Source organism: Lolium rigidum, chromosome 3, assembly GCF_022539505.1.
Source record: "Lolium rigidum isolate FL_2022 chromosome 3, APGP_CSIRO_Lrig_0.1, whole genome shotgun sequence".
NCBI classification, from domain to species: domain Eukaryota; kingdom Viridiplantae; phylum Streptophyta; class Magnoliopsida; order Poales; family Poaceae; genus Lolium; species Lolium rigidum.
In genome coordinates, this window is record NC_061510.1 from 349,543,325 (window position 1) to 349,615,178 (window position 71,854).

General features: G+C 43.0%; 3 protein-coding genes and 1 long non-coding RNA gene across 7 annotated transcripts; 2 read left to right on the forward strand and 2 right to left on the reverse strand.

Moving 5' to 3' along the window:
* Positions 1-13,939: 13,939 nt before the first annotated feature.
* On the forward strand, positions 13,940-15,354 carry LOC124700265 (homeobox-leucine zipper protein HOX12-like). Its single transcript, XM_047232418.1, has 3 exons — positions 13,940-14,233; positions 14,356-14,690; positions 14,820-15,354. The coding sequence occupies exons 1-3, from the start codon at positions 14,143-14,145 to the stop codon at positions 15,099-15,101; spliced, it is 708 nt and encodes a 235-aa protein (XP_047088374.1). The 5' UTR covers positions 13,940-14,142; the 3' UTR covers positions 15,102-15,354.
* Positions 15,355-17,740: 2,386 nt separating this feature from the next.
* Positions 17,741-22,904, reverse strand: LOC124700266 (deSI-like protein At4g17486). Its single transcript, XM_047232419.1, has 4 exons — positions 22,829-22,904; positions 20,266-20,483; positions 18,958-19,245; positions 17,741-18,276 (listed from the first exon to the last, which is right to left on the reverse strand). The coding sequence occupies exons 2-4, from the start codon at positions 20,477-20,479 to the stop codon at positions 18,035-18,037; spliced, it is 744 nt and encodes a 247-aa protein (XP_047088375.1). The 5' UTR covers positions 20,480-20,483; positions 22,829-22,904; the 3' UTR covers positions 17,741-18,034.
* A 3,893-nt stretch (positions 22,905-26,797) lies between these two features.
* On the reverse strand, positions 26,798-33,455 carry LOC124704036 (serine--tRNA ligase-like). Of its 2 annotated transcripts, none has more exons than XM_047236276.1 (10): positions 33,323-33,455; positions 31,247-31,317; positions 30,991-31,152; positions 30,524-30,629; positions 29,188-29,381; positions 27,970-28,073; positions 27,704-27,887; positions 27,426-27,605; positions 27,097-27,315; positions 26,798-27,012 (listed from the first exon to the last, which is right to left on the reverse strand). In XM_047236276.1, exons 1-10 carry the CDS (start codon positions 33,453-33,455, stop codon positions 26,998-27,000), a joined length of 1,368 nt encoding a protein of 455 aa, XP_047092232.1. In that variant the 3' UTR covers positions 26,798-26,997. The 2 variants fall into 2 exon arrangements, with proteins under 2 accessions (XP_047092232.1, XP_047092231.1); XM_047236275.1 differs by lacking the exon at positions 33,323-33,455 and adding an exon at positions 31,398-31,545.
* A 22,919-nt stretch (positions 33,456-56,374) lies between these two features.
* Positions 56,375-61,362, forward strand: LOC124704038. 3 transcript variants are annotated; one of them, XR_007003450.1, is made up of 5 exons: positions 56,375-56,698; positions 56,822-57,002; positions 59,231-59,692; positions 59,783-60,987; positions 61,087-61,362. It is a non-coding gene; the product is annotated as an uncharacterized LOC124704038 (long non-coding RNA). The 3 variants fall into 3 exon arrangements; XR_007003451.1 differs by lacking the exons at positions 56,375-56,698; positions 56,822-57,002 and adding an exon at positions 57,945-58,037; XR_007003449.1 differs by lacking the exons at positions 56,375-56,698; positions 56,822-57,002 and having other exon boundaries at positions 58,046-59,692.
* Positions 61,363-71,854: the final 10,492 nt, after the last annotated feature.

A 71,854-nucleotide genomic window follows, 5' to 3' on the forward strand; every position in this document is an offset into this window, starting at 1 on the left:
TCGTTATCCGTGTTAGTTGTATCCAAAATACACAAATTAGAGGCAAAACAATAGCAAAAGTGTTCGGGAAAGTAGATACGTTTTGGACGTATCATTCATCACATTAAAAGGTTACTAATAGTGAAATCTGGAACACTTGTCATGTGATGATCAACTTCAAAGTAAGAACCTCAAGGTTATTAGTATTTGACCAATGGACCTAGAAGTTATTGAAGGTGAAGTGTTTTCTGAGAATGAGGAAAGCTAAAAGAGAAACTACAAAAGATTTTTGACAGAAAAAAAAGAAAAGACTAGAAAGTCTAGCTGAGGTGTATATAGATGATGTACATGTTATGAATGTATTCCTTGTTTGGTCACACAATAAAATTCTTGGGTATTTGTACCATATTGGTTGGTATGAAGTGTCATACAAAACAACGCAATAAAAGAATACAATGGCCTAAGTGCCTGACAAGGAATATGATAGGAATGCACGTCTGGAACAAAAATAAAGTGTTATTATGTTCGTCGTTGGCATTCTATCTAGCCCTTCATATTTATAATAAAGAACTTCATAATTGTTATTTTGTTCTGGTCAAATAAAAACAATGAGTTGTTCAAAGTTATGACCGTACTCCATGTACAATGGATAAATTATTATAAATCTTAATGGTGAAACACACATGCATAACACTGACGCTAAAATGCCATAAGGCAAATGATTTGAATTCCACTTATTTGTGGAACTGCCATTTAGGTCATGTTAGAAAGGAACGCATGAAGAAACTCCATGCAAATGGATTTTTGGAGTCATTTGATTTTTGAATCGTTTGACGCTTGCAAATCTCTTCTAAAGAGAATGACTGAAATACCGTTCATAGGCCAAGAGTTGAACAGGAAACTAACTTAGTGGAAACATACATGATGATGTATGTGGTTCACTGGGCATAGTTATGTGCGGGAGGTTCTTCTACTTCATGAAAACTTCCAACAATGAATTGAGTATATATATGTGGATATATTTATTCGATAAGGAAGAAGTTTGAAACATTTGAATGGATTCAAATAAATTTCAGCATGAAGTGGAAATCATCGTAATAGAAAAGTCAAATATCTATGATTGGATCATGGTGGAAATATTTTAATTACGAGTTTTAGCGAACATTTAAGAGAGTTATGAAATTATTCTACAACTCACGTTTCTTGGAGTATCATAGTGATGATGTAATATCCGAGAGACGTACCCAAACCTTGTTGGATTAATGATGAGATAAAATAAAATGACGCCATTATATTTTTGTGGATTATGCTTTAGAAACTGCCGCTTTTACACTGAATAGAGCATCATCATGATCCGTTGAAATGACACCATACGAGTTATGGCACGGGTATAAACCCTAATAGTCCTTTCTTAAATTTTGGTATAAGTAAATGAGTTTACAACAAAAACCGGATGAATGTCTTTGTTGTTGTCCCAGAATTGGGAATTCTTTCCACTATGAAGTAAAAGATAAAAGTGTTTGTTAATGTTACTTGCTTATTTCTAAGAAATTGTTTTCTAGCGAAGTATTTGAGTGGGAGCACAATAGAACTTGACAAGGTTTATGAACTTGAGCATAATGATCAGAGTAGCGCAGCATAGGAAATTGTTCCGGATGCGGCCACGACGATCATGGCTCCCTTGACTACAAAGTGTTTTAGCCATGGAGATCGAAGTACCTATTGAACCTTGTAGGTATGGTTTACTTTGTGATCAAATAAATGATTTGTGGACAAAGGACTGATTTTGAACAATGATAAACCAACTACATACAAAGAAGTTATGATGGCCCTAACTCCGTTAAAATGGCCATGTGCCATGAAATCCAAGATAGGTGAATACTTTTTGAAAGTAAATGGATCTATAAAATTGATGGACTTGGATGGAATATCCTTGAAGAAGCTCGACTTGTTGAAAAGTTGTTTACGACAAAGTTCAAAGAGTTGATTACGATAAGATTAGATCTTCCGTAGCGATGCTTATAGTCTATGTGGATTATACTAGTAATCGCTACATATTTCTTTTATGAGATATGATAGTAGGATGGCAGAAATATATTTCTTACTAGAAGTGTGTATGAAGGATGTATACTAGATACAAACCAAAGAGTTTTGCTAGTCCGTGAAATACTAGATAAGTATACAAACTTCACTGGATGAAGTAAGTATCACGGAGTTGGAATCTTCACCGGATGAAATAATCAAAGATTTTTTGATTTCATCAGAAACTATGAAGATGATTGCATTTGCAAGAAATTAAGTGGGAGCGTTGAGACATAGTTATAATATTATATGTGGATGACATATCATTGATTATAAATGATGTAATTATATACTTGATGTGATTAAAAGGTTTCATTGAGAATTAACTTCAATGAAAGGATATGGACTGAAACATATTTAGTGTCAAGATCTATGAAGATAGATTGAAACACATAATAAGTTTAAGTTAAAGTTCATAGAATGAATATTGAAGTAGTTCAATATAAAAATATTAAGAAGGTGTTCTTTTCCATGTGAAGGTTTAACAAGACTTGAGTGTATTTGACACTCGATGAGTAAAAGCACATGAGTGATTTTATATCACGAATAATATGTACAAAATCAGATGTCCTGTGATCTAAAGTGTTACGAGCATATACCAGAATGATTCATGTAATGATCATTGGACAATAGTAAGAATATCCCTGAGTGCTTTAGAAGAACCAATGATATATATAGTTTTGTATGGGGTAATGATAAAAAAATTGCTGGAAGGTGTTGCACCGATATTAGTTTGGTCACATATAAAATTTCAATCTCAATTAGGCTAAGTGTTGTTTAAAAGGTAGCACAATGAGCTAGAAGAAGTCTATGCCAGATTTAGATGAGTTCTAAATATTGTGACGGATTCTACAAGCGAGTAGTAGAGTGTGTCATTGTTTTGACAATGACTGAGGATGTTTAAGTCAAGGAGTTCTTTGAGAACTTGATGTAGTTCCGATAGTGTCAGAAATTTGAAGCTATATTGTGTGTGACAATATTAGTGACATATTTCAGACCGCGGAATTAAGGTTCCACCAGAAGATTGAACATATATGATTAATGCCAACTCATTTGGAAAATGAGTGATGCGTGGAGACGCAAATGAATTGCAAAATACATACGTTTCTGAGTGTGTCAGATTCGTTGATTGAAACCTCTCCCGTGAGCAAAACATGATAAGCACGAGAAGGCCAAGGTGTTATATCTTTACAAATGTAAACTAGATTATTGAATCTAGTGCAAGTGGGAGACTGTTGGAGATATGCCCGAGAGACAATAATAAATTGGTTATTGTTATATCTTAGTGTTCATGATATATGTTTACACTCCATGCTATAATTGTATTAACCGGAAACATTAATACATGTGTGTTGTGTAAACAACCAGAGTCCCTAGTAAGCCTCTCATTAAACTAGCTTGTTGATTAATAGATGATCATGGTTTCCTTCTCATGAACATCGGATGTTATTAATAACAAGATCATATCATTAGGTAAATGATGTAATGGACACACCCATAGTAAGCATAGCATGAGATCAAGTCATTAAGTTCAACTTGCTATAAGCTTTCGATACATAGTTACCTATTCCTTCGACCATGAGATCGTGTAAATCACCAATACTGGAAGGGTACTTTGATTACATCAAACGCCATTGTGTAAATGGGTGGTTATAAAGGTGGGATTAAGTTTCGGAAAGTATGAGTTGAGGCATATGGATCAAGAGTGGGATTTGTCCATCCCGATGACGGATAGATATACTCTGGGCCCTCTCGGTGGAATGACATCCAATTACCTTGCAAGCATGTGAATGGTTCACAGGGGATATCATATCACGGTACGAGTAAAGAGTACTTATCGATAACGAGGTTGAACTAGGTATGGAGATACCGACGATCAAACTTCGGATAAGTAAAATATCGCGAGACAAAGGAAATTGTTATTTTATGTGAATGGTTTTTTCGATCACGAAGTCATCGTTGAATATGTGGGAGCTATTATGGATCTCCAGGTCCCGCTATTAGTTATTGATCGGAGAGGAGTCTCGATCATGTCCACATAGTTCTCGAACCGTATGGTGACACACTTAAGGTTTGATGTCGTTTTAAGTATATATGGAATATGGAATGGAGTTTGAATGTTGCTCGGAGTCTCGGATGGGATCCAGGACATCACGAGGAGTTTCGGAATGGTCCGGAGAATAAGATTCATATATGGGAAGTCATTTTTCGGGGTTCGGAAAAAGTCCGGTGTTTTGACCGGAGCTTCTAGAAGGTTTTGGAAGGACCGGAATAGTCCAGAATATTATGGAAGGTTCCGGAAATATCCGGGATGACCCGGGATCTCTAAGGAAGTCCAGAGAGTTCCATAATAGGTGCAACCACGTTGCCTTAAGGGAAAAGGAGTCTTTCCTTAATGAAATTTCGGAATTGGCAAAAGAGTCCGAGTAGGACTAGGTTTTCGGAACCGGAAACCTATTGGAACTCAGTCAAACTTGGGGGCACGTTTATGGACGACCCAAGGGGCTTGGCCACCTATTTAAAGGGACCAAGGGGAACCCCAAGGGAACCTCAAGTCGCAGCCCTAGCTCCCCAAGTCGCAGCACCACCCTGCGCCCAAACCCTAGCCGCCCCTCTCCTCCCTCCTCAATCTGCGCCGGCTTGGCGAAGCCCTGCAAAAATTTCTCCTCCACAACCACCACGCCGTCGTGCTGCTGGATTCCACGGAGGATCTACTACATCCGCTGCCCGCTGGAACGGGGAGAAGGACGTCGTCATCAACACCGAACGTGTGATCGAGTACGGAGGTGCTACCCGACTGTGAGATCTTCTACGCGCTTTTGAAAGCGGCAAGTGATCGACTACATCAACAACGAGATCTAATCTCGTAGGTTTTGGAATCTTCGAGGGTTAGTCTCATGATCTTCATCTCGTTGCTATCATCTACTAGATTAGATCTTGGCTTGTTATTCGTTCTTGCGGTAGGAATTTTTTGTTTTCTATGCTACGAATCCCATCAATTCCTGCTTAGTGTTGCTGCTTGGTTGTGGCTTCTTCCCCTAGTCGGCCGTGGAGGCGATAGAAAAAAGGCAACTCGACAGCTCGTGGATCTGGAGGCAGCTGGAGATTTCCTCTCGCTTTGTTGCATCAGCTTCGCACCAGAGGATCGCCGGCAAGGTTCTCTGTTCTATTTCGGTGGTGGAAAAAGACGAGGCCCACCTTGGAGTGAGTCCCCTCAATAAACATTGCCACCGCCCCTCTCGTCCAATTCAAGCACTCTGCATCCTCTCGGCCGATCGGTGTGGCGAGAGAGAGGACGAAACCTGCTTGATGGAGGTTGGTTCTCAGCGACGGCTTCGAGAGCTTCTAGAATTTATGCTTCCAGTGGCGGATCCCAATCGGCAGCACTACTTAGATGCCGCTACCTTTTGTCAGAGGAGTGGCCCCCACCGTGCCCGACATATTATGTTGTCAGAGCCTCTTCTTCCTCCAGTATAGGATCTTCTCCAGCCTCGGTGCACCCTCTCAAGCTCTAGCTCGACCAAATATCCATGTCCTAGGTTTGGGTAAGAGCAGCTGCGCCTGGAGGGTGCTTATCGACTCAAGGACTTGATCACATGTATCTGCAATCTCTTTTAGGCTGTTCTTTGTTAAACTGCAAGATCTTGGTGTAAATTTTCATCTTCTTAAGGTCCTTTTTGTAAATGCCCCCCCTCCTCCGAAGTACTCAAAACTTCAAAACCTTCGGGGCCTATCTTGATCAAAATAAAAGTAAGGGTACTTTCTCATTTGACATCCCCTATTGCACGCAGTACGAAGCATCTGGATGCAATGGTATTTGTGACAATCGAACATTCGTTGTTGCTCATATAGTGTCGCGGAAATGGTGTGTGTGTGCCTCAATAGAGTTTTTAAGTTTACCTACTACTTTCTCGTCAGAATAGCATATCAATATCTATAATATAAATTAATATTATTTGAACGAGCGTGGTGGCCCTCACAAATGAGAGAGAGTCATCTTTAGTGGCTTGAAAGTGTCCAAGAAATAGATTATGATTTCATGAAAATCACATTTCATGATATGAAACAATATGGTTCTAGCTCTAAAAAATGTTAAAGAGAAATAAAATATCACATATTTGAGTAACAACTTTAACCAACCCAAATTTGTGGGCTAATGATTACTTTGTCATGTCTCAAAACACCCACACGTGTTGTTTGTAAGTAATATCAACTCAGTACTAGAACAATGTTGGTGATGTAAGATCAGTATGCGAGGTAATTAACATATAATTTTTTTATGAACTTAAATGAAAATAATTCATCATGGCTAATAATTAGGTCAAATTAAACGGTTATAATTGTTACCTTGGCCTTCATTCCTTCTGCACATTTAGTTATGTAGTTTGAAAGTGTGAAACATTTTAGACTCCAACAATCTCTGTAGGATCCACAATGAAAATTACATAAACAATGTACTAATCATGTAGAGAAGCTAATATGGTCCAAAGCAATGATATTACATAAAGAGATATGATCAAGCTACTACCACAAATCCATGGTCCATGGGGTGGAATACTCCTGCTTAATGGTAAAGATCAACGAGGAGGCGATTGTGGAGGAGGATGAGATGCGGTCGCAGAGGCGATTCCTAAAGCGGTTCATGAAAGAGCTATGCCCTAGAGGCAATAATAATAATAATAATAAAATTTATTATCTATAGATGCAGTGTTCCTTGGAAATGAGATTCGAAGAAAAGCTCACTAGCATGTGTAGAGAGATAAACAAGGAAGAAATAGTTCCTACTTTTGCCTCTGATAAGACTAGATCATTTGTTGTGAGATGATCAAGCTTTTTTTATCATGAGCATTGTTATGCTAACAACAATGAGGGTGGATTGTTTGGCTGAACAATTGCACCGAACAAACCCAAGTCACTAATATACTATGAGACTTTTTTTTGGTTAATAAATATCTTTATTTGTTAAATTATGTAAAATTCCATTGACCATGATAATATTATGGTGAATCATATTGGAGGGTATGCTTTGATCTTATCCACCCTCATCAGTTAACCCTGGGTGTTGGGAAAGGTTAAGTCTCAGGCATAACTAAAGGTGCGGGAAACCTAATGATTCAAGATTGAGATTTGTTACACCTAACAAAGGAGATATTGAATTGGGCTCTCTTGGTATTCTGACGTTAAGTAACATGTATGCATAGACACATTGTGATAGTGATCATAGCACATCATCAATATACACCAAACGAAAAAAGGAGCGTTGATACCGGATCGAGGATAACAGATATAGTGATCAAGAGTTGATCACGGGAATACCAAAGACTCACCTTAGGTTATCAACATATGGCGTAACAATGGGAACGACATATAACAACACGGAAGGTTTGTTTAAGTTCCAAACTTCAAGTATTCAAAGGAGCCAATGTGATTGTCCATATCCCAGCATTGGTTATTGATTCGAAGGTGTTCGGACTCACGACTACTCTATACCAAATCTATCGGGTCACACGCTCAAGGTTTACAATGTGTTGTGGGAGTTGTATTTATGGTATATGGTTGAGAGAAGTTGTTCGAAATGTTTCCGGCATCATTGAAATTGTTCTGAAAATTTTATGACTAGGAGAGAGACTTATGGAGTCACTTCAAGCCTGCCTCAGTGATTCGGGGTAACATCAGAAGTGTTCCAGGGTTGCCATATATATGTAATTATTCTTAGAATCATTCTGGTGATATTTTGTATTGGGGAAATCTCGTTCTGACGAAATCGGATTGTCTGATGGACATCAGAATAAGAGAGGGAAGTGTTTCGGTGGTAGAGATGGGAGTGCACGACGGTTGGGACACCTAGGCACTCAAAGAGCCGGCCAGGCCAGCCCAACTGGGGCAGCCGGCTAGGCCCCAAGGCCTAGGGAGCCACCAACCTAGGAACACTACGGAAGGAGGGGCCTAGGGTTTGGTGGGCTGGCCCACCTAAGCAGTCAACCTCGGGAGGGGGCCGATGGCCAGCCTACCCTTGGCCGACCGACCTAATGGGGGCAGCCCCATCCCCTCCTCCAAGTTGGTGCCTCTCTCCACCTATAAATAGAGGTGCAACCTACCTCAATTGGTGTGCAATTTTCTCTCGTAGTCTCTCATGGCCCTTTGGTTGGCCATATCTCTCCCTCCCTTTCCACATACACCGTAAGGCTGAAACAGTCTCGCCACAGTAGCCTAGACCTAGCAGCAAAGCCCTCTAGACATGTGGACTACCCCGGAGGAATCATCTATTTGATTCTTGGAGCAAGGTGGAGATATCCTCGTGGCTTGGAGGTATCGCCTAGTTGCGGGGATCGCTCAGATCATCATCGTCATCGAGTTTTTCCGCTTTACTCGTTGAGTTGATATAGATTCAACTTCATAGTATAGATCTTGGGTGTTAGTGTGGATGCATTTTTTGAAGTACATCCACAATCCCATTCAGTTCAACCTTGAATTCTCCTTCATCAGTGGCATAAGCAACCTCTATTTTTTAATGTCTCCATGCAGCTATGCATGCCGCAAGAGAAATTCCGAGAGGCTATATAGAGAGGTTTTAGGTCAACAAAATGTGGTGGCAAAAGATCCGACGCGATCTGGTGAATGAGAAAAATATTGGAGTAGGGCATGCCTACCTCCATGGGCACACCATGGAGCCCCTGGTCCGCCAAGTGGTCTCCTTGGAACCGTCGGTGCTTGATAGAATATTCAGTAGAGAGAATCAAGGTGAAGGTTCAAACAGGTGAGCCCTACGCCTGTTTTGCTTCAGCCAAACGGTGTGACCATTTACTGAAACGTGAGCACTTGCAGCGGGACCGACCAATCAGAATTAGAGCGGTTTAGAAATTTGGTCAGTGATTTTATCACAATGTAACTCTGAACAGGTAGTTTTCTTTGACAAAAGAGTGGTTTATTAAAATCGTAGCCCTAATTGTGGTGGGTTTTGTTATTTTTCTCTTGTAAAACCAACTGCAAATAGTTAATTTCGAGTCAATTGAGATAATAGTATTTTCCCTCAATTAGGTCGTGCACTAAATTCCATTTTTAATATTGGATAGAGACAATGCGGAAATACCTAATGAAACATGGATGTAGGCGCACACGCTTATTTAAAAATTTAAAAATATGCAATTTAAAAAGTTATGAAATAGTTTTTGCATATAAGAAGAGACATGTCCTTATTAGACACGTCATTATCATTATTCAGGGTAATAACAATCCTCCGATGGATCAATATACAATCGCCGTCCCATCGTCGCTATCGCGCACGCTGCCATGCCACACACACACTCACCACCCTTGTCATATATAGGAGTACTCTTGTGCTTGCACGCCATGCGGGAATATATGTTGTGTCCGCCACGTCCAAATTCGTTAATCAAGAAAAAGAAATTAATACTAGTCAGTAGTTACTTTAAAAGTTAGTTACCTAAATTGATCGATGTGCACCAAAAACCAATTTCTAAAGAGTACATCAAATCATCAACGCGACAATTGCTAGCTAGCTTTATATCATTGTACGTGATGGTTACGGCAAAGGTAAAAGTATATAGCGCGCAAACATAGTTAAAAAGACAAAGGGAGCTAGTGCCTAAATAGTCGAAAATGCATAACTGAACCCGGGCACAGATGGTCCTGTTTTCTGATTGGTGGTATGCTATTGTACAATACATCGTATGGCATTTGTTTATTGTGCCGACTGCTATGCCCTGGCTCACGTCTGGGCATCCATTGACTCCATCCTCCGTCGGCCACAATAGCTGGTACAGCACATTTTTACAGAATGGACCTCCACAAGGAGAATCTGTACAGCATCTATTCCCATACCTGATGCCAAAACCATTCTCCCAAGAAATCACACGTTTCGTTTACAGAGTCAAAGCTCATCCCAAGCTCAAGCTTAGTCACAGTTTCAGACTGGTTTGGAGCGAACTCTGTGACACTGTTCAAACGCCTGGCCAAGGTGTCCTCTCTGCCGGTGCATTGCCAATCCTGAGCCTGCAAAATCACAGTAACACCATGAACATTACCAAGATTTTTTCACCCAAAACTTTTTTTTGAACTGTAATATACTGCGCACCACATTTCTCATGATATTAATACCGGTTCGTACATGGGGGAATGATGTTAAGCTGATGTATACCTTTTTGACCCATCCTGGTGCTTTGGGATCGGGCTTCACTACGGAGTACAAACTGAGTTGATTCTTGCTTTACGATCTCTTCTGAATCGCCTGACTGAACTGCTTCATCTCCAACCTCTATAACACCCTTCAGACCAAGCGCCGACTCTGCTGGTGCCACAAGGTTTGCAACGACAGCGGAGGCTTCCCCGTCGCCATGCTGCACCACATCTTCCCTGTTGAGATACACTGGATCAAAGTTCTTGCTGGCACCTTCGTACACTGCAGCCCTGCCACATAACCCAAACATGAGCTAGCTCCGCCAGATGCACAACCATCGCGAGAGAAATCAACTGCAAAATCAGCACCAACACCGGAGCATAGATCAACATACCCGGGTACTGGATCTAGCTAGGGGAAATCCATCGCTGGAGGCTGGTGGAACTCCAAATCGCCTCTCCTGCGCCTCGACATCCAAATCTCCTGCGGCGACTGCTGAAAGGATATCCCCTTCGGAGATGGCATATCTCCCTCTGATTCTGTACCATCAGTACATAAAAAATGAACGGCTATTCCACCAGCACATGTCTACTGTTCTCGCCCGCCGGCCGCACGACAAGCTCACCTCCGTTAACAGCTTTCGCTACGCAGACCTCTGTATGCTACTCGTACAACACTGTTCATGTCCACTGTTACTGACACGAACTGTCCCTACTGCACACATCCCAGATGATTTGGACGGTCAACAAAACGAGCTCAGTTGAGCTCGGGACCAGAAACACCCCTCTCCTAAATAGTGCTACATAATGCGCTTTGATTTTTCAATTGGTAAATAGATTTTCGTATGATTATTTTGAAACTACAATTCTACAAAACAACGTATATGTTGAAGTGAATTTTCAGAACCTAGGCATTCCTGAGTCCTGACACGCATGGATAAGGAACTTAATGTTCTCGCTATGCAGCACGAGGCTGGGCTTGGTTGAACGCAACGAATTTAAAGTGAACGGTACCTACCGGTGTCATATCTACCATCTACTCTTTTCTTTAAGATTAGTGCGGCTTTTGACATTCGTATAATATAAAATTAATAATTGAAACACATGTGAAACTAAAGTGATACATGAAAAGTATTGTGATGAAACTGATGACGTTACTGTTAACATCACTGGGGTTTGTTTCATAAAATATTCGTGTTTCAGTTATGTTTCAATTATATTTTAGATTTGTTTTATAATTTTGTGTAAGGATTGGTCAGCTCACTGCTGATGCAACCATATGCATCATTTTGATGTAGAGGCTGAGGTAAAATCTCCATTTCCAAAAAAAAAAAACTCACTGCTGATGCCACTCGGTGTAGTTGTCTCTTTTTAGGACGGAAAGTGTAGTTGTCTTTGGAAAGAGGTTTTCGGGGCTTGGTTGCGTTCCTTGGAGCAGTAGAATACCTGCGTGGCGAATTTTCAATCGTCTTGAAACTGTTTCAGCAAGGGCAAATGCTGCAAACTTGCCCAAAAATGCAGCCGCCATTCAGTACCGCGCGTAGAACGCGTCCTCCATCGACCCGTCGTGTCCCAGAAAAGAAGCACTGTTCCCACAACCTTTACGAGCCGTCCTACCTACGCCAGATCGAGATGAGCCGCAAGAAGTACCAAAGCTACAGAAGAGAGAAGTGGCCGGAAGGAACCAGGGGAAGAAGATGATCCATCCATCCCCACGGCAACACGTACGCCTAGGTCAAATAATTAAGCAATCGAGTACAGATCGACATTGTCACGTACTTTGGGCGAGAGATATGAAAGCGTGTGCTCGTACACTTGGAAATGGATATCTGGCAGGTGTGCCAAACATTTTTTGAAGAAAGGGGCAGCTCAAGCGTGCGTGCAAATTAAAGCAGTTGACGTCAGGCCGCTTGTCTTGCTAGGCGTGCTCATCGTCGTCGTCGTGTCGTGTGCATTCCGGCCGGACCCCGGAAGCCGACACAGCCCATGAGCGCTCCGATCGATGGCAAACAGGTGCAACCGAAACTCTACAGCTAAAACCGCTAGAGCTGGCTAGCCAAATCAAGCTGCACATCACGCACTTTCACACCTAAGTTACAGCGTCCAACTTGCAGCTTTCAACCCGGACTTCATTAACATCTGTACGTCAGTGTGTCATCGCCCCTTTCAGAGCAATTTTAATAGTGTAGCCAGTTCATTGGCTATAAGCCAAGTGTCATGTCATCTATAACCAACTTAGAGTTAACATATACAATAATGAGCTATAAAAATGTAGTACTTTATCGATGCATGGTCCATCTTTCACTCTCACAAAGTGCCTAGGAGCACGTGCTAGAGCTGGCTCTCCCTCCTTCTCAAGGAATAGGGCGTAATATTTTTTTCAAAATTTCGCCAAAGCTTAAGGCGTGGGATGTGTTTTGCCCTATTTCTCCCCAGACTGCCCTCACAACAGTTTAATTTGATCCTTAAAATCAGGAAAAGGGAGCGGTAACTGTGGGATTGTTATTGGACATGCATGCGCATGCGAGAAAAGGATTAGAAAATCTAGAGATTAGCAATTAATGCGGCGCTGTAATTGGACCCTGAAGGGAGCACATGGATCTGTTGAGATAATCCAGGAGTCATGCCTATTAACTCAGAGGAGAGAAATTAAGGGGCAGCCGTTTTATTAGGGGTAAGTTGGGAAACTGTCGTCGCTGCTTTTTCTCCTTAATCCTCGTGCAGAAAAATTTACGCCCTATTCCATGAGATGGGGGGAGTACTCCCATTCTCTCTCCTCCTCTCTCTCCTCCAACTAAGCAATAATATGCTATTTTAATCCTTATAGCCAGCTGACTAGAACTTATTGTACTTGCTCTCAGCGACCCATCTAACCCTAGCAGTCTGCGCCGGGCCGTAGGTCGACACTAGGAGAAGCCCACGCCGGGTCTGACTGCAGGCATGGGCAACTTCTCGTGACGGCTATGGTGATATGGGCAATGGATGGCGTGTGCGGCAATGAGGCCAAGCGATTGGTGGCCGACTACCTTGCGGGGCGGAGGTGCGGGTTCAGCGGGAGGCACAACTACAGGTAAAAACTGGACCGATTTTGGTAATGACGAACGAACGTGGTGTCTTATGTGTCCTTAACTTGTTGAAGACATCGTCGTTGCATGCATGCCTCATCTCATTGCTCGGGCTGCTCCCGAGGAAACCCAAGATCCGGGTATCCTGAAGATGGTGATGATCGGCGCCGTTCTCCCTCCTAGGGTCACCGCTTTGGCCACAAAAATCAATCGGACCTCGGCACCGTTCAACCCCTCATCGCACGACTATTTGTGCGCGGCAAAAACCATCGTCAGAAAGCGAGAAACGCACAAGAATTTCACAGTTTTTGCCAAAAAAAAAAGTCAATCTCCACTCACCCGGCGCGCGCGTGCGTCCTTTTCGCCAAAAGTCACCACAATGTTCTTAATTAATCACATGGGAAAGTACTACGTAAGCATGTCAATTAAGCTTCACCTCTCACTCGCCTAGGTTGTTTGCAGATACCCGGCCAGACCGCTCCCGTTTCATTTTCCATTATCCAAAACTAGATCAGAAAAGCTAGCACGGCACACAGTGATCGTCATCGGTAGAAGACACGACACACACGCATCCCTTTCTCGCGGCTCCACACGAGGAATCATAAAGTCTCATCTCCTATCTACTACCAGTGCCAGACTGCCAGTAGTACCTCACCTCAGCTCCCTCTATAAATTCCCCGCCCAAGCTCGGAGCTCACAGACTCGGCCACCGGTCACTGGACAGCACAGCAGATTGCTAGCTAGCTAGATAGCGCCCGACTCTCTCAAAATATCCAAGCTCCAAAGCCCAAAGCATCTCGATCGGAGCATATCAAATTCTGAAGCAACACACACGATCAAGAAGGTACCCACAAGCTAGTGTTCTCGTGTCTGCTTGAAGATGAACCTCGTGGACGATGACATGCTGCTGTTCCCTTCCTTCTCCTTCCCAGATCAGAGTTCCCCGGCCGACGCCGCCACACCATGCTCCGGTAAGTTTGGTAATCCTCCCTCTGATGACTGAGTTAGCTAGCGCACTATGTACGGTGTCTGTGCTATATATAGCTCTTTGTGGGTGCAAGACCTCGACTCATCACCGCAATGCGTTGTGCAGGTGGTGAGCAGAAGAAGGCCGGCCGGCAGCGGCGGAGGCGGAAGGCGAGGCAGTCGGCGTCGGCAGGCGATGGCGACGACGCGGCGGCGAAGAAGCGGAAGCTGAGCGACGAGCAGGCGCAGTTCCTGGAGATGAGCTTCAGGAAGGAACGGAAGCTGGAGACGCCGCGCAAGCTGAAGCTCGCCGCCGACCTTGGCCTCGACACCAAGCAGGTGGCCGTGTGGTTCCAGAACCGCCGCGCGCGCTACAAGAGCAAGCTCATCGAGGAGGAGTTCTCCAAGCTGCGTGCAGCCCACGACTCCGTCGTCGTCCACAACTGCCACCTCGAGGCCGAGGTACACACACTGCAACAACCTTAGACTCTGTCTGTACTCACACCATGCAGTCATGCAGATGCAGTATTATGTCAGAAACTCTTGGCTGTTAGCTAGATGTACTAACATGTGTGCGTGTATGGTGTGCAGCTGTTGAGGCTCCAGGCGAGACTGGCGGAGGCGGAGGAGGAGAAGAGCAAGTTCATGGCTGCGGCGGCGACAAGTGGGTGCGGCGGCGGTGTGAGCAGCCCGAGCTCGTCGTCGTTCTCGACGGTGACGCACACCCCGGCGGCGATGGTGGTGGGGCAGTTCGGGATGGAGGAGGTAGAAGCCGACCTGACATACATGAGCGAGTACGACTACAACAACTACATGATGGACTTGGCGGCCGGCGGCTACTTCGGAGGAGTCTACGACCAATTCTGCAGCTGATTTAACTTGGGTGGAGGGATAGCACGCCAACAGTTCGAGTAGTTTCATTACTATGATGATCAATGTTAATTAATTAATCAACGGTAAACTGCAGGGTAATTACGTATGCAAGTAGCAGTAGTACTAGCAACTCAGAATTCAGACGTAGTATTGGTGGTAGCAGAGAATTCACAAGTAGTATTGGTGGTAGTATAAGAGTATGTGCTAAGCTATGTACATTATATGAATTGGTAATCTTTGTATGTATTATGTCTGGATTATCATGCAAGCGATTATGATTGACTGAACCAATTGCTATACGTTGGTGCCTTTTGTCTCCTTCCTACTTCCATTTTTGAAGAATGTCTGGGGGTTTGCTTTGGCCCAACAGGCTGGGCTTCACCTCAGCTCTGGGCCTCATCACATCACACACATGATAATAACCACCTCATGACTGATGTCCCATTATTCGTTCATCGTCAGGTGCTGCTTTTAATCTAGCACAGCCGCACTGATGTTGAGCATCAGCTAGCAGCAGGAGCTGGTTGGTGCGTACAAGTGTACAGCTCCCCTAAGTGGAGGCATAATAGCATCCTACGACTAGACGTCGGACGTGTCGATGGGAGAAAAAACTGCGGCCATTATCCACGGCTAATGATTGCAGTGGCGAACCTGTCGTCACCTTAAAAGCCTTGCTTCCGCGGAGATAAGCCCGCTGCAAAAGGCGACCTGAATGATCGATTGAAAGTACTTTCATATATCTGGACATTTTTGGTGTATAGACACATACGTAGTAGTATTTACTAGAACTAAGTAAAAAAGAATGAAACAAAGCGAAAGGTTCGCCATTTTCGTTGATTATGGAGAAGTTTTTAGAGGTTTTACAAGGACAAGCTTTACCAAAAAGTCAGGTGAAAAGAATAATCCTAATCACGCGCCATTTCATTACTTAATGCTTTTGCCCCCGCCAAGCTCCACATAGCGACTTCTTCTACCAGTTTTGCAACAAGCATGTTTGCAGTGGGTGCACTATTTCGGAAGACGTGTGCATTCTATTCCTTCTAAATTTCCCAAGATATCAACAATGCAAGCAAAGCCATGGCCATCGTTCCTTGCCTATATTTGTGGATCTCCTCAATCCATCACTCTTTGACGGAACCTCTAGTATGCCAAATATTTGGACCAACATCATGGAGCTCAAGCCAATTCTTCACATTTGACCACACACGGATTGTGAACCGGCATTTGAAAAGAATGTGAGAGACGGATTCTTGTACTTGGTTGCAAAGCTTGCGTCTTCTGCACTTTTGTCACCCTCTCTTTTCAAGCCTAACCACCGTCTAAACTCTATCTTGAATAATCAACCAAGCAAAAAAAAATTGCAATTAGGAGGGCCCACAATCTCCAAGATAAGGATGACATGGAAGATTTAGGGTGACCTAAGAATTGCATGTTGTATGTCGACTATCAGTGAGCTTCCAAGAGATAGAATCAGGAGTCTTGTGATCCATTTGCACCGAATGAAGCATTTTCCATAGGTTGTCAAATTGCACGGTGAATCAATTGAATTGGGATAGAGAGGGAATACTAACATGTGCGTTTTTTTCCTTGACGAGCTACCGTCACACGGCACACGAATCGAACAAAGCCTAATCCATCAATCCTCCGTCATCCGCCGCGATCGACAGCGACGCTCGCGCGTGGCCGTCGTCGCACGAACACCACGAGCGAGAAAAACAAAAACGCACAGTCCGGAACCATCGTCGTCCTCCTCGACCTCGAACCCGGCCGTCGCCATCGCCGGCTTTACGGCACCTGCTGCCGTGCCCGTGGCCTAATCGTCGGTGTGGGGGACGCGCGCTGGACGCAGGTCACGGAGTACGCCAAAGATGGGGCCTTTGCTGCTTTGCTTAGTCCTGGAGGCATAGGAGGAGAATTCTTATCCAGGATGACGATGATGAGATGCCTCCCCCCTGGAGCTGTACGAACTCGATGAGATTGGAACAGAAGCATCGGAGAACTTTCAGCGCCCGCAAACGGTCGCGCTCCGTGGCGTACGAACGACAGAATTATGCGCTCAATCAGTTACTCCTATCGTTGGTTGAGATGCACATCCATCCCAGTGTAGCTGCTACCTTTACTGCTGACTGACCTGAGAACTCGCACATGCTTTTAGTTTTAGAGCTGATTGCGTAGGCCTTTACTGCTTACTGACCTGAGAACTTGCACGTACCTTAACTGCTCAAGTGAGAACTGGGCAACTGGCATGTGCTTTTGGAGATGGCCATAGCAGTGGATCAAGTGTAGCTTGCCGGTTTACTGCTGAATGGAGCACTGAACTGTGCTTTACAGTATACTGCAGAAATCACATGATATTTTACAGCATGGACGAGTAGGGATGAAAATGCAGCCAGAAGTTTCCGGTTTTTCTGTGGAAACACGGAAATGGAATGGAAATACGAAAATGGAAACGGAATTTTGCAAAACGGAAACGAAACAGCATATTCAGTCCGTATCTGTTTTCGACAATATCTGCTTCTGTTTTTGTTTCCGACGTTTTTGTATTCATTTTTGTTTCGGCAAAACAAATATGAAAACAAATGTGGCACCAACTCGGTTTCGTCCATTTCCACCCCTAGATACGAGGCACAAGGAAGACATTAGGAATGATGAGACTTCCACAGCTGAAAGAATAGAGGATTAATATACAGATCCATTCTGTCCAGAGTCTATCACGAGTACACGAGTGGGTGGGAATCGAGCTGCATCCACACACCCAAATGAGATCTGTAGCAGCACTTTGTCACGGGGATTACATGATACAACAACAACATCAGGAAGCGCTAGGCTGATACCGAGGAAAAAATTAAATGGCAGCCACAACAGCACATGCTATTGCCGTCCAGATGCGCCGCCGCCCGAATTAGCCAACTTGATACCAAAAGTTACGCTGGCTACCTATTCCTCAGCGACGCGGTGCTGGACTTCTTCGATGAACAGCTCGGAAGGGGCTCTTTCACGGGCGAGGGAGGGAACGGGGAGGACGATGGGAGCTGTTTTTGGCTGGAGATGGAGGAGAAGCAGCTCAACGGATTCCGCAGCCGCCGTTTCTCCGAATCTTCAGGTTGGCTATTTGGATCGTGGCCGACGGGGGAGATCTTGAGTGACTCCGGGAGGAGGCAGTTGCAAATGGCACCTGTAGACATACAAGACACAAATGAATTCCCAGTTCATAACAACAACAAAATGTGTGGCTTTAAGGGGGAAAATACCAAAGCGTTGTGATTTTACTACAAGTGATTGTTTGTATGACACCAAATTGCGAGTGCGAAGATTCGAACCTGGGCAGGCTAAGCCTCGGTTCACCCCAGTTCATAACAAGAAACGTCACAAAAATAATGAAATGCTATGATAAGCGAAAACTATAGTCTACATATAAAAGAATCTGATTTCTTTTACAACTCTAAATGCATGGACCATGGTCTCAAGCTACAAAGTCAGAGTTTTCATACTGTGCCAAAGTTGGCGTGTGCTGAATGCAATGCCTATTTAGCACATGATTCAGCTCAACTTCTTTCTAATCAGTCAAGTCTCAAGTCCCATTGCTGTGAAGACTGACGAATTGCACTAGCAAGTGATGTGACCACAAAAGTAAAACTTTATGCAACAATTCGGTAAGCTACAATTCTGGAAACTAAAGTGGAAACGGAATTCAGTGAGCAAGAATGACAGGCAGTAACTATCAGAGTGCTCAATGCATTCTGACTATGCACATTATGCTGCACCCATCATTATCAAAACAACCTTTTGCTTCACCCAACTGTTAAACAACTAATAATAAGATCCATGATGCATCACTTGCATAAAGGTACAGTACCTATTCTGGCAAGCCGATTCACCCACTTGGGAATTTTGCTGCCGGTCAACTTGTAGCACATATCTTTGCAGAAGTGGTTGCAGTTCTTCATTATAAGATGGTAAGTATCTCCATTGTAGTTTACTGACTGCAGCTCCATGAACTGCCTAACTTGGATAGGATCTAAGCACGTCGTACCAAGAAATATCGATCTCCTGAATCTGAAACCAGGACATTGACGGGGTTCTACCTCAAATACACCACTCGTGGGATAATCATGTGCTCCAAATGCATATTCGACGCCATGAACTGCGCATGAGAAACAAAGGCAGTCAGAATACATCGTTATTCAGATCAGTTCTGAACTTTCGTAACAAAACAATTACCCAATTTTATTTGCATGAAGACAATAATCTGGACTCAAATACCATGTCTCACTTAATTTTGTTTTCCATCTTTGCACAGGCAGATGCAAATGGAGGACTAAGCTGAAGCTTATAAAAGCTACAAGGAGAGTCCTAAACATCCATCTTCTTGTGCAGCAGACTAGCACAAGCAAATATTTACCAGAGTAGCATGTCCTATAAACACTGGACCCAAGATAACATCCTTATTGTATGTCTACGAGATGCATTTACATCCATGTAGATCTCCAAAAACATGTGTATGTTCACCTTTCTAAAACTACCCATTTCAGATGGAAGGGTAGAAGTCTAAGTCATAATGTCATACAAAAAGGCCCATAAACGTCAAGAAATATTAAGATTTTTCTTCCATTTCATAATATTTGGAGTTGTAAGGCCAACATAGGCTATCATCACTGTCTGTCTCTGTAAAGGAATTAATAAGCAGTTGTACGTAAAATGTAGCAATATGATCTCGTTGCAGCAGTGGCAGCATGAATGAGTACATGATGTAGCTTATAGTAGTATATGCTATTCAATAATCTGTACTAGCTGAAATGACCGAAGCATTGCATGCTAAATTTCTATGATACTGAATACGACCAAGAAATCCCGATGGCTAGAAGTACTTTTATTATCCAAAATCCCACTATGCACTCTGCATACTTGAGTAATTAAGTAACAGCTAGGGTACTTCAGTAAGTGGTTCTTTGTTGATGATTTACATTAGCTTTGATGAGCCAGATAACTTGAAATCATCTGAACATTCAAGGGTAAATAGCCAGTAAATATAGCACCAGTACAGACATATTTGATTATTAGATCTAAAAATGGAAACAGAAATGGAAAAAAAAAACACATAAAATGAACCAGCGCGCAGGTTGTACATTAACTAACAAAAGATGGATATGGCAGAGAAAAGAACCTTCAATGCCGGAGTGAAATATACCAAGGCCTGCCCAATATATATAGCCGTTCATGGGTGTCAAATCATACACATTAAGATAAACTGGAGTATCATTTGGTGATTGACCGGATGCCTGAACCTTGGGAAACAAAAAGAACCGCATGGCGGATTTCCTGCTCAACTGCAGAGGCACAAGGGACTTCCATCCAGGCCGCTTTGTCCTTAGTTTCATATTCCTTCAAATAATTAAATCAGATTATCAATATATGAAGGATCGTTCAGTACTGACAACAATTAACAGCATCCACTTTCTCAAAAATATTTTTCCACTATTAGATAACAATTTTTCGTTATACACCAATATTAATAAGGGGCCATCTCAAAACTTCAAAGGTATCAAATAACAAAGGGATTCATTTTAAAGAGGCTAAATCTACCTTGAAGAACTTGTAAAACAAATGCAGGAACCTAAATTTTGGTATATCCTAACCATTCTTAAACCACCCACCTTTCTGAAATATGAAAGCAATTAGGTCAGCATGCCCTCGACAAGTCTAAGCTGGCTATGTAACCACAACGTGAGCATTAAATTTAGCTGCATGGTATGAATGTAAGATGACTGGACTACTTGACAATGCTAAGAGTTCTTAATATGTTCCCATAGAACAGATCTGAGTAGCGCACTCCTAGGCCCTTGGGCATGTATTATTTCAATATTTGTAAACTTCAGTTAGAAGGAATAATGTCACTGCAGCAATACTCCTACGGCAGGTAAGGTAATACTGCAGTTGCCATTATGATGTCAAAACAGTTATCAAGCCTTTCTGCAATTTTCAGATGAGAGCTCAGAGAAATACAATTGCTACTTGTAAGGTAATACTGCAGTTGCCATTATGATGTCAAAACATTTATCAAGCCTTACTGCAATTTTCAGATAAGAGCTCGGAGAAATACAATTGCTTTGGTGAAGTTCTTCAGGCTGCTAATTGTAGAGATTGTAAGTTCGTAACCGAATCTTACTGACTGCATGCACCCATGCATTTACGAAGCTCCAATTTGTTTTCTCAAAAAAAAACTCCAATTTGAAGATATAAGACTATACGGCAAGCGAACAGATGGGAACTGTTTCTCACACTCCCACCCAATGTACTAGCTCTACCCTCTATTAAAGATTGATTTTTCCAGATTTTGTTGATGACAATGTGTACCCTGTACTAAAGAATAAAGATAGAGTCCTCCACACTTTGTTGGCGACTATGGCGCATAATTCTTCAAGCTATACTTGCAACAATTACTTCTGAGCAAACACACAACAGCAACAATAAAAATCAGCAATGCACCAACCAGGTCGGTACCAACTTGGGTTTATGTGCCGCTCAGGAACGGTACTGTAATACAACACCCAAACTTCAACAATTGTTTCGGTGCAAGTAAACAAACTGAAACTTGACTGCTGCTATGAAAGCAACTTCTGGTGGTACCAGAATGAAGTAACCCCTCGACTAAATTTAACGGTGATACTCGATACTCGCTCCAACTGCAGGGGAATGAACAATATTGACATGAAACTGGGAAGTAGGAACTCAGGCTTTCAGGCACAGTACTGTAATACAGCGCCCAAATTTCAACAACTGTTTTAGTACAAGTAAACAAACTGAAACTGGACAGCTCCCGCGAAAGCATCATCTGGCGGTACCAGAATGAACCAACGCCCCTACTAATTTCAACGGCAATACTCGCTCCAACCGAGGGGGGACGAATGATGTTGGCATGAATGGTAATACGGCAAGTTGTCATTCCGATGTAATCGAGTCTCACTGCACATTTCAGAGAAGTGCACGGAACATTCATAATCACATGACTGTCTCAAAGCAACCATGCTTTTAGGAAGCTCTAACTTGGGCTTGTAAGAGACAAGAGAGCCAACAGATCAGATCTGTTTTTCAAACTGCCACCCAACGTACTCGACCTAGCTCTACTCTCTATCAAAGATTGATTCGTGCACACTCTTTCCATGACAACGCCGCGTGATATTATTCAATCTTGCACTTGAAAGTTGAAACATTTATTACTTCTAAATAAACAAGCACGACGTGCAGCAGGAAAGGAAAGGAAAGAAGATCGCTCTCGCCCATTTCAACAATGCACCCGCCAGGTAGGTACTGAGTCGGCATTCATGTACCGCTCCATTACTGGGGATGTGGAAACTCGTCAGGCTTCCAGGGACGGTTACATCGCCCAGACTCCAACAACTGTTTCTGTACCTGCACTGCAGCTGCGAAAGCAACGTCTGGGAGTTGCAAACTGGACTGAAGGCCCGAGAGAAACAACGGGTGACGCCGTCCAACAGCGTTGCTGGCTCCGGCTGAGGGGAAACGGACGAACGATGTCGGCATGAAAAGAAATGACCGGAGCTTAATCCATCCCCTCCCGGCACCCGCCTAGCTTGTTTCCACCGAATCAGGAACCGCAAGATGCGACGGCGAAACAGCCCAAGGAACCCAAGAAAGGCACGGAGGCGCAGATCCGGGCCAAGATCTCGCGGCATTGGGGGAGCAAGAAAGCAAAGCTTGTTACTTACCGCGGGAACGGGGGCCGGCCGGAGGGCGACGGCTACGAGGGAGGCCAATGGCGGGTCCCTGGGCGAGACGGCGCAGCTGCCCGCGAGCAGGCAGGGCTCGGGAGGGAAGGTATCCGAGGAGGGAGATCGATTCCTGGAGCTGGGTGGTGGTGGTGGAGTAGCGCTGGCTGGCTGGTTGGGCTCGGCTCTCGTGATGGCTGGGGAAAGGCACCGAGGAACAGGGGCCCTCGGTCCCGTTGGGGCAAGGGCGTATTTGTAATTTATCTATCGGCTTGTCTTCTTTTCTTCGTTCCTTTTTTGAAAGCTCTGCCCTTTTTATTCGTAGTACGTTTAATAACTGGAGCGTGATACTGGAGTAGACAGGCACAGTCTCACAGACAGCCGGTCGCCGTGGAGAGCTGCGCTCTGGCCAGGTTTCAGGGGAGGAAAAGAACAAGTTCAGATAAAGGGCCAGAATCTCAGCACTGCAGTTTTGAAATCAGAATCTCCCTCGAAAAGTTTGGTTTCATATGGGGGTCAAGGTGATAGCAATTGTTTCTTTTTCTCCGGTTCAGTTCAGGACATATTTCATCGCCATTTGGACTTGTGTGGCTGATGCAATGTTTTTCTTCATTGGTCGCTGGGGAAAACAGTCTGGGATCCATTTCAAAAAGGAAAGAAAGAACTTCTTGAATCTTTGGCTAATTGGTGCCATGTGGAACTTAATTATTGCGAGATAGCTCCCGAATCACATGAATGATGTCGCTTCTTTAGATAAAGTAAAATTACATACTCCATCCATCTATAAATAAATAAATATTCTAAATTTGTCAAAATCTGGATGTGACATCTAATTATGAACAGAGGTAGTATACATAAACATACGCATAGTGGGCAGTCTCTTTAAGCCAAGGTACGAGAAAAAATATCAAGCAAAGAAATCCTTCAAGAATCCTATGAAATTCCTTTGAAGCAAAGGAGACCTTAGAATTAAATAAATATAATAATGTGTAAAGTCAATGGAATGGATTCTAGGCTTTCATTAAGTCAAGGTGTAGGGTACTTGCAACGATTGAGAGGACGATACTTGCTTAATTAATCATTATTGTTATCTAGAGTTGACAATAAAAATATAAAGTGTAGTGTCTTCTAGTATTGTCTCTAACAATTAAGTGTATGTATACCATCTAAAATCATGTGATGGTTAACATTTAACTACATAATATGTGACTAAGTGATGACATATATATACCACCTAGTACAATGTAGAAAATTCGAATTCAACATTTTAAAGTTTCAAAAAATCTGAAAGAAAAATCTCGATGTAGCCAACGATGTACTCTACCACTATATAATCTCACAATAAAATACGTTATATTCAAGGCTACAGAAAAATGAAAATTTCTGACAATTGTTGGAGGTGCTTTCACTTTTTAGATCCACAGATTTGTGAATTTGGCACAGCCCAAAATACTCAGTCTTTCTTATTGCTTTTTTTCCCAATGGTATAATACATCATTGTCTATCTCCAAAAAATTTATTTGTATTCTTTTAAAACTGTGAAAAACCATTTTCAATTTTTTGAAAAAAACGGGTTCCATGTAGCCCAAGCCCCAAATGTCACACTCGTAGAAGATACTTGGTGTTAAAAAAATTCTCTTCCAGTTGAGCCATTAACCTATGTGTGGCTTCGTTAAGAACCCGTGTTCTCAGCCTAGGCAAAGGCCCAAGAGCTAGTTGATGTGACACATTTGTAAAAGCCTTCCTGATATCCATTTGAAAAAAGTGAGGTGCTTCTGGAACAGGAACATAATCATTAGAATGAGGTTGGTAGTTAATGTGCTTAGAACACTCCATTATTGAGAAGGGTTCTGAAATTATTACACGGAAACACATGCTCCATAAACGTAGGCGCCAAATCATTTCACGAAAATCCCATGTGAACGAACGACGAATGGTCATTATTGGATTTGCGAACATGGGCAGCTTCTATTCTGAAGTCCCTCCGGAGATGAAGCTTTTTTTTGGAAGGTTAACTGCACTCCTTTTACAAGATTTCTTTTTCATGAACTTGTGCCTGACAACCAGCCACTTTTCTTTCGTTTGCTCGTAAAGAAGACGACGTTGGCGCAACTAACCGACCATTCTTCCTTGTCATGATTGTAGGATCACATTTTTTAATCCTATGCGTACACTTTCTATCCCTAATCTTGGGTCGGGTGTTATAGCCAGCGTGATAAAGGATAATGCCCGATAATGCATCCCTGAACAGCCTGATGGAGGTTGTTAAGTACCATTTACTGGACCTTCAGATGGTCCCGTCCTCCCAATCGTCGATACATAAATTTTCAGTGATGGTCCCTCTGCGCCTGGGTAACCACTTGAATCCTTGATGATTCGTGACCAATTCTACCTCGTCAATATCAGAACCCTTCTCAATAATGGAATGTTCTAAGCACATTGCCGGTGGACCAACAGGGGGCTCACGCCCCCAGGGAAGCTCGCCAAGTACGCGCTCGGAGGAGGCGAGGGGTCCTCCACCGGCGGTTCGCGACGCCTCCGTTTGTCCGAGTCGGAGGAGGAAAAGGAAGAGTCGGAGGAGGAAGAGTCGGAGGAGGAGGAGGAAGAGTCAGAGGAGGAGGCGGAGATGGCTGTCGTCGCGCAGACGGCGGCGACGGTCGTGTCCACCGAGGACTACGTCCACGACGACGAGGAGGAGGAGGCGGCCGTCGCTCAGGTGGCGGCCGTGTCCGCCGCGGAGGCCCGTCGACGTTGGCGCCACGAGGAGGCCGACGCCGTCCGGCAAATCCATGAATACGAGGTGGCGCGCCGTGAAGAACGCGCCCGCCGCTTCCAGCTGGAGATCGTCGAGCTCGACGACGACTAGGAGCTCCAAGCGTCCTCCGCCTCGCCTTCCACCGCCACCACCGCCGTCGTCGCGCGTAGAGGCCGCCGGGCCGATTTTTGGGCAAAATTAGATCGCGCTGCTGCGGATATTAGTTTATTTAGGTTATTAGTTTGAATTATGTAAAGTCTAGTGCTCAATCGGAGCAACAACTATCGTCTATATGTGTTCATCGATGAATTCTCCCGCGAGATTTCTAATTTCATGTTTTCAGTTCGTCTTTACGGTTTCTGTTCTGCGCCACTGCTAAAACGGACTAACTCTCGTTTTCGGGAGACTGAATCCTTTCTTTTCGGTTTCATTTTTTCCAAGTTCTGTTAGATATGCTCTTACTCGTTAGTTAGTTGCCGGACAGTTTGGGTTCACCTACAGTCTAGGACGGCCTAAAGGTTCAAAAACGTTGTGGGATTTGTCACCTTGATCGGCAGTAAGTTTGAACCGCTCGGTCCATTTTGCTAGGAAGTTATACACACCAGCATGCGCTACATTCAAAATTTCAAATGTAACCGGGCAGAAGCACATGCTATCCTGCTGTGAAGCCTGGTGTTTGAAGGCTCCTGTCCAAATACGTCTACGGCTGGTCGGAATAAATTCAAGGGCTACAGTAACATAGAGCAGTGAAAGTCTGGAGCATGGAGAAGCAGAGTAACCTGGCATACTCAGTAGTACAGTAGTTCAGAAGCAATACTCGAAATTTGAGACCATGTTCCAGTTGAAGAGCCAATGCAAAAAGACAAAGATCGAACCCAAGATAACTGTGGTCTGCGTCATCACCATCACCCCTACCCATCGCCGCCTTTAATTGGCTCACCGCAGCCTCGCCAGCAGGCATTGATTCACCGCTCAGATCAAGTAGGCAAGGCAATCCACACCTGGGTTTGAGGGCTGGACGGCTGATGTGGTAATTTTAGCATTTCCATCCCTCTTTGGTAGGCGATGCTGGCCTTCTATCCTACCAGTACCACTGCTATACTTTTCATGTACGAGTGTGATTTATACACATCACCCCAATAACCCCAATCATAACAAGCCACGACAACAATTCAATCGTAGAGGTCTCTAACAATTAACTAGTGCACCACAAGTAATTCAAAGCAATACTGATGTAATATAGTGTGGTAAGTTCAGTGCAAATATCCTGGATTCGTAATATTGTAACCACAGTATTCAAAATGGGGTAACAAAACTTCAACATCATAATCATCACGCTACAAACGACCCACGGATTAATAAAAAGATGCTCTCATCCGATGCAAAATAAGTTTCAGTTCGCCCATCTTACAGCTCAAGCTGCATTTGCCTGCCAGGAGAGGAAAAAATAATGCTCAGATGGTGGCTTTACGTGTCATCTCAGGAAAATGGAAAAGCAGAGGGACAAACATACCTTAGGTTTAGACTTGGTTTTCGAGTCAGCAGCTTGTTTGCTGTCAAGAGGCCGCTTGAAAGGAAGGAAATCTATTCCACACATGAATGGTTGCAATGCCTTCGGCACTTCGACACCATTCTCCTTCTGATAGTTCTCCAGAATACAGCAAAGGGTCCTCTCAGTTGCAGTCAGCGTAGAATTCAACATGTGAACAAACTGCTTGGACTGCTCGTCATTCTGCGAGAGCATACACAAGTGGTGATAACTGATCAGACTTTGATCTACTCTAGGCACAAGTTAAGCAGAGTGATGTTATCTACCAGTATCAATTCGAAACAAAACCCTACCTTTTTCTGGCCATAGCCTATTCCAAGTCTCCTTGCCTGATAATCTGTGCAATTTGAACAGGACACCAATTCTCTGAAGGTTTTTGATGCAGGGAACCATGCTTCTAAATCGTACTTTTTAGCTGCAGCATCATTAAGAGCACCAGAGACAATCGAAACTACTTGATATGGTAGGCCAATCTGTAAGATGGACATTGTACAAATGTTTAGACATGGCAGGAACACATAGTCAAGCATATAAACATGGTGTTAAGGTTTGCAGATCTTTGGATATGTACCTCCTGGTAAAAATCTTCTGAATTTTTTATCATCTGCTCATGCATTTCCCACGATTCATTGTCATTTGGAGTTGTGGCACAGAACTGTTCGATCTTTTCAAACTGGTGGACTCTGAAGATACCAGCTGTGTCTCTTCCATGTGAACCAGCTTCTTTTCGGAAGCAAGTGGAGAACCCAGCATATCTAAATGGGCAAAGTCAATTATCAGATTTACTAGTGCGTACCGACTAAAGACAAGCTAGCGAAAGTTAGGTATTTTGCTCACCTAATCGGTAAATCAGCTGGATAAATTCGATCACCTAGATGGTAAGCACATAGCGGTTGCTCGGATGTGGCTATGAGATACTTATCCTCTCCATCACCTGTTACCTGCCAAATGCAACTAATGGTCATGAACATACTATTACATAAGTTGGATCAAATAATACTGTTCAAACATCATTAGTTCAAATCAACACTGATCATCAGGAACCAGTGTACACAATCAGATATGATCAAGTGTTGCTACAAATACTGAAATTGGAAGAATACTTAATCTGAAAACCATTACTGATCCGTCTAACAGAATGTTAATTTTAATAAAACTGGGTGATGCTTACTGCAAAGGTGTGAACATACGATGGCTCAGTATGGGAACGGGTCGACCCAGACCTGGCCTTGGACCTGGCCCCTGTGACCCTAGGGCCAATTTTAGAGGCCACGGGCCAACCCATATAATAATAGGCAGTGGCCCTGTTGACAATTTATCTAAATTTTAACAGTGTAAGAATTCATAGTCCTAAACATACTAGATTGGCTGCTCCAAGTGATATTTCTATGTATGTATATTGTGAAAATCAAAATACGGTACCAATAAAGATAATCAAAAAACGTATAATGCTAGGCAGTCAACAACGTCTACCATGAGTGTCTTTGTGCAAGCAACAAGTCGCCAAAAGAAATAATGAGTTCGCCGTGATTTATACATACTTGACTTAGCTAGCAGAATCAATCAATCTGCTTGTTTGCTGTTCTTTAAGTGCGCGTATTGCCAAAATAAACTGAGCCAGGAAGCCAGCTTTGCTGCGTTTCGCCGGAAAATACATGAGGGCAAGCTACACATAAGCGGGATCGGAGGCACCAACACCCGCACGACAGAGATCGGCGAGGGCGGCCATTAGCATGTAGCTCCCGTGAGATACGATGTGGGCCAGCCTTGCTGACCCATCGGGCCACTCGGTGCCAGCCCTACTGACCCAAATTATATTTGAGGCCGACCCACCCGACCCATTGGCCTCGACATTTTGGGCCGGGTCAGCGACCCGGTGGGCTGACCTGCCCCGTTCCCATCCTGAACGACGGCAAACTGACAACAAGAGAGAATATGCCCATAAACCGAGAAAGCGTTGGAAAACATGGTCTAATATTTCAGTACACAAACAAATGAAAGTACAGTTGCTTAATAACATCACAGTATGCAAGAGGGGCACTACTTTGGACTTACCTTGTAGAGCTCCTCATCAAATTGGGCCAACTGGGCACATTTTCCCATAATTTCCTTTCTCATGAAAAACGGAGTTTGCATTGGTGTGAAACCTCGTATTCTGAGGAATGTTAGCCCAAAGTTTATTAATGCCTGGTTCAGGAGGACACCATCGCCCTTCAAGAAGTAACCTCTTCCACCAGCAACATCGGCACCTGCAAACATTGAGTGGGCAGCTCTATCAATTATCAAGTTGGAAAAAAACAGAGGCAGCAAAGACTGTAGATCAAGAAAAAGCAGTACCCACTTGGATATATAAAAACAAACACAAGATGAACAATTCACATTTTAAATAGGTGTATCTTTCCTCCGTCTCCCTTGCATTTTATACATGTTGATTTTTCAATGTAAGCAGCTTTCTTGAACTGCAAGCGAGATTTTTCTTATGACTAGCAAAATATCCTAGCGTTGCTATGGGTCTAAATCATGTGGCACATCAATCTCCATAAAATCGATGGAACAGAAGTGAGTTTTTTTTCTTATGAAGAGCAGTCTCTCAATATGGCAGCTTGCCCTACTGCATATCGAAACTACTGTCTTTAAGTCTCAAACTCATATAACCCAGGGTCAAAGACTTCGCAGGGCAACAAAATTCTTTCTGAATTGCTTAACTGCTGAAGTGCTGAGAGCTAATATAAGGTAGTACACAGATCATCGTCCTCAACTCCAGTATCTATAGGAGTAAAGATTAAAGATAATAGAGCAAACACGATCTGACCTACCACATTCTGAGAACAAAACATTAATTGGATAATTGTTTGTGCGACCCAATACACTGGACCCAACTTGCCAAGACAACAAACTCAGTAGCACTAGTTGAAATCAAAAATAGTTGGGGCTACAACAGTGCTAGTTGAAACCAGAGATTCCAGTCAAATACATAGAATACTACTTCTTATAGTCAAACTGTCTAGCATAAGATATTTTGCAAAATCAGCTTTAAAGCAGAGCAGGACGCAGCATTGTGGCACACGGACGATAGACCCGTAAAAAAATTAGAGCCGTGCTGATTATTAAAAGTCAATCAAAGACAACTTATATTTGCAGGTAAGCTATTGCTAGTTTGCTATTCTCCCTAATGTTCAGAACAAAGTTTGGTGTGTTACAGAGAGGCGGAGCAAAATCACAGAAGGCCATTCTAGAATGACAACCAACACAACACATGAAACAATTTATCGTGGAAAAAGTTGGGCGGGTAAAGGAATTTGAAGTTTGAATCAAACTTGAAGCAAGCAAATCCAAGCATAATGAGAAAGCAATATTCAGAAAACAGAGGATTGCTTTCGAGCATATATACCCTTCTCTAGAGCAACGATGTCAAGCATTAAGCAGAGATCCACATGATTCTTCAAGTTCCCCTCTTGTCTCTTCTCTCCCCAAGTCCGCACAATAGCATTGTTTGCCTGTGAGAAGGAACTATTAGACCACTTGAGATGGCTTTGTATCAGCTCTGTGAAGAAGAGATCAACAACACGCTCTACATTTAGATTAACTGGACCTAGTCATCCAGAATAGACATACAAGCAAATTCAACCTAACTAATACATAATGCAGTGATGCTTCGGTACTAGTATGGTGTCCTGAGTTGCAGTAGAAACCCCGGCAGCAGAAACAGGAGAGTGGGAACTAGGCTAAAATGGAGCTAGCAGTTCCAAAAAGTTACTACAAGTACCCAATCTTTCACAAAGCTACCAATCAAACCAATAATATTCTCTTGGTTTATCTGTACAACCATGAAATGTAAGGTTTGCGCTTTCAACGCACCTCGTCGTCGCTGACGGGCACAGAGTCATGGACGATGTTGCCAATGGTGACGAGCTTGGCATCGAGGGTGGTCTTGGCCTCCTGCACCTCCGCCTCCTTGGCGGCCAGCCTGGTCTTGATCTCCTCCGTGCTCTGTATGAGCTCCGTCGCATCCAGCTTTTTCTGCAAAGCAACACGCCCACACGGTCGGTCAACACACCAATCCAGAGCATCGCGAGGATACAAGACTAGGAGCAAATCGACGAGGCGAGCTTACGGCCTTGAGCTTCCCGATCTCCTTGCTGGTCTTGTTGAGCTCCTGCCGGATCTTGTCGAGGTCGAACTGCGCTGCGGAGAGGATAATCGTGGGAGTGTCAGGGCCGCGGATCCGGAAAGGGTCGGGTTCTGGGAGGGGGAAGAGGTCTTACTCTTGCGCCAGGCCTCGTCGAGGGCGATGACCTCGTCGACGAGCTCGACGGGCTTGCCGCGGCAGCGCTGCGATTTGCGGACGAGCTCGGGGTCGCCGCCCCTGTCCGTGCGGAAGAGGTTGATGTCCAGCATCTTGGCGCGCGGCGGCGGTGGCGGCGGAGAGGAAAAAGGGCCCGAGGAAAAAAGGGTTCTTCGGAGTGACGGTGGAGGGAGCCTTTCTCTTGTTTTTTTCGTTTGTTTAGGACAGGAGGCGAGGGTTTTTATGTAAAAGTTGACGGGCGGGCTACGTCTTTTTTTCACGAGGGAGACGGGAGGCCCAAGTAAGTGATCGGTGACCAGTCCAGTTTTTCTTTTTTTTTTCTTGAAAAAACTGAAAAAAAAAACTTTGAACAATTTTATAATTTATACTATTTTCAGATTTCAATAATTTTAATATTTAAAAAAAATTGAACAATTTTCATATCTATACATTTTTAATATGAATAATTTTTTCCTTAAAACATAAAATTTTCCAAATATGAGTTTTATTAAATTTGAAAGTTTTCAAATCTACAAGTATTTTCAAAGAAAAATTAAATTAATAAAATACTCTATATGATCCATGATAAGTATCAGATCTTTATTTTAAATTTGAACTAAATTGAACTGAAGACCAGACAAGAGGAAGCAAAAGAAAAATAAAAAATGGATTTCCATTTCCGTGCCCTCGGGTCTTTAGTTGTGTTCATTTTTCCCCAGCCGCTTAGTTTTTCCTCAGTTTTGTCCAAGCTCTTGTCTGAAACCCTCACAAGTGGTGGAACGGCCGGTTGCCCGACTGGTGGGGCCACGTATAGCCCGTAAAGACACGTCAGACCATCCATCTTTGTTTGACTGTAAGCATCGTCGTATCCCTAACCAAAACACGGACGAGTGGGGATTCGGTATATCGAATCACAAGTGGGGCCATGACGCGTATACAAGGGGCAATACACGGGTAGGATTAGATTTTTAAACGGAGCTCTACAGCGATGGCACGGAGGAGGTGGTCTGCGGGGTGCCGAGATGAGATCGACGTCCACAAAGAACTGCATGAGGGCACGAAAATAGAAATCCCAAAATTACAAAAGGTGTTACAAGAACGCGCGCATGGACGGAGAAGCTTCGCTCCCACGTGGGAGCGGTGAATAGGGGATCTGGTGCCGCAAGCCACATTGACAGTGCATTGTGAGTGGCCCTACTTGGCAATTACCTCCAAACACACCTACTATGAGTTGTGGGTATTTACCTCATAAAAATAAATACTCACCAAACATTGGTTGTGAAATGATGTTTTCTCCCGTTACATATACCAGACTCCATGTTCATCGGACTATAAACAACAAGATTCATGCTCTATTTCGGCATTTCATTCCATGCATGCTCATTGGATTATATAGCAAGGTTCCTCTTTCACTCTAGTTTACGTGTATTCGTACGCTAACGCTTCAGTTCATATGTTAGTACTACTAGCTTATTACATAAAGGAACTGGTGTTCACGTGAACAAAGATCGTGGTGAGGATGATGGCAACACCAAAGAGATTTAAAGAAGAAGCGGGAGTGGGAGGCATCGGTAGCAGTGTCATTACCTGAAGAGATGAAAAGAGTACATGCAAATCTTTACTATTAACCAAAATGGAAAAGAGTTGTTTCATAACCAAATCTTTACTATTAAGGTGAAACATGCAATGTCACATTTCACAATATTTACATGTTAAATGCCACCGCACAGGATTCTACTCCACTCTAGCGTGACTTTTTTTTCTGTTAACAGGTTGTCCGAAGTTGTAGGCTTTTAAATAAAAAACAGATTGATCAGAGCACAAAAATCGGAGCCAATTTTCCGTAATCTTAGCAACAGACTATTGGTATTTTCCGTAATTTTTCAAAGTTGTAGGCAGTCTTACTCTTGCGCCACGCCTCGTCGAGGGCGATGACCTCGTCGACGAGCTCGACGGGCTTGCCGCGGCGGTGCTGCGAGTTACGGACGAGCTCGGGGTCCCTGCCCTTATCCGTGCGGAAGAGGTTGATGTCCAGCATCTTGGCGCGGGGCAGCGGATAGGTTGCGGCGGCGGCGGAGAGGAAAGGGTTCTTTCGAGAGAGAGAGACGATGGAGGGAGCATTTCTCTTCTTCTTTTTTCGTTTGTTTATTTAAAACAAGGAAGCGAGGGTTTTTATGCAAAAGTTGACGGGCGGGCTACGTCTTTTTTTTTTCACAAGGGAAACGCCCAAGTAAGTGATCGATGACCAGTCCAGGCAAGGCCAAGATTACTCGTGGAGCAAACCGATCTGTGCTCCCTATTTATCGTCCGCACAGTCTTGAAAAAAAAAACATTATCGGGATGTAATGCGTCCGGTTTATAGAATGGTTTTTCATGGTCTTTTCCTCCGGGTTTTTTTCTGTTTTCATTTTTTCTTGAAAAAGCTCAACATTTTTTTAACTTTGAATTTTTAAAAAAATTATATTGTTTTCATATTTCAGTAATTTTATATCTTACATTTAAAAAAATTGAACAATTTTCATGTCTATATATTTTTAATATGAATATTTTTTCCTTAAAACATAAACTTTTTCAAATATGAGTTTTGTTAAATCTGAATGTTTTCAAATCTACAAATCTTTTCAAAGAAAAAATAAAATTAGAAATAAAATACTCTCTACGATCCATGATAAGTATCAGGGCTTTATTTAAAATTTGAACTAAATTGAATTGAAGACCAGCTATTATGGATCGGAAGAAGCAAAAGAAAAAAAATACAAAAGGTGTTACAGGGGCCACCTAACAGGGGGGCGCGCGCGGACGGAGCTAGCTTCGCTCCCACGTGGGAGCGGTGAATAGGGGCTCTGGTGCCACAAGCCACATTGATAGTGATTGGAAGTGGCCCTACTTGGCAATTACGTCCAAACACACCTACTATGAGTTAGGGTATTTACCTCATGAAAAATAAATACTCATCAAATGTTGGTTGTGAAATGATGTTTTCTCCCCTTACATATTCCAGACTCCATGTTCAACGGACTATAAACAACAAGGTTCATGTTCCATCTCAGCATTTCATTCCATGCATGCTCATTGGATTATATAGCAAGGTTCCTCTTTCACTCCAATTTAGATGTATTCGTGTGTTAACGTTTCAGTTCATGTGTTAGTACCACTAGCTTATTACATAAAGAAATTGGTATTCACATGAACGTGTTGAAATATTGGGCCCACTTTTAGTGGCCCAAATTAGATTTCAGTTTTTCCTATAAATCTCAAAGCCCACATAGTGGCAGCCTTGTGAGTTTGAGCCCAAGTTGGTGGCAGCTCACTAGGGAGTGGCAAGAGGTGGGAAGTTTAGTCCCACATGGAAAGTTGGGAGGAAGTTAGACCACCTTATAAGGTGGGTTGTTTCACCACTAGTAAGTGAGTGAGAATAGGAGTGCTACACGCGCGCGCTCCTCCTCCTCCTCGCTCGCTCGTCTCGTCTCGACTCGACTCGACACGTCACGTCACGACGCGCGCCGCGCTCGTGGTGAGTGGATTGAGCCTCGAGCCGAGACTTTCCTTACTTTTGCGGCTCGGGAAAACGAACGAGTCCTAGACGGACGCGTCGCGGTTAGTCGGTTCGGGTCGCTCCCGGATCGTGGGCTATCCGTAACCGACTCAAAACGTTCGTGCGACGTGGGCGTGGCCCACGTTGCCTAGGGTTTCCCGAGCCTATATAATCTCCTGCCCGGCTACCGCGGAAACACATCCAATACACGAGTTACGGTTTCCACCTCTCTCGCTTGAGCCGCCATCGTAGCCTACTCCATCCCGCGAGCCGACGTGCATCGGCGAACGGGAGAGCAGGTCTCCGGAACCGCTCGTCCTTGCGATCCCGTACGGGAGAGGGCGAATTAGGTTTTTGGGAAGCGCTCGCGCGACTCGCTCAAGCTCTTCATCACGGGTCGCCTTCCGTCCAAATCGGGCGGTGCTGCCTACCGTCGTCTTCAACGCCGTCTACTTCGACCCGTCGTCCCCGTCGTCAACAACGTTGTCATCAACAACGTTACTCGCTGCGACATCGTCTCGCTACACCTCCACCGCCACCACCACCGGATCGGTACGTGCGACATATCTCGATCCGTTTAGCGATGGATGCTTTACCGTTTGCGCTGCTGCTACTCATGTTGATTAATGCATCTAGTATGTTTGAGTTTCACATGTTAGTAGTTGCTGCCATCATGTTTTATATTCTGGAATTAATCATGGAAATTGTGCCTAATTATCCAACAGAACGAAGATCGTGGTGAGGATGAGGGCAACATCAAAGAGATTTAAATAAAAAGCGGGAGTGGGAGGCATCGGGAGCAGTATCATAACATGTAGATATGACAAGAGTACATCACGATCTTCTTTCATAACCAGATCCAGTTTAATGAGAGTGAAATTTATTTGCTTTTGAACGATGATTGTTTTAGTGTTGAACTTTTAGCACTAATGTTGCCCGCTAGCTGTAGAACTGTGGTGGTAGCTCATTCTGCGTTGTACCCACTAGTAGAAAAAGGGTATTTCGTTCGGAGCTGCAAGGAACATTAGTCCCGGATACTATTAACGGCTAGAACGCGCGGCAAGTTGTAGTCCCGGTTCGATCGGAACCTTTAGTCCCGGTTGGTGATACCAACCGGGACTAAAGGAGATGCGGCGGGTGCGATCACCTTTAGTCCCCAGCCATGTCCAAGGTTGTGAGCCACACTTAGTTTTTTCCCTTCCAAACACAAGAGGTGTATGTTGGTTGGCTTTCTCTTCTTATGCAGGTGTTTGATGAAATGGCTCAAAGCATGTTTCACTTGAGTCCACACAATACAAACATGATATGAAGTGCTCGAGCCACACTTAAGCTTTCTCCTCCTTTTTTTCCTCTCGATCGAGGTTATCCTTTCCCGTCGTTGATAAAATACATGTGTCAATGTACATCGCTTCACTATTCATGATATTCTGTAATGGTTATTGATGTACTTAATTGTATAATGCAGATGAGCCGGCAATGGATGTACGTTGACCGACGTAGTGATTAGTATATTGAGGGCCTGCAAAGTTTTCTCCAAGTCGCTGTGAAAACAAACGGGAAGGTTTTATGTGTTGTCCATGTGTTGTCTATCAGAATAAGAAGGATTACTCTTCCACGGACACCTTTCACATCCACCTGCTTCAGTTCGGTTTCATGTCCAGCTATAATTGTTGGACCAAGCATGGAAAAAGAGTGATTATGATGGAAGACAATGAAAAAGAAGAGGAGGATGATGATACATATCCTATGTTCCCTGAATGCGATGATACTGCAACGGGGGAAACCGAAGATCAGGTACTTGATCGTGTTAGGTTGTACGAGTAGATAGACCTTCCAGAGGATCATCTACCTCCTTGTAACTTTTTGTTGGCTCACACGAAAACATAACTCTTGTTGTAGACTCGTGTAAGAAGAACATGTAGCAAAGTGCATAATCCGGACCATCTCCATTTCTACTTTTCCCTCAAGAAATAGACACTAGACATTTGCATATTTTCACCAGCGAGTGCATCACTTCTAGGCCTCTTCAAAGCCGTTCGTCATGCTTTATACTAAATATACTTCAACCGGGTAATCCGGTACAAAGTGAGAGAAGAAACTCGTACAAGCATGGAAACAAATATAATACATTGTCATTACAACATTCTTTCTATATTCCAAGAATGGAAACAAATATAAAATATAAATAAGAAAATAAAATGGAAGATTACAACATTGAATATTTCCTACACTAAAGTCTTCCAAGATTTTCATTTGATCTTCTCCAAGTCTTGTTCAATTTGAAACCTGCATAAGAAGCAACAAATAGAAACTAGTTTGTCCAGTAACAAGTGTCAATGACACTTGGGCAGTAAAAATAAGAAGAATAACACTAGATAAGCATTGGCTGGGGGATCAAGTCCCAACCAAAGCCAAAGGGGAGCCAAGATCTTTTCCCAATCATGAGCATGGTGAAACAGGGGCAAGACACCACAGCACACAGCCACATAGGTGATGTCGACCAAGGAGAACACCAACCAGCACTACAAATAGCACAGTAGTTTAGAGATAGGGATGAAATCCACGGGATAGCAAGAACATACCAGTAGTGCATTCATCTAGTTCATCCAGTAAACCAGGATCAAACCAAACCAAACCATAGATCATGGTGACTTAGAGCAAGACCATCCAGGAGCTAGGAAGTGAAGGGCAGATGATCAAGTCAACAAGCCAAAATCACGAGCTGGAGTAAGGTATAACTCATACCTGGATTGGATCCAATGATCAAACCATCATAAGCATGCTCATACACACACTTGGTTGAGGGCCCCGGATCCGGAAAGGGGTCCGGTTCTGGGAGAAGAGGAAGAGGTCTTACTCTTGCGCCAGGCCTCGTCGAGGGCGATGACCTCGTCGACGAGCTCGACGGGCTTGCCGCGGCGACGCTGCGACTTGCGGACGAGCTCGGGGTCGCCGCCCCTGTCCGTGGGGAAGATATTGATGTCCAACATCTTGGCACACGACGGCGGATAGGGGTTGGGGCGGCTGCGGAGAGGAAAAAAGGGTTCTTCAGAGTGACGATGGAGGGAGCCTTTCTCTTCTTTTTTCGTTTGTTTATGACAGGAGGAGGAAGCGAGGGTTTTTATGCAAAAGTTGATGGGCGGGCTACGTCTATTTTTTCACGAGGGAAACGGGAGGCCCAAGTAAGTGACCGATGACCAGTCCAGGCAAGTCCATGGAATGCGTCCGGTTTTTCGTGGTCTTTTCCTCCGGGTTTTTTTTTTCTGTTTTCATTTTTCTTGAAAAAGCTCAACATTTTTTTACTTTGAACAATTTTAAAATTTATATTCTTTTCATATTTCAATAATTTTAATATTTTTCATTTAAAATTTTTGAACAATTTTCATATCTATATATTTTTAATATGAATGGTTTTTTCCTTAAAACATAAACTTTTCCAAATACTAGTTTTATTAAATCTGAATGTTTTCAAATCTACAAGTCTTTTGAAGGAAAAATTAAAATTAGAAATAAAATACTCTCTACGATCCATGATAAGTATCACTGCTTTATTTTAAATTTAAACTAAATTGAACTGAAGACTGGCTATTATGGATCGGAGGAAGCAAAAGAAAAAAATTACAAAAGGTGTTACAGGGGCCACCTAACGGGGGTACGGGCATACCTAGTTTCGCTCCCACATGAGAGCGGTTAATATATAGGGGATCTGGTGCCGCAAGCCACATCGATGGTGCATTGGGAGTGGCCCTACTTGGAAATTACGTCCAAACACACCTACTATTAGTTGTGGGTATTTACCTTATGAAAAATAAATACTTACCAAATATTGGGTGTGAATGATGATTTCTCCCCCTTACATATACGAGACTCCATGTTCACCAGACTATAACACAACAAGTTTCATGTTCCATCCCAGCATTTCATTCCATACCTGCTCATTGGATTATATATATAGCAAGGTTTCTCTTTCACTCTTGTTTACATGTATTCGTGCCCTAACGCTTCAGTTCATCTGTTAGTACCACTAGCTTATTACATAAAGGATTTGGTGTTCATCGTAAACAAAGATCGTGGTGAGGATGAGGGCAACACCAAAGAGATTTAAAGAAGAAGCGGGAGTGGGAGGCATCGGGAGCAGTGTCATAACATGCAGAGGTGAAATGAGTACCTGACGCTGACAGGGTTGTTTCATAACCAGATCCATTTGAATGAGAGTGGAATTTATTTGTTTATGAACGATGACTGTTTTAGTGCTTAATTTTTAGCACTAATGTTGCCCGCTAGTTGTTTCTGAACGATGATTGTTGTGTCGTACCCCGACCGTGTCAGGTTATTCGGCTTGTCCGAGTGGATAAAGCTACCACAGGATCAGCTACCTCTTTTCTTTTGTGGTTAGTTCACATAACTCTTGTTGTACACTCGTGTAAGAAGAACATCTAGCAAAGTACATAATTCATACCATCTCCCTTTCTACTTTTCCCTAAAGAAATAGACACTGGACATTTGCATATTTTCACCACCGAGTGCTTCACTTTTATGCTTCTTCAAAGCCGTTCGTCATGCTCAATAAACTTCAACCGGCTAATCCGGTACTAAATGAGAGAAAAAACCCATACAAGCATGTGAAGAAGTAATAGTGGAAGGTGCGAACGTCCACCAACTCAACACCGAACATGAAAACAAGGAGACACCACACCGAACCAGGGCTGAGATGAAAAATCCGAAGCCCCGTGCGAAACTCTAAAAAAAGGGCATATTCCACTAAAAAATTGAACAATAGGAACATGCTCTGAAATTGATAAGATTGAAGTGTACAAAGGATAGGGCGGAGCATGTTCCTATCAGCTAAATTTAGACAGTTGATGAATTGGGATGACGAACTCACCTTGTCCCTGCTCGCGCCGTCTTAGTTTGGTGTTTCGGTTGAATTTTTGCACTACAAGTCTACATACGATCAACCCTCCCTAGTGCCCCTATGTTGACTAGGATTGGAGGATATGATCACGGTAAGAGAATCAACAAAATTAGCTTCGGCGTTATGCCGATCGGCCCAGAAGATGGAGAAAAGAAAGAACTGTCTCTCACCTAGCGGCTTGAGTCTCGAGGATTCGAGGGAGTAAGGGTGACGAGCGAAGCTGGGACGGTGTTTGCGGCATAATCAATCAATTGCATTAATGACACACGGTACAGAGGGGTGCGCTCGTATTCATCGCTCCAAAACGAGAGCGAGTACGCATCGCCCGCGTGCCCTGTTGGTCCAGCCTAGGTAAGGGGCTTCCATGTATAGTTCTCATTTTTCTATTATTTTCGAAAATACTAAAAACAATTCGCAGGTCCATAACGATTTTAGTTCCTCAGCGAATGGTCAAAAACCGTCACGGAGACCTCATACTGACGGTTTGGAATACCGTTGCGAACCTCGCGTCACAGATGGCCGGGCTGACAGTTAGATTTGTCTTTCACGGATCCATGATGGATTTGTGCTGGCCCAGAGCCCACCGGCCCAAGTCGTTGTGATGTAAATAACCGTCATGCGCCGGTTCCCCTCACCTGCGACCACCGTGTCAGGTGTGTCAGGACAATGATTACCATGTCGGGATAATGATAGACTTGTCAGACCAATCATTAAGCTGTCGGTTTGGTCGACTCTAAGCTTTGTCGTCTAACCTGACGTCAGCATCGTTGTGGCATGGGTAACGTGGCACATTATGAAGCCAACACGTGTCGGTCTGATGATGAAGCATGCCACGTGGACAAATGGAATAAGGATACATTATTACCCAATAACATCTCAATTGGTGGACAAATGCTCTGTATTAGAGCCGTCACATCATGCTTTTTCTGCAAAGCGACATGCCCACAACGGTCAGTCAACATACAAATCCAGAGCATCCCGAGGATACAAAACTGGGACCGAATCGAAGCAAATTGACGAACGCGAAGTTACGGCCTTGAGCTTGCCGATCTCCTTGATGGTCTTGTTGAGCGCCAGCCGGATCTTGTCGAGGACGAACTGCGCTGCAGAGATGATAATTGCGGGAGTGTCAGGGCTGCGGATCCGGAAGGGGGTCAGGTTCTAGGAGAGGAGGAAGAGGTCTTACTCTTGCTCCGCGCCTCGTCGAGGGCGATGACCTCGTCGACGAGCTCGAAGGGCTTGCCGCGGCCGTGCTGCGAGTTGCGGACGAGGTTGATGTCCGTGCGGAAGAGGTTGATGTCCAGCATAGGGCGGCGCTTGTTCCTATCAGAAGAGGTTAAACAATAGGAACATGCTTTGAAATTGATAAGATTGAAGATTAAAAAGGATAGGGCGGCGCTTGTTCCTATCAGCTGAATTTAGACAGCTGATGAATCGGGATGACGAACTCACCTCATCCCTGCTCGTGTCGTCCTAGTTCGGTTGTCGGTTGAATAGTTGCACTACAAGTCTACGATCGATCCTGCCTCGTGCCCCTATGTTGACCGGGACTAGAGGATAGGATCATGGTAAGAGATTCAACAAAATTAGCTTTGGCGTTATGCCGGTCGGCCCAAAAGAGGGAGAAAAAAAGAACCGCCTCTCACCTGGCGGCGTGAGTCTCAAGGATTCGAGGGAGTCAGGGTGACGTGCGAGTAACGAGCGAAGCTGGGACGGTGTTTGCGGCACAATCGATCAATTGCATTCATGACACATGGGTACGGATGGGTGCTCGTATTCATCGCTCCAAGGCGGAAGCGAGTACGCATCGCCCTCGGACGTGCCATGTTGGGCCAGCCCAGGTAAAGGGCTTCTCTGTATAATTCTCCTTTCTCTATTATTTTCAAAAATAGTTATAGATTTGAAAACATTGTAGGTTTTATAAGTTTTAAATTTGAGAAAAAATCAAAATTGGAAAATGTTCAAAGTTGAAAACTGAGAAATATTCAAATTTGAGAAATGTTGACAGTTCAAAATTGTTCAGAATTGAAAATCATCCAGAATTTTGAACATTTAAATTTTTTAAAAATGTTCAAACTAAAAAAACATATTTTTAAAAACGTTAAGAATCTCCAATAGAAAACAAATAAATAAAAATAAAAATGATAGAAAAACTAAAGAAAACCGCTGGAGTCTTCTGGAATGTTCCTAAAACCGAAAAAAAAAAACTGAACCAGGCAAAACGGTCGTCGTCCCGAAGGTCTTTTCCCTCTGGTTTTTCTTTTCTTTCTGTTTTCATTTTTTGTTGAAAAAGCTGATTTTTTCCGAATAAAAAAAAGCTGATTTTTTCCGAATAAAAAAAAGCTGAATTTTTAACTTCGAACAATTTTGAACTTTGAACATTAATGGAGTGGCCCTACTTGGCAATTACGTCCAAACACACCTACTATGAGTTGTGCATATTTACCTCATGAAAAATAAATGCTTGCCAAATATTGGTTGTGAAATGATGTTTTCTCCCCTTACATATATCAGACTCCATGTTCACCGGACTATAAACAACAAGATTCATGTTCCATCCCGGCATTTCATTCCATGCATGCTCATTGGATTATATAGCAAGGTTCCTCTTTCACTTCTAGCTTCCGTGTATTCGTGTGTTAACGCTTCAGTTCATGTGTCAGTACCACTAGCTTATTACATAAAGCAATTGGTGTTCACGTGAACAAAGATCGTGGTGAGGATGAGGGCAACACCAAATAACTACTATACTAAAGGGTAACAAACATCTTTTTTCTCCTAATTTTGATTTTCTTTTTAGATTAACACTGATTTGACACGTATGTGTTTTTGTGGTTTGATTTTAGCTGCCTTCTTTGTGTGTACGTTTTGGTGCTCTCTAGCAATTTTGTGAGAGCTTCTGAATTTTCTTTTCTTTGTCAGTGTGTTATTTTGGGGTGTTTGTCGTGTGGCCGTAGCTGTAAAAGAACAAGTGAAAGATCGAGATGTCGCCTAGAGGGGGGGTGAATAGGCAATTACAAACTCTTGCGGATTTTTCTTGTATGAATGCGGAATAAAACTATCGTTTAGTTTACAAGCACAAACCCTAAATATGCTAAACTCAACTAAGTGTAACAATAGCAACTAGAGCTAAGCAAGATAGGCACAAGATATATGTAGCACAAGTGATAGCAAGATATATGTACTTCAAGCACGATGGCTATCACAAGAAAAGAGAGCTCGGGTATAGAAATAACCGAGGCACGCGGAGACGAGGATGTATTCCCGTGTTCCCTTGCTTTGCAACAAGGTACGTCACGTTTGGAGGAGTGGAGGTCCCACGAAGGATTCCCCGCGCCACGAAGGCTCACCCTATTCTCCGAACCACACCCACGAAGGATAATGGCCCTTTCCTTATGGTTAGCTTTTCCTCCGCTCCGGAGATGGCAAGCTCCACAACCACTTCACAAGCTCCACGAAGGAGAAGCCCGGGCCTCTTCACAATCTTCTTGAAGAGATCACCGGAGCACCAATCACCAAGCCAACTAGGAGGTCACCCTCCAAGAGTAACAAGCTCACGGTCTCTCACTCGAACAAATCGTGGTGGAGAGCTCAACACTATGCAATGATGCAAAGCAAGAATACCGTAGGTGTTCAAGTCCTTCACACTCAAATCCCACCAAAGCAACGAATGCTAGGATGAGATTGGAGAGGAAGAACAAGGGGGAAAGTCAACCAAAGACTCCAAGATCTAGATCCCAAGAGATTCCCTCACTTAGAGAAGAAACGGTTTGGTGGAAGTGTAGATCTAGATCTCCTCTCCCAAATCCTCAAATATGAGCAACAATGGTTGGAGGAATAAAGGGGGAGAGCAAGTTCTTCAAATAGTAGCAATGGAGGAGAGAGAATGGGAAGAACTACTTGTCTCAAGGTAGGAGAAAGGTATTTATAGCAAGGGAGGAAGAAATAACCGTTGGGGGGAAAAAGACAAAGAAATAGGCAGAAAAACGGCTAAAAAGACAGCCCACCCGGCCAGCAGGCCGGCCGACCGGAGCCTGGGCCGGAGAGGCCGGTGGCCTGCCCGGTCGGACCGGCCCACCGACCGGGGCTGGGCAGAGGCGCGCTGGGCGGCAGAAACGCCTTAGGCCGCGCGGGGGGAAGGGCCAGGCCGCGTGGGCCATGGCGCGTGGAGGCGGCCCGGAGCGGATCCGGCTGGGCCAGGGAGGCAGCCAGGCCGCGGGCTGAGGGCGAGGCCTGTCAGGCCGAGCGGCGCGCGCCAGGCCGCCTGACGGGCCGAAGGCGGAGAGACGGCCCGGTCAGCCATCCGGTCGGACCGGAGGTTCAGCTGGGCTGGCCGGCGCTTGGGCCGGTGGCCGCCCGGTCGACCGAGTGGGCCGGTGACAAGGGATTAACTTGTCAATGCCTATGGATTGTAGGCTAGGGTTTAGTTAGAAGTAGAGGGCAAGTAGATCTCGAAGGTTTCAGCCGAAAAGTACTCGACGAATATGAAAACTAGGGTTTGCAGACAATGATTCGATGATCTTCTCGTCCCTCGACCCCCCTTTATATAGGTGGAGCCGAGGGATTCGTGCTATACAAGGATTACAGAGTCCGGGATGGTTTCTAACTTATCCCGCCAGATTACAAATAACACTTCCTATTACAACTCTATCTTTTCCTTAAATACATCTTGGGCTCTCGAGTCTTCTTATTCTTCGGGTAATGGGCCTTCAATAAACCCCGGGTACTATATTCGGCAGGCCCATTTGGGATGCCTATGTCAGCCGGCGTGCGGTCCGGTCGACCGGTCGGAAACCGGGCAGCCGTCCCCTTTTTTTCTTTTCTTTTTCTTTTTCTTCTTTTACCTTTTCTTTAATAACTATTGCTCCCGAACTCCGATTAACATGAAACCAATTTTGTTGGAAAGATAACGACGAATAGAACCCCAACAAAAAATGGAAATATGGAGACTCCTCAAAGAACATTTTAGATGATTTTTAGAGAGGGAGTCTCCCACCGTCAAGAAACGGTGAAGACGTCCAAACTCGAAAACGCAATAGAAGATGCATGCGTATTCCGTTTTCGATGAACTTGGGCTTGTTGTAAAGCTAGCAACAAGCTCAAGAACCTCACACAGAGAAACACCAAGAAGCAATAAGAATATGCAAAGTATGCAAAGGATTGAGCTCCCTAAGACGATGTGATCAAGTTACTTAACCGAAAGCCCCTCTTAATAGTGCGGCTATCTATCCTATAATCCGGTCTCCCAACATCCACCTTGAGACCGGTAAAAGGAAAACCTAGCAAGTTCATACCTTTGCCTTGCGCATCCCGCTTGATCTTGATGATAACTCTTCAAGCTTTACTCAAGCTGGAATGCCTCACTTGATCAATGTTGCTTCGTGAAGACTCACAAATACTCCCCCATACACTATGATGGGAAAGCCCCATTGATGCACATCTTCACATGTCCATTATCACCAAATGGACGGCAAGCTTCAAGCATTTGATTCACTCAAGATGCTCATCTTGAGCTTGCCCAAATCAACCTTGTATCTTCTCATACTCACATAAGATAGAGCATGACTTTTATCTTCATGGCATCCATACTTGAATCCAACACATTGAGAGCAAGTAGTACCTATGGAATATTCCTTCATATAAACTTAATGAAAACATTAGTCCATAGGGGTTGTCATTAATTACCAAAACCACACATAGGGGCAATATACCCTTACAATCTCCCCCATTTTGGTAATTGACGACAACCACAATAAGAGGGTTTATATAATGAATATTAGTGACAAGTACGCAACTTATCCGAGAATAAGTTGTATACAAGAGGTTGTATTTGATATGGTCAAGTAACACAAAGCAACTAGTCCATATCAAAACCGGCTCTACTCACACAACTACAACAAATGCAATGGATGTGAGTAGAACCAATATATATAGAGAAAACTCCCCCACAATGTATGCACGTGTGATGAACATGAATTCATTACATACATTGTCAAGATTAACCTTTGGAATAGTTTCCACTATATATATACAACCATGCAAGACATATAAATATGGAATGCATGAGAGGCAAAACACTTAAGCACAAACCAAGCTTAAGTATAAAACCATTCCCTTAAACCCTCTAAACTTCTCCCCCATTGGCATCGATTGTCAAAATGGGTGAAAAATTTAGAAGGCCAATATAATGTGAGTTCCTCCCCAAAGTGTGCACTTCTCATAATTTGAGTGGAATCAAGTGCACATATCCAATAATGAATACTTGAAGGAAGTCAAACTATATTGAGGATCAAAGATTGCAAAAAGATAACATGGTGAAATGAGCTTCAACAAGTAAAGCAAGCAATCAAAGATCCAATTGGACAAACAAAGATATCATGATAAGAGAAATATAGTGCTCTAAAAATAAGAAAGCTCCCCAAGGTTCGTGCACAATTTATAATGTTTGCATTTGAATACAATATGCACAAACATGGAATCCTCACTCCCTATATATCATTTAGAACACAACTAAGATAAAGAGAGTATGCTTATCAAGAACAACTTTAATCCAACAATTACGAGATATGAGTGCATGAAGAAAATAAATAAACCAAGCACTCATAAATTTTCTTTACCAACCCAAAAAAAAACAAAAGGGATAAAAGATGGTCGGCAAAGATCAAGGATATCAAGGTGATGGATTAACACTCTTATGTATATGAGTTTCTAAAATGGACAAAATGATCCATAAAGAAACATGCACACACAAGAGGTTAACAAAATAAATAGGACTAGATATCCAAGATGAAGTCATAAAATATACCAAAAGATGTTTGCTTAAGAAGCATATATAGCCTATGGCTCCAATTTTCACTTATGGTATATGAATGAACTTCAACCAAGTTAAACCTCAAAAACAACACAACTAACAATAAGGGAAGTAGAGCTAGTTGGAGTGTTTTGAGAAAGGCAACAAGTATCACAAATACGGATTTATTTCACAAATTCATCAATATTGCACACAAGAGCTCTTTGAGGAATTGATATGCAATAAATTGCTAGAGGGCATATTTGTGATAGGTGAATCATAAAATATGATATATATATAACCTATCATATGCATCTTCTCAAATTACTCAAATGTTCAATAAGAAGTTTTACTCTAAAAGGGTTTTTCAAGAACCGCAATATTTTTCGAAATAAATAATTTCATGCCAAGATACAACCTACAAGAGGTTGGATGCTATATGAGAGTGCATGAATAAGATACTTGTTACCGAGATAGCAATGACTTGATATAGTAGATAAGAGTTCATTGATCATCCTAGCTTGACTCCAATTCTCATATGGTGATCACACCTTCCTTATAGATGAGACAAGCCTCCATTGCATCTCCAATGTACCTAAAACATTATTCAAGTACATCCTGGTCCCCAAACTCATTGGGTCCAACATGGTTAGACTAACCACAATATATAGGACACACTCCATATAAACATGTGCATATTTAGATGAAGTTTGAATTTCATGCACATCTTAGCCATTTAGGATTTGATGGAGTATATCCTACATAATGGATCGAAAGAAAGCAAGCATGCTACAAGATAAACAAATTACATATAAGCATGCACCAAAACTTTTAAAGATCCAAGAAAGATATACTTTGGACAAAACACCAAAGGAATTAAATAAGGCATAGAGGTGTCACAAAACAAATTTGTTGTCCAAATTATATCTAAGAAGCAAATCACAAAAGATTTGTTCAACAAAGTTCAACAAATGAACTAAGAAGAGACCATTGAGCATAAATGATGAAATAAAGCAAACACGCTCAAAGATCTATCTCATTCAAGCAAATAAATCATGTAAGAAAGAATGAGATAGCAAACTCCCCAAAAGAGCAAGGTTCAAACAAAAATAAACCAAACCCTATACACTTTTCACAATGGCACAATGTACCGTAAGGAAAAGGTTTGTCTTCCAAAACAAGCACTTGATATGAATCAAGAGAATTTATCAAAAGATTTTTCAAAGGGACAAGGAAGACACATGGGAGCAACAAAGATTTGTTGGAAATAAAATAAGGCAATAAGAAACAATCCAAGGTGAAGATGATCCAAAAATTCAACCACATACAAGGTTATCAATTGTCAAAGACAATGAGTATATTGGAAATAATTTCCGGTGGAGTATTGACAATGATAGTAAGGATCAACTTCACAATAAAAGGCATAGGATAAGTATATAGAATTATGCACTATGCACGGATGAAGATTCTTGATGGCTTCAATTAGTCAAACAATCACGCACGACAATGATTAGAATAACTTGAAGCAAACGGTGTCCCAAATAAGATATAGAGATATGTATTTGAGGAAAACCGTACCAAGAATTTCTTAATCAAACAAGAGTCCATAAGATGAGCCAATAAAAGCTTTTTAATATAAGTGGAGCTTGTTTGAGCAAACATGCCACCTAGGAACAAGATAATTAAGAGCATCAACTCTAAGTGGCATAACCTCATATGTTCACATTTTCTAGGCTTGTGATATGTACAAAACATATTACTCCCCCATAATGTGATAAAACATTTCTTCTAAACAAGAGGCAACTAAAATTCAACTAGAGATGATTAATGGACATTTAGAATTTGAATTTCTCATGAGTATGCCACACCACATAGTTACTAGATAATCTTGCAATATCAATACTAAGTGGTGGTACCCACATACACACATTTTAAAGAAAGAGAGATGCACAATGCATATCACTCCCCCAAAATGGGATGATCCATTAATCACTCAAGGAGAGCCAAATAAGATGTCATCAAGATGCATTAGGCTCACAACAATACACAAGTATATGATGAGTCAAACAAATATACTTGAATACACAAGGTAGGCAAGTAGGACTCAACACATACAAACACATATTTGATACAAAACCAAACATGCAAAGGGGCAAGTAACTTACAATGAATATGAAGAGTTGAAGTAAGTTACCGCAAGGAGGAACATTGGATATAAGATATAGATAATGATCCATACGACTTGACTTTGTCAAAATATAATATATGAAGATCCCTTAATTCTTCATGAAGTAGTCAAATCTCCAATGACCTCCAAATACACCTATTGATCAAATTTGAGCTTGTTGGTCCCCAACCAAGTTGGGTCCTAAGAGGTTAGTCACAATAGGCTTGGCAACCCAAATGGTTCTTTTCTTGAAACCACTTTGAGTTCCAACAAACTTGGCAAACACATTGCCATTATTATCCTTCCCTAGAGAATAATCATCATCAACAATTATAGGGTTAGATAAGGTACCACCTAAGCAAGAAGAAGCAAAGTGCCCCTTCTCACGGCATAAGTAGCAAGTGTTCCCCTTTCTCTTCTTTATTGATTTCTTCTCTTGGGGAACAATATCTTGATTCTTCTTGGGAAGTGGCCAATCTTCAACTTGAGGTCGAGCATGAGCTTGACCTTGACCTTGTGGCCGTTTCCCTTATTGTTTCTCACTCAAGTGCTTCTTCTTCTTCAATGGGCATGATCTAACATGATGCCCTTCAACCTTGCACTTGAAGCAAACCAACTTGGCCGGATCCTTGACTTTGTCTTGGCCCTTCTTCTTGTTGCTCTTGCTCTTGGACTTGTTCTTGTTATTGGAGTTGAATCCAAGTCCACTCTTGTCATTGGGGGATTGTTGCACGCTTAGCATGTTGTCAAGTGCGGATTTCCCTTCATGACGTTTTTCCAAGTCTTTCTTCAAAGAAAGGACTTGGGCCTCGAGCTCTTTGATTTCCTCTACATGGTTAGTAGAAATACAAGTACTAGAGGAAGTAGAAGCTTCATTGTTAGAGCAACAAGGCAAAGAAAGTAATCCAACACAAGGTGTATCACTAGTTTGACTAGATGGATTACAAGGACTAGCACATGGTAATATAGCATTTGTAGTAGAGATTGTGCTAATGTCCACATGAGGCTCACAAGATGTTACATTGGTGATACTAGCCTCATGAGCTAACTTTAGCCCATCATAGGAAATTAGAAGGTCATCATGAAAGCCCGAGAGCTTTTTATGACTTTCTTCCAATTCCCTATAATTGCTAGTTAGCAACTCAAGTTGAGCCCTTAACTCAACATTCTTCTTTAAGATAGATGCTTCACAAGAAGTAGAATTAGTAGCACAAGCATCATCAATAGATTTTTCATTTTCAAGCTCATAGGATTCAATTTTTTGTGTAAGCATAAAATTAGTATGCTTCTCATCTTTTAGCTCATGCTTGAGGAGAGTGAATCTCATTTCCTCATTTTCAAAATGGGACTCCAACTCCACTATGGTTTCCCTATATTTATTCAAGGTATCCATAGAGTGTTCGAGATTAGCACGAGCTTCTTTATTACCATGAAGAGAAGCATATACCATTGCCATATTATGCACCAAGGTATTATATTCTTCATCATTATCATCATCATCATTCTCATCATTAGAGGATGTGTTATGAGTCAAAGTAGGAGATACCTTTGATCCTTTTGCCATAAGGCACATGTGCAAACCGGAGAATGAAGATGAAGATATTCTTGAATCCTCATTTGAAATAGTGTCTAGATCCATAGAGTGTTCGGTTTCCTCTACATTGTTAGTCAACAACCAACTAGAGGAAATAGGAGCATTTCGATTATGGGAACAAGACAAGGTAAGCATATCATCATGAGTTCTATGTAAGCAATTTACACATGATATGCAAGGGCTATCAACACAAGCATGTATATTATTTTCTATGCTACATGTGTTTAAGTCCAAAAAGGAAGCATTGCAATGGGATAGAGATGAAGAATCATCACTATTGAGCATAATATCAACATTGCAATTTTCCTCACCACTCACCATATCATTACCTCGTGTCTTGCTACACGTTGGTGAAGTGGAAGAAGATGATAACTCATCACGACCGGAGGTGGAAGCAACTTGGAGCTCTTCATGATGTGAAGGGGAAGAGAGCTCCTCGGAGTCACCACCGACCAATTGAGTAGTGGATCCACCAAACATTTCCTTAAGCTTGATCCACATCTCATGAGACGATTTTCGCTTTATATATATCAAGAACCTACGAAAATCGGGTCTCAAGGAGAATAAAAGCTCATTAGATACTTGAGCTTCAAGATGTAAGTTTTTCTCATCCACTAAAGATAGATTTTGAGAATCCATCGGAGGAGAAAAACCGACATCTAGAAATTGCTCTATATGAGGACACAAGGTCCGAAGGTTACAAAGCAAGCAATTTCGCCACAAAAGATAATTTGTGCCATTAAAGACAATTGTGTCATTGTGCACTATACTAGCCGACATCTTTACTCTCAAGGCGGTGAAGCCTTAAACAAGGAGAGACCTTGCTCGATACCAATTGAAAGATCGAGATGTCGCCTAGAGGGGGGGTGAATAGGCAATTACAAACTCTTGCGGATTTGTCTTGTATGAATGCGGAATAAAACTATCGTTTAGTTTACAAGCACAAACCCTAAATATGCTAAGCTCAACTAAGTGTAACAATAGCAACTAGAGCTAAGCAAGATATGCACAAGATATATGTAGCACAAGTGATAGCAAGATATATGTACTTCAAGCACGATGGCTATCACAAGGAAAGAGAGCTCGGGTATAGAAATAACCGAGGCACGCGGATACGAGGATGTATTCCCGTGTTCCCTTGCTTTGCAACAAGGTACGTCACGTTTGGAGGAGTGGAGGTCCCACGAAGGATTCCCCGCGCCACGAAGGCTCACCCTATTCACCCCCCCCCCTCTAGGCGACATCTCGATCTTTCAACAACTAGTAAGCTTGCACGTGCAATGCACGTTTTAAATTTAAAATTTTAATGCATGTCTCAAATTCAAAATTTGAATATGCAGAGCTTACAAATGTTAATCCACATATTTCCTATCATGTGTGTGCAATGATTAGGATTGGAGAAACCACTTTGAATAGACCACGTGCAATGCATGTCTCAAATTTAAAATTTAAATCATGTCTCAATTTCTAATTTTGAATATGCAAAGCTTACAAATGTCAAACCACATAATATTTCTTATCCTGTGTGTGCAATGATTTGGATAGGAGCAACCATTTTGGATAGACATGTCCACAACTTGGATTTGACATAATAAAAAAAAGGGAAAATTTGCTACAGGACACCGTTATTTTCTGTCGTTTGCCAAAACACACCGTTTGATTGTGTCTTTGCCAGGTATCATTACAATTCTGTGGCACATTTGCCAGAACACACCACCTGGCCGAAAACGAAAAGTTTTGCATTTTGTCTTCAAAACCAGTAATCCCAGGTAAAAGTGCAAAACTTTCCGTTTTCGGCTAGGTGGTGTGTTCTGGCAAATGTGCCACGAAATTGTAATGGTACCTGGCAAAGACACAATCGAGCAGTGTGTTTTAGCAAATGCCAGAAAATAACGGTGTCCTGTAGCAAATTTTCTCTAAAAAAAACGCCACTCTATTTTAACACAATCAATCTCGACAAAGTTCCCATCTACGATCCCAACTACTGCAGACCTTTGAAAAGGTTCCCCTCGCCATCTTCAACAATGCAGATTTCCAAACCGAAGGAAACCCCACAAAACAACATGTGCGTCTCCACTTTTTGTCACGTTGAATCCCTCGCCGGCAAAATCACCACAGTTAGGTTTAGGAGTAAGCAACTGTCGTCGTAGTTATGTAAGTTCAGCCTGACCAAAGAAATAACTCTTAATTACATAGAAACATTCTCTAAAAATAGTACTCCATCCATACCACACTTATGCCTAGATACATTTAAATTTAGATAACTCTAAGACATCCATTGTGGGACAGAGGGAGTACTAAGAGCTTAACATATGGAGATTCCCATAATTATCAAATCAAACTTTTTACAGCAACAATTTAACCATCACGTGAAAAAACCGAAGCATACTACTGGGGATCATGTTGATCTGTAGCAAAGAGGAGGTATCAGGTACTGCAGAATGGAATTAAAAAAGCAATAACATATCATATAGGAAAGCATGGACATAAACTGTGAGCATATTTAACCATCAGATCAAGCACCATAGGGGTAAAAGAAGACATATCATGTTTGCTGCAAGGCAAATAGATTACCAAACTGAACTGGGACATCCTGTCTCAATTAGCAAGAACAAAAAAGCACACATAACTTCACAGGAAATGAAAAAGAAACAAACGATACAACTGTATTAGATTTTCAGCATCACCAATAGGCACAAAACAAGATTTTAGAACTTGCTATTACCAAACATGGCATAATACACAGACATGTCACATCACCCATAATAATGTATTGATGTTAACGTAAACAACAAATGTTAATTGGAAAGAGGAAGGACCAGGTTCGTGTTTAAACCAGACAGTACTGTCAATATCAGGCTAAGCAACAAAAATTGTAAGAAAATTCATACAATTGCCTAGAAATCAATTATGTTCTTCCTTGACAGATGGCTGAAAAGAGGAACTTACGTATTCAGCTGGACAGGTGGCTGAATTTGCTAGACATTTCTGAATTTGGATAGTCCAAAACTCGTAATATAGCACCAACTTCCTCACTAAAAATCAAAGGAGTAAGCAACTCCCGCCGTACTTTTGTAAGTTTAGTCCGACCAAAGAAATGACTCTTAACTAAAGTGAAACATTCTCTACAATTAGTATTCCCTCCGTCCCAGATTGTGGATAGTCTAAAAATAGTATATTGAAATGAAGGGATATGAGCTTCAAATCACCTTCAGAAGAGCAAGATTGTGCAATGGATTTGTTCTTCTGCCCCTTCGACATCTTCCAAGTAAAAGAGAAGTAAAGAACATAAGCATTAACAAATCTGCATTTGATTGACTATTTGAAATGTTTATGTTCATTTTTAAGTTCTTCAAGAGCAGCTTGACACGATTGATATAAGACTAACACTCAGTTTCTCACTACTTCAGAACAATTTTCATTAGTGTCAAGCAGTAATACCTGTTAGAATTATAATTATGTGTACTTATGTTGGCTTTTGGCTTTCTACATTCTATCCTTCGGACTACCACATATACATGTATATATGGCATTTGGCCTTTGATAATAACGTAATCATGCACGTGTTGAATAACATAATATTTCCTGATAAAGTACACTAATACAATTCAATTAGAAAGGCATGCCTAAATTGTTATGTCATTATTATTAATGTTATTTTGTAAATTGAGGGCATAAAATGAAAAAAATCATTGATTTCCATAGCATGTATTGATGCATAAGAAAATCAAGGACATGGTTCTATAGAACTATGTGATAACTACATTGCATCCACTTGTGTAAAATCCCAGCCATCACACACCATGCTCAGCAGATTATTTACTTCTGTGTAGCAGAAAGATGATAGGAATGGCAATATGGAAACCCTTTCCAACTCAGACTCAAGCCGTAGACGTATGCTGAAAAAACTACCACTCACCTTTAGCTCCGCTTGAATAATGTATTGCCACGGCATTGACATGGCTATAAACCTCATTGCCTCCTGCACTTTATCAGAAATGGGAATACTACATTCAGCATCATGCAACCTGGTTTTCTCAATTGACAGTGGTTCGTAATTTAAGCAAGACCCACATACCCCAAGCTCATCGACGAAGGTTTTCTCAATTGGCAGTGAAATAGATGCTAAGATGTCATTCCTGTATTCAAATTTGGTTTCTCAGAGCCTTCAGATACTAACTTCTCATGAGCACTACAGTATATAGCTGAATCAAATAGGCAACGTACCTTCAGCGCCTCAGAGAACAACGCTGGCAAGGTCACAGGTGGCACCAGACCAGAGTTCAGCTAAAGATTTTTCTTGTCGCGGTACCATCTTTTGTTGGCATTTCATGTCCATAGACAGTAATTCAATGATATTATGTAAAGAACTATGTCCAACAACAATAGTAAGATGGGGAATTGGGGATAGAGTGCTTACTCACCTCATCTGATGCGGCCGGCGGACATCAATAGACGGTACTCACCGGTGGAGGTCGTCGCTCTTGGAGTGCAGAAGGAGACGACGCAAGGCTGCAGCTCGTCCTCGGTGTTGAGGAGGAGCACCTACATTATGAAGCTGTCAAAATATGAACTGTTTTTTATACCCACTAGAACGTAAGATTGCTAGGAAAAAATAACAAACTCTACTGCCATTCAGCCTTGCAATACATGTGATACATCTGAAAGCATCAACCCGAGATGATCCGACAACGGCTCCCTTAGTCTCCTCAATCTATAGCTCGGTCAGCACACCCAGTATTTTCCAGAAAAGAAACCAGAGGATTAGATCACAATAAGAGAGCGGCACATGAGTAGACAAATATTCATTGTGAAAAAAAAAAAACTTATGGATCAAGACAGACTTTCAGAAAAAAAGGAAAACAACAGAAAAGAGGAAATGACTATTCTACAAAAGCTTATGGATGGATCCACGTTCCATCCAAATAGAAGACACTTATTCATTGCTAATACAGAAGTCAATTGGTACATCAAGTTGAACATCCACGTTCCATCCAAATAGAAGACAACACACATGTACAGATACATATCTGAATTTATGGATGATGTAATTCAGAAAGTGTCAAGTAAGTACTACATATGGAGTTGTGTCATGCTTAATTTACAGTACTGAGTAAGAACTCATATTTTTCTGTGGTGCCCCAGACACAATTATACACTGCAAAGTGCATAAACATATTTGTACTAAATAGAAAACGTGTGTGCGTGGACTGGATACTGATTGCAGCATGGCAAACGTAAAATAAGATGCTAGTGCCCGCAATCAAAGTTGCTACTTGTAGATCGAAGTATACTCACGATGCTATAGGACCGCATTGCTTGAATCCTTCGACCTACTCCATCAAGATGTCTGGCCTCTGCAAAGCAACCGCGGTGGATTTTGCATCTCATGCGTGGGGAAAGGGTGGCGCTGTTGATTCCGTCCTAGGCGCGAGATAATAGCCGCAACGGCGCATAGAGGCGTTGGGCATGGAGGCCGGCGCACAGACCGTGGCGCTGGAGTGCAGCCATGGAGGCGGGCTCCCCGCCCCGAGCGTGGGAAGCTGGTGTGCGGGCGTGGAGGGCAGGGCACGACGCGGTGGGCATTGGGTGCAGAGGGCGGCGGCCCGCTCGTGGGCGGCGGCGTGGATCGTGGAGGGCAAAGACGGGGTGCGAGGAGAGCGAGATTAGTGGAGTAGTTTTGACTGGATTGCGGTGGAGATCGCGGATCTGACTATCCACCACAATGGCGCCGCGTCTGACGGGAGGAGGGGTGGGGAGATTGAAGAGATCGTGTCCGTATGATGCAAGTGAATAGACGGCCTCGATTCGATTTTCCAACAGCACTTCGTGCCTTTATAAGTAGTAGAGATAGAGATGCGGTCAAAGCTGCCACACCTATCGTTTTGCCCCGACACATAACTTCTCACAGAGATTTCCCATCCTGTTTGGATTTCTCCTCTTCTTCATTGCCGCCTCCGGCCTCCCCCGCGAGGGTGACGCCACAGCACCGCCCCTGCTTCTTCCAAGAATAATATCCATGGGCTTCCACGGGGGCACGTGCTCCGGCTGCTCGCCGATGTGGACCTCCGCGGGAGCAGAACATGGGGAGGAGGGGCATCTCGCCGAGTTTACTTGGCCGGCCATGGCAGCTCGGTGCCACGCCGATCTAGCCTCCGCGCGAACTCGGGAGGGAGACGGTGTGACGGTGACACTGTTGATATGGAGGTCGGTCGACGAGCACAGAGAACTGGCATTGGCATCAGTTGGTACGGGTGCCACGGACGGTTCGTCGTCGCTGGTGAGCACTCCGGCCGCGGCTGATTCCCCTCCGAGCACGAGATCATGGTTCAACACCAGGAGGTGTGGCGCTTGCGCGGAGACGTCGCCACGATCCAGATTCTAACATTTTCCAACTTGACAGATTAATTTTGGAGCTACATGTCTGGTTGAGGACGCGGTACGACCAGATGGACAAGTTTGGCTCAAGATGAGGATGACCGGCCGGCGGCACGTTCTGGATGGGCGGCGTCATGAGTTTTCGATGCCAGAAGATCGAGGAGCCAAAAAGAAGTGACATTGACTGGGACCAAATCGGCGTGCAGGTCAGTGTTCTTCAACTATCACCTCCGTTCTGCTCCGCCCCGTTCTGATATGCATCGGCAACTTGAGTTCCATCTAGCTCTTCCCCAACCCTCTCCCAGCAGTCGTTAGATTTGGGCGTGGTGGCCCGGATGTGTGCCCTGGGAGCTGCGACCGGATCTTGGCAGGGACATGAACTTTAGGATTCGAGGCTGGATCGGGTGTCGCCGAGTCCTTGAGGGGCGCGCTCTGGAACCTGCTGGCTGCTCTAGAGCGACCAGATCGGCCGCCTCCGTGGGGATGGCAGTTTTCGATGACGGCATGGAGCTGCGGACGCAGTAGATCATGGGCAAATTGGCGTGCAGGTCAATTTTCTTCAGCCATCACCCGTCAGTGTGCCCCGACCTCATTCCCCATGTTTGCCTTTAGAATGCAGTTTGCTATGGATTGAGTGGAGAGATGCATATCTGCAGCTGGGTGGTTTCCTGAATTGTTTACTAAAACCATGTCGCTGCATCTTTTTGCAGTTTCTGCTCTTTTTCCAGATTGATGAGTTGCTTGGTTATTTGGGAGGTGGCAATTTGGCTCATAGGAGCAAATGCTCTCATTATATAAAATAATTAAAAAACAATTTTAAAAATGTTAAAAAATTCTGATATAAATTTGTTGGTGTACATCTTGACATTCTATGTTAGTGCATAAATTTTCGTGGAGAAACAACATTTTATATGGCGTGTACAAAAAAGACAAAAAAATATCCTGTACGTAGTCGTGTTATAGCATCAAAACTTGTCTTTTTTACAGGAGCCACAATTATTTTTAGTTTTTTTTGAAAACTTGTGTACCAACATAAAATATCTAGATGTACACGTAAAAATTTAGTTTACAATTTTTTGACACTTTGAAATGTGGATTCACATAATGGGAGCATATGCTCCTATGAGCCAAAGTGCATTTCCCGGTTATTTGACCCATTGAAGGCAACGAATTAAATATGATTCAGCATGTTTGGTGCATACATCGTGTCAGTATCTAATTGTTTCCTTGGATGGTTGCAGGTAATCATTCTTTCAGTTATTCAATTTATCTACAGTCCTATATGAATCAAGTATGTCTTGTACCTTCACAGTAATTATTGTAGAGTGGAAGAACATAATACATGTTATTTCAGAATTTCCTCCGGAACACATCCCGTACATTTTGCTTACTTACCATACTACGAGTTATATTTTCATTTTCCAAGAACATGACTAAGATATGGATTTTTTACGCATGTCATATGGTCCATTGGGTTGTGAGACCACTTCTTGATAAAACCACCAGCCTGCCTTTAAACTTACCTGGTTTCCATTAAGTAGTCAAAATCTACTTTCTTCCTTTTGTCCAAGGAAAAGCTGAATAGAAAGCCCCATCCATTGTTTATCTTCTGGCATAAGAGAACATGCCTGCCAGCATTACAACAATATCCCAGTGTATTATTTTTTTCTTGCAAGTGACATATATATTTCAATGTCAACCTTGATCTATTACTAACGTTGTTCTTAACTGACCAATCAGTAAGTGTTACAAATATTTCCTCTTTGATTGGGGTATATAGTTGCTTGCATTGATGAGTTGCATAAGAGACTGTTGGTTTTTTCCGTGGTTGCATTTCTCCACAGTTACACTTACAAGATTGAACAACAAATTATTTGTTAGCTTAGCGTAGACATGTGTGCCCCTTTTATCCCTTCCAACTATTTGTTAGCAGTTTTTGCAAACCAACTGAGAAGGTCATTATTGACAATTCAGAATAGAGTCGAAATATAAATTATACAATATTTTTGAAAAGAAAATTCGCAAGATATTTATCTACACACCAAGTCCCTTTTATTGCTTCAAAAAGCAAGTACAAAGGACTGTTATTGCTTTATAAGTTTGTAAACAGTGAAGCTGAAACAACAATAAACAATATTTTGCATCACCTCTGATCTTACCTGAATGGTATTATACATGTATTGTACATCCTGGAAACTATAATGCATCTGAAAATTGTTCATTTTGGTGCCCGCTGATCTGCAACCTCTGATTTTGAACTTGCCCAATCTAGCTTACTTGCTAGGAAACTGGTTCGCCAACATTTCAGAATGTATTTGTCTGGTAATGGTGTTCTAGATGAACATTTTTTATTTGAGTGAGCTTACTGCAATATCATACCGACTACTTCAAGTACATTTAAACCGGCCTTGCACAATTGTGTGCTGTGTTTCAGGCCAGTGGAATCCTAGGCGAGGGGATCCGAATGTGTCAATGAAGAATGGAAAAAAATAGTCATATATTCAGGTTTGACTCCATGTTCTTTTGTACTTTCTAGCTATCTGATTGTCTTTAATCGCTTCGACCAGTTTATTTTTCCTAGCATTGGCATCACAAGTTTCAGTTAAGTACCCAGAATTCTTATGCAGTACCAGTTGTTCTTAGCATATCATTTTCTATTTTTTTGCTTAATTGGATACATTTTATTCCTACATATTGATTGTATCCCTTCTTTTCATCGCCTTTCTAGCTGCACTATGGATTATTACATCTGAATGAAGTTGATAGGGAACATGTAGGCTTCTGAACTGTTTGTCATGAGTGCTATTGATACTGATACACCAAAGGTATATTTTGTCTCTGGTCATGGTGGTACAGGAAAGACGTTTCCGTGGAATTGTATCGCCATCGTGCCAAGGTCTCAGTGTCGAATTGTTCTTGATGTTGCTTCTTCTGGAGTAGCCTCTCTTTTATTGCCTAATGGAAGGACTGCACATTCATGTTTCAGAATTCCACTTGATGTCAACGACAAAACTCGATGCAATATTTCCAGGGTTCAACTATGGCTGCTTTGCTTGAGAAAACAAGCTTCATACTTTGGGATGAAGCTCCTATGACAAGTAGGTATTGTTTTGAAGGTCTTGATCGTACTTGGATGGATGTTCTCTCTGCTAATGATAGTGCCAGATCTTCTCTTCCTTTTGGTGGCAACATTGTGATCCTTGGAAGTGATTTCAGACAAGTTCTTCCTGTAATTGAAATTGGTTCCAGGAATAAAATTATTGATGCATTCCTTATCACGTCACCGCTGTGGAGACATGTTACAGTACTGAATGTAAAAGAGAATACGCGTCTTAGGCGTCCTGATTTTTCATCTGCTTATCCTGAAGAGCTTTCTGCATTTGCCCAGTGGGTTTTGGATGTTGATATTTTAGGCGTTCAAAAGATGGGGAGGACTCTGGCTCTTGGATAACAATTCCGCGTCCGCCTCTAATAATGTGGATGCAGCTATTGGGAGTGTCTATGATTCGTTTTTCTTTAACTATGCTTCTATCAATTATCTTGCACAACATGTTATCATGTGTCCAACAAATAGAGTTGTTGATGAGATTAATGATTCAGTGTTCGAGCGTGTGCTAGGATGTTTTAGAAAGTACTTAGGTTGTGACTCTGACCATGTTTCTAATGCTGCTCTCCTCTATCCCCATGAGTTTCTTCACTCCGCGACAATTAATAATTTCCCTCGGAATGAGCTTAGTTTGAAGGTTGGTGTGCCTGTGATGCTTCATAGAAATATTGACCAGTCATTGGATTGTAATGGAACTCCACAACTGGATATAAGGCTTGGTGAGAATGTTAGAAGGGGAGGTAATTACTGGATCACACAAATACACATATGTATATATTCCAAGGATTGTTTTGAATTCTATTGATTCAAAATGGCCATTTACATTACAGCGATGTCAGTTTCCAGTTCGTTTATGTTACAGTATGACTATTAACAAGAGTCAAGGTCAAACACTCTCCAAGGTTTGTGTTTATCTTTAGAACCTTGTATTTTCACATGGCCAGTTGTATGTGGATCTGTCACGTGTTACTTCTCAGAGTGGAGTCAAGATCCGTATTAAGGATGAAAAGGGGTGTACCATCTGATAAAACTAAGAACATAGTTTACAAAGAAGTTCTTAGTAGCCTAAAGATTTGAAAAGCGCAGTAAGTATCCTTAATTTTTTTTGTTTATTTGTCCTTTATCATCTGACACCTCATTTTCCCTTTTGTTCTTGCCTAAAGCTGGCTTTTCCCTTGTTGCAGGCTGGTTGTTGTACCTTGCTTCATCATATACATGTAGTTTGCCCACAAATGGCTGATCTACTGGTGAACTCAGGAGTTGCTCTATCCTGGTGTCCTCCGCTCGACCTTCGGTCACTTCTTTCTCAAATGTAGCATGTCTCCTTTAATGTAAACAACTTGCCTCTTCTATTCTCCAATATAAAGACCCTTTTCCTGTAAATAATGGTTATGTTGTAGGTTGACATATGTTACTTTTTATATAATATGTTTATCAAGTTGTTTCTGCCAGAAAAGAGAATGCGTGTAAGAGGACATGGGTTGTGAATTCTGTTGTTTTAGGTTCCTATAGCAAGTATCGTATGTTTACTTCCGTCACAAATTTTATTTTTTCAGATGTCGGATGGTTCCTTTTACATATTTCAAATCTGTAACTTCTTTCCTCGGCTATTAGTTAGTTCAACTACCTTTAAGACCTGCATGTAATTTAATTTACAAATAAACTCTGTCATGTGTGGAGTTTCATACAGCCTGACTACTGCCTCAGTTTCATCAAAGAATGTGCATGTGTAGCCGTCTCCAAGGGCACATTTTCACCTGTCACCCAAAATTGCAGAATACTACCAGTGGCAAAAGGTGCAGGAGCAAGGAACTCAACAACATGGCCATCCATAGTCACCTCGAGCAAGACCACTAGAGAGATGAGAAAGAAAAGTAGAGAGACTTGGGACAAGAAACATTGAGAAAATGTGATGAGGCTTTGTCGGTATATAACAACGCAAAGACCACCGCATAACCTACAAAATTTATAAGCTATAGCCTTAAAGCCATGGCACAACCGAAGCAATGCTCGAATGCACCATAAAAAGGTGTGCATGTATCCATGACTAAAAGGGCCTAAATCAAGCAAAGCCATCTCAGCCGACCCCAACAAAATCCAAGCATGCGCAAGTAAACAAGCACACGTCCCCATGTCTACAACAGCCTGAATCGAGCAAAGCTTTCCAAGGCCATACCAAAAAAAATTGTCTAATGACGCAAAACTAAACTCAACACTCTAAGGCTTAAACACAACACCACTGAATGCATATCCATGTATGTAACAACACCCAGATACAAACAAAATGCAAAACACTACAGATCATACATGACTCGGCAACATCTATTTGAACAATGTTAAGCAATAAACAAATGACAATATATATAACATAACATCCAAACATATACAAGAAAAACTATTTTACAGCTGCCGCACCCACATCCAACCAAATAGATAAGAAAGATTACCAACATCACATTCCATCAAGTAGATAAAAGTTAATTTACTACCACCAAAAAATTACCACCTAAAAACCACCATATGGCGCGGCGTGCCGCCGCGCCCTCTAATTGCTAGTAGATTTAAAGAAGAAGCGGGAGTGGGAGGCATCGGGAGCAGTGTCATAACCCACAGAGATTTAAAGTGTACTTGACAGGGTTGTTTAATAACCAAATCCATTTTAATGAGAGTGCAATTTATTTGCTTCTGAACGATGATCTTTACTATTATATTCGAGTTGGTCGTAGGTCGTACAACGCGTTTGGTGATGGAGATTCAGATCATCCTAGCCGTCAAATCTAATCTCACGGCCTCCGCTTAACATTCAGTCGTCCGATTCACTTTTCGCGGTAAGTCGCCACTTGTTTGCATTTATTACCGCTAATCACGTATCAAATTAAACTCTATAAATACAAATTAAATATGTTCTTTCCATGCAAGGTATGTCACTACCCAAAAGAGCATTCGCAGTATCAAATTAGGATCAATAAGTGCAGATTAAATTTGATCTTTCCTTCCTTATACCAGCAGTCCACGCCCAAATATGGCTGTAAAATTAGCATCGGCCAGCAAATCAATCGGATCAGTCAAGATAATTAATTGGATGAGTCTACCAAATCAATCAGATATTTTCTTTCCTAACTAACTTTTGGACGGGTCGCTTGATTAATTCTCCTGAGAAAATCAGTGTGCATGCATGTGTGCATGCCTTGCAGGGTCTGATCCTCCACATAATTTCCTTCCGCCTATTCTTCAATCTGATCCGATTTCCTCGCCCCGGCCATTATGCTTACCATCTCTACCGGCTCTCCGTTGTGTGCTCCTACTCCTGCTCCAACGGCGCACCCTTTTCATCACGCACCTATTCGCATCTCGATCACCGCTCCTTCAGCCTCCTCCTGCCGCCGCTTCTACCGCGCCACGGGATGGAACTTCTCCTCCGGTCTGGCGCCCCTGCACGCGAAGGGTACCGACGTACCGTTGAGCGGCCACGGTTCAAGATGATGATGTCGAGCCAGATGGGCAGCAGGAGGCCCCAGTTCAGACTTCTGCATGTGTCTCATCGCCGAGATGATCGCAGTTGACAATAATAGCATAGACTTTGGGAATCAGAATCGGTGTACCTAATTTCACTTTCTTTGCTGATTGTTTGGATTCACCCTTGCTATCAACACTTCTGTTTCTCAGGGCTCCTTCACCCACCGTACCGCAAAGCTCGGTTCGGCCGTCTCCCTTCTTTCCTAGCGTGTAAGCTGCCGTCTTGATGGCCACGTGGAGACTCGAAGGACAAGGCAGATGCGCGGCCTCTAGGGCACGATCTTTGGCAGGAGCAATGGCGATGGCCGGCCATGCGGCTCGGCGCTGCATTGACAATGGCTTATAGAGAGGGATAATGTACGTATCTGCCCACGTGGCATGGTGTTGATCGGTCAGCAGCGCGTCTATTTTACGAAAATTCCCCTAAAATAATTGACCGCTATCCTCCCGATGGATTGACCCAGACGCTGCTCTCCAAATTGCCGTACGCCTGAGGTTTTACCACAACGCGGCACCGGTGTTGGCTACCGTGAGCCTAGACAGGGTACCTAGAAGCTCCGCCTTGCTCGTGTTGGTCTTCCATGCCGAAGAAATTAAGGTGTGGCACTCGTAAGAGGCTGATTGCTCACCGTCTTCTCCGTTGAATGATCTCCTCTTTTCTTCCGACCCTGTAGCTCCTGCTCGGCCGAAAGGATTCAATGGAGTCTATAGGATCATATCGAAGTGCTCCACCAAGCACCTATGTGTTCCTGTGTTCCTCCGACACATGTTCCTGTTGTGGCCATCTCTTTCGTCAACCATGCATGGTGTTGCCTCGGTGCTCTCGTGATTCCTTCGGCTAGACGAGCACCGGATGCTAGGTCGAGAATTGAACTCGGGGTTGGGAGGTGAGGCGATGTTGGCGTGGTTAGGTAGGGACGCGCGCTGGTGTGCTAATACAACAGCGGCGGAGGCGGATTGGGGCTTGAGGCGAGAACGAAGGGAACCAAACCTTATCAACGGGTCGGGTGTTTTTCAGAGATAAGAGATGTGTAGGTGGTTTCCTGTAAAAAGTACAATCGGTTGGGACGGTGCTGCCACTACCATACGGGTCCCATGCAACCACGTCACAAAATATGTAGCTAGACCATCTACGGTGATGGTACATGAACCTGCAGTGCGTCTTTGATGGCCGTAGATTGAACTTTCCGGAATACAGTGACTGAAGTGATTTATACGCACAAGTTCCATGATGTCTCGTGTATTTTACTCTTATTCTTATGTATGTTTTGTCCCTGGCCTCTGTTGTCATTACAAACCATTTTTGTGTTGTACTCTTTCATTGATAGAGCCATAAAGGTTTCCCTTCTTAGTTTCTTCTACTGAACTATCAGGATGTGTGGATGGTTGCGACGAGATCGTCCGGCAGGTGCCTCCGCCTCCATCGCTTGTGTAAGCGTTTGTATTTTCTGGCAAAATTGTGGTTATTTTCTGGCGTGGCAAACATAGAGTTGTCAGACGACTCGGGTTATTAATTTTCTCGATTGGCAATACGATGACCATCTGGTAGTAGATGGTGGCCATTATTAAAAGCACAATATCATGATTATTTCATGTTCCTTCAGTGCATGAATATATAAATATGTAGCAGCTATCCTCATTTTTTTTCAGAACTAGAATTGGTAATATGTCTACAGTGGAACTAAAATTTCCAGAATTGAGAATCCTTTATGTTTAGCACCATAATATCTTGTCTATTTTCTTCTGACCCTTAATGATGTATTTAAGGGAATGGAAAAACGCTTGTCTTTTCCAAATTGCTTGCTTTGCAGATTTGTTATCATGTACCTCTTACTAAAACTAGCTCTAGCCTATAGTTAATTCATCAAAAGATAGTTGTTTTGGCAAGGAAAACAAGTTAAAAACTCGCATATAAAAATTGCTTTTGTCAAGTTACATGACATATATATGCTTGTAATTTTTACTTACCACACAAACTTTATCACCCAGGCGGGCAAATCAGCATGGCCTGAAAACCAGAAATGGTTCAATTGGGACTTGAGAGTGAGTGTATGCCACTTGCAGAATAAGCAAAGAACTTTTCAACATCACAAGTTATGTCAGTATGTTTCTACTCTGTAGAGAGTGGTACATGGTGGAATGGAAACGCCTCAAGTCTCTGGACAAGAGTTCTTTTCTCAAAAGCTTCTGAGGTGATCATGTACAGATATAAGATCAATTAAACATATTTGAACATTATTTCATTCTGCACTAAAAGGAGGTTTGTACTCAATGTTTTCGGGTGGATTTTTATTTGTAGAGATCAATGGCACCTTCATATCAGTGCAGTTTCGTAACTTCCATATCCTCGAGACAAGGAGGATGCGTCATGTCCAAGTCTACAATATGCTCAACTATGTTCAAAAAAAAATATATATATATATGCTCAACGTCTTGACACATGCAGGGGTGGCTTCACATCAAGATAAGTTTGTTGTTTGCAGGTGTACACGACACAATACAGTTCGATCAAAATCTGTATATATGTTTGTTGTTTGATTTGCAAGACACATGTTGCTTGAGATGGTGGCATTGATGTTTATAGAGACATGATGCAAAGTGAACAATTATATGAATAATTTCTCTTTCCATATTACTGTTTTCCTTAGCTTTTGGTCCTATGAAGTCATTTTGACTGGCACATCAAAATAGGGATAATAAAAGAATAAGAGAATTTAAATTCGAGATTTATCTAAGAAACTATTAAAAAACATCAAAGTTCTTAATCATTTCATCAACCAAATGTCCCAAATAATAATAAAGAAAGAACAATAAGAAAAAAATAGATAATCCATAAAAATCCTTGTGTTGCATTTTTCTTATAGTTAGTTCACTTAGGAACCAACAGTAAACATCAAATTATATAAACATAAAAATATGTAACTTTCATATTGTAGTGATGAAGAATATTAATAGGATGCTTTGGTAGTTTGAATAACCCAAACGATAATGATGTCCTCATCGGCAGAATGGTGTTGCCGTAAAAATGTTAGCACAACAATCCAGTTTTGCTTGGCTCCGAAACATGATTCTTTTTTATCATTTTTATTAAAAAAAGCTTCTTCGTTTGCAGCTCATCCACACCACCACATATTTTACATGCAAAATTAATTTGAGGGACCGTGGCAACGCACGGGCATTCAACTAGTTGTTTTAGTGCTGAACGTTTAGCACTAATGTTGCCCGCTAGTTGTACAAGTGTGGTGGTAGCTCATTTTGTGTCGTATCCGACCGACTGTGTTAGGTTATTCGACTTGTCCGAGTGGATAGAGCTTCCACAGCATCAGCTACCTCTTTTTTTTTGTTAGTTCACGAGAAAACATAACTCTTCTTGTAGACTCGTGTAAGAAGAACATGTAGCAAAGTACATAATCCGGACCATCTCCCTTTCTACTTTTCCCTCAAGAAATAGACACTGGACATTTGCATATTTTCACCAGCGAGTGTTTCACTTGTAGGCCTCTTCAAATCCATTCATCATGCTTTATACTAAATAAACTTCAACCGGCTAATCCAGTATGAAGTGAGAGAAGAAACTGAAAGAACATCTCTCATATTATGTTTTGAGTGTTTGATGTCAATGTATGTGATACACTAATGGTTGTTTAAGTGGTACAGGGATTACATAGATACATTTGTATGTGTGTTGGATGTGGTCAGTGCTGTCAAAAAGCATTTGCAGAAATGTTCATCAGGCCGGATAATCCGGGCCGGATATTTCCAAAATATCCGGCCCCCAGAATTTCGGCTAAGGACTTGGGGAAATGAGGCTCAGTATAGGGGCCGGACATTTGCCCGGATTTTGTCCCGGTTTTGTCCCAGGGCCGGATAATCCGGGCCGGACATTTCAAGAATATCCGGCCCCCTCGAAAACGGCTAAGGACTTCAGGAAAAGCAGCTCAGTATAGGGGCCGGACTTTTGCCCGGACTTTGTCCTGGTTTTGTACCAGGGGGCCGGATTATCCGGGGGGGGGGATTATCCGGCCCTAACTTAGGCCGGATTATCCGGCCCCCCGGAAGGCACAACGGCTGGATTTTTGGGAGGGGTATTTATACCCCTCTTCTTCTTCCTTCCCCCTTTGCTCAATCATTGCACAAGAAATCTGCCAAGCCTCACCTCCATTAGAGCCACCTCAAGAAACACAAGATTTGCAAGATCTCCTTCCTCCCCCAACCAAAGCTCTTGATCTTTGGAGATTCGAAGGAGAAGCCACCGATCTACATCCTCACCGAAGCGATTCTCATTTTCCCCTCATTTGTTTGAGGGATCTCATGCTAGTGTTCCTATTTGGTTCCCTAGTTGATTTGTGTTGATGTGTTGTTGTTGATTGTTGTATTGTTACAGATTTGGGAGCCTCCAATTCGGTTGTGGATGTGTGCCCCAAGAACCTTGTAAAGGCCCGGTTTCCGCCTCGAGGAAATCCCTTAGTGGAAGTGGGCTAGGCCTTCGTGGCGTTGCTCACGGGAGATCCGAGTGAAGCCTTTGTGGCTGTTGGTTTGGCTTGCGTAGCAACCACACTCCTCCAAACGTAGACGTACCTTCTTGCAAAGGAAGGGAACTACGGGAATCATCTCCGTGTCATCGCGTGCTCCACTCTCGGTTACCTCTATCCCAATCTATCTCATATATATTGCGTAGCTATATCTTGCTTAGTTGATAACCTTGTCATATAGGTAAATTCACTTAGTTGCATATCTAGAGAATTTACCTTTGAGTCAAGCCTAAATTGAAAAAGAACTAAAAATTGGTTAGCACCTATTCACCCCCCCTCTAGGTGCGGCATACGATCCTTTCAATTGGTATCAGAGCCTCGGCTCTTATTTTGGGCTTAACCGCCTAAGAGTATGCCGGACGATGGGACTTCGGAAGAGGCCGGTAAGATGGTCACCATGGAGGACATCAATTCGTTGAGATCCTCCATGGACGCTCAAATGGAAAGCATGAGAAAAATGATTTCCGAGCTTTTGACTCCGGTCCTTCCTAAGGCTCCCACCGTAGAGGTAAAGGACACGGGTGTGTTAGAAGAGGGAGGTGCTTCGGCATTACCCTCCTCTACTAAACCCGTGGAAGGTGATAACTTAAACACTATCAAATCTCCCATTGCATCTCCTAGGGATACTAGTGGAGGTGAGAGCTACAATCGAGTAGCTCCACCTTTTCTATCTCCCGATATACCGGTTCCCCATCCCCATTTGAACATTCGAGGCGACCCACCTAAGTTTTCCGTTGAGAATTTCGATACTTGGCGATTTGAGTTTCGCTCTCATGTTTGCGAGTGCCTCCAATGAACTTTGGAGAATCATCTTGGAAGGCTTCAACCCTTACAACCCCGACAAGTTGACTAGAAGAGAAGCGGTTGATAGTCAACTCAACAACACCGCCTTGCACATGATTCAAACTAGTGTGGGGACAAAGGATTTGCCTCGTGTTCGGAACTACACCACCGCCAAGGAAGCTTGGGAAGGTTTGGCCGCTAGTTGCATTGGAAGTGAGAGCACGAGAAGGAACAAGTATAATGCTCTTCGGAATCAAGCCGAAGGATTCATGAGGCTACCGGATGAAGATCATCAAGTCATGTATTCAAGACTCCTCATCGTTGCCGATTCCTTCCGGCTTATTGGTGCCACCCACATCAATGACTCTTGGATCAAGGAGAAGTACATTGAATGCATGATGCCGTATGTACCCATTGATGTCAAGACCCTTGTTGGAAGAGAATGCTATTCCTCTCTCTCATCTCAAGATGCCGTGCACGAGATGCAAGCCCTCAAGGTGCTCGAGCAAAACTCTCATGATTCTCTCAATCGTGCCATTGGTATGTCAAAAGGGAACAATCTTGCCTTGGCGGTCAACTCCGTTGAAGAAGTGATTCCTCAAGAATCTTATAGGGCATCTTGGAGTATGTCCTATCCGGAAGATTTGCAATGCCACTACCATGATCACATGGCCTTCCATGCAAAGTCCTTTTGGGTTGATCCCTCCAAGGCCAAGGAAGACAACATCAAGAGAAACAACAAAAGCGGGTTCACTAGCTTTGGTCCAAAGACAAGATCATGCTACAATTGTGATGACAAGCGCCACTTCATTGCCGAATGCCCCTATGAGAATAGAGAGCTTCATAATGGAAGGCTCATTCCCAAGGACAAGAGCAAAGACACAAAGGGCAAATATTCAAAAGCCCCCAACAAGAAATTCTACAACAACAAGACCAAGAAGGGCAAGAGGCCCTCAAGAGTTGTGCTAGTAACAAGGGAAGAATATTCTTCCGATGAAGTTGAAAGTTCTAGTGGTGATGAAGAAGAAGAAAGCTCAAAGGAAGTGGCCGCCATTGCCACTACCAACATTCCCTCTTCATCTCTCTTTGAGTCCCCCAATGAGAATCCTCATATCAAGAATGCACATTGCTTCATGGCAAGGTCCTCCTTGGACACATCTATTGTGCTATCAACTCAAGAAGAGTATACCTCCGGAGATGATGATGTTGATGATGAAGAAGATGCAACCTCTAATGGATTGGTCGCTCTTGCCTCCCTCTCCACTAACTCTTCATCACCAAGTGAATCCCCCAATGAGGTCATTCATGTGGAGGAAGAAAGTTGCCTCATGGCTAAATCCTCCGAGGTATCATCCCCTAACCCCTCTATGCCTATCATTTCAAGTGATCTAGGGGTTGATGATGCTAGTCTAAAAGTGAAACAAGAAATGCTAGAGTTTTATGATTTCATTCTCAACCTACAAGGTAACACTAAAAAACATGTTTCAAATCTCATGGCTCGTATAGCTCAACAAAATCATACTCTTGAGAAAAAGGGTCAAATAGAGAGAGAAGACTCTCTTGAAATCCATGCTCTTAAAAATGCTCTTGAGGAAAGTCAAGAAACCATAGCTTCTCTTGAAGAGAGGCTAGAAAATATTGAAGAGCCTCAAGATAAAATTAACAAGCTCACTAAAGCTAGAGATCTTGCTAGGGCTAATAATAAAGTGCTTAAAAAGGAAAAGGCCCAATTTGGGGTTGATCATGAGAAACTTGTGAAGGATCTAGATGAACTAGACAAAGCACACAAAGCTTTGAAGAGTGAATACACTCTCCTATCCAAGTCGTTTGAGCAACTTCAAATTAGGCTTGCTTCATATGATGTGCCTAGTTCCTCTACTCCTTCATGTGATCATGCAAATGTTATTGAGGAAAATACTAGGTTGAAGGATGAACTTGCTAAGGCCTCCTCTCCCCAAAGTAAACTTTCTTTGGATGATCTTTTGAGTAAGTAAAGATCAAACAATGGGAAGGAGGGCCTTGGTTATGGGGCCAAGGCAAAGAAGGCAAACAAGCGAAAGGCCAAGCCCGCACAAGAGAAGAAGAAAGACATCACTAATGGTGAAGCTCCTAAGGGCAAAACCATTAATGATGATGATGCGGGAAATGCTAACCCTCACTATGTTTTATTTAAAGATTATTATGGTGATGTTTATGCTAAATATGTTGGCCCATATGATGGTTCAAAAGAACCTCGGTGATCACATGGGTACGTGAGCACGCCTTTATTGTCCAACACGTGTCTAACGCCGTCAGTTTGGTGGAATATTTTGGAAGCACCCCACGACCCCACTTACCCACGCTGAGCTACTCACCATCCCGTCCAACCTCTCTATCCTCTCCTCTCCTCTCTCACCTCATCTCCACACCTAATCCTCTCGTCCATGGCCGCCGCCGCGCAGCACCATGCCGGGCGTGGTCGCCGACTCTCCAACCCAGTTAGTCCTCCGCTACGGGCTGCAACTCCTCAGCCCCCGGCCTCTCCTACCACGGTGCGCCTGCTCCTGCTGCTTCGCCGTAGGCCCCGGCGCCGCCACCGCAGCAGGGGTTCCGGGCGGAGCGGCCAGATGTGTCAGACGGATTACATCCCGCCGGCCAAGCAGTGGACGGGGGCGGGTGGAGCAGCGATCCCGCCGGCCTCCTGCACGCCCCGCCCCTCCAATTAAATCCACCCAGGAAGACGCCCGCGAGGAGGACGACCTCCCCGTCGATCTCCTCTGCTCGGCACGCCGCGGACCACCGCGCCGTCCCCGTTGTCGGCGTCCAAAAACGGGGAACGTCTGGACTTGACTCGATTTGGGAAGTCTCGGCGTCTCTGGCTCCGGCCGACTCGGTGGTCGACGTCCGGCTACGCCATAAATTTGCGTAGGTCGACGGGTCGGGCGCCATCTGTTTCTTCTGCTTGCCACGACAATGTGTTGCTGGGGGCGGGAAGAGGTCGGCGACGTTGAAGCCCTGGGCGCAAGGATGCGCTTGAGCGTGTCGACCTTGTCGGTGTTGAAGCAGAGCCGGTAGCCCCCAGGACCCAGCAGACGAGATCTCTGACACTGGGTGGGCGAGGTGACGGATGACGAGCAACACC

What these genes read in the sequence shown, in the direction of transcription:
- LOC124700265 (XM_047232418.1), top strand. Translation starts at nt 14,143, where the DNA reads ATGAACCTCGTGGACGATGACATGCTGCTGTTCCCTTCCTTCTCCTTC. An exon ending in CGCCGCCACACCATGCTCCG is followed by an intron (nt 14,234 to 14,355) that starts GTAAGTTTGGTA and finishes TGCGTTGTGCAG; the next exon opens with GTGGTGAGCAGAAGAAGGCC. An exon ending in ACTGCCACCTCGAGGCCGAG is followed by an intron (nt 14,691 to 14,819) that starts GTACACACACTG and finishes TATGGTGTGCAG; the next exon opens with CTGTTGAGGCTCCAGGCGAG.
- LOC124700266 (XM_047232419.1), bottom strand. Translation starts at nt 20,479, where the DNA reads ATGAAACTAAGGACAAAGCGGCCTGGATGGAAGTCCCTTGTGCCTCTG. An exon ending in ATTTCACTCCGGCATTGAAG is followed by an intron (nt 19,246 to 20,265) that starts GTTCTTTTCTCT and finishes TCTCATGCGCAG; the next exon opens with TTCATGGCGTCGAATATGCA. An exon ending in GAATCGGCTTGCCAGAATAG is followed by an intron (nt 18,277 to 18,957) that starts GTACTGTACCTT and finishes GTATGTCTACAG; the next exon opens with GTGCCATTTGCAACTGCCTC.
- LOC124704036 (XM_047236276.1), bottom strand. Translation starts at nt 33,455, where the DNA reads ATGCTGGACATCAACCTCTTCCGCACGGATAAGGGCAGGGACCCCGAG. An exon ending in CATCGTTGCTCTAGAGAAGG is followed by an intron (nt 29,382 to 30,523) that starts GTATATATGCTC and finishes CAATGTTTGCAG; the next exon opens with GTGCCGATGTTGCTGGTGGA. An exon ending in TAGGCTATGGCCAGAAAAAG is followed by an intron (nt 27,316 to 27,425) that starts GTAGGGTTTTGT and finishes ATGCTCTCGCAG; the next exon opens with AATGACGAGCAGTCCAAGCA.